The sequence below is a fragment of the Lolium perenne genome, chromosome 4 (assembly GCF_019359855.2).
Source record: "Lolium perenne isolate Kyuss_39 chromosome 4, Kyuss_2.0, whole genome shotgun sequence".
Taxonomy (NCBI): Eukaryota; Viridiplantae; Streptophyta; class Magnoliopsida; order Poales; family Poaceae; genus Lolium; species Lolium perenne.
The window spans coordinates 351,690,642-351,762,730 of NC_067247.2; the positions used below are offsets into that span (position 1 = coordinate 351,690,642).

The 72,089-nt window shown below is 41.0% G+C and overlaps 1 protein-coding gene across 5 annotated transcripts; it reads right to left on the bottom strand.

Moving 5' to 3' along the window:
• Positions 1-31,881: 31,881 nt before the first annotated feature.
• On the bottom strand, positions 31,882-38,694 carry LOC127301380 (polyadenylate-binding protein-interacting protein 7). Of its 5 annotated transcripts, none has more exons than XM_051331612.2 (8): positions 38,590-38,694; positions 38,389-38,520; positions 36,666-37,369; positions 36,510-36,589; positions 34,364-34,757; positions 34,203-34,270; positions 33,441-33,562; positions 31,882-32,405 (listed from the first exon to the last, which is right to left on the bottom strand). In XM_051331612.2, the coding sequence occupies exons 3-8, from the start codon at positions 37,252-37,254 to the stop codon at positions 32,129-32,131; spliced, it is 1,530 nt and encodes a 509-aa protein (XP_051187572.1). In that variant the 5' UTR covers positions 37,255-37,369; positions 38,389-38,520; positions 38,590-38,694; the 3' UTR covers positions 31,882-32,128. The 5 variants fall into 5 exon arrangements, with proteins under 5 accessions (XP_051187572.1, XP_051187569.1, XP_051187571.1 ...); XM_051331609.2 differs by having other exon boundaries at positions 33,441-33,565; XM_051331611.2 differs by having other exon boundaries at positions 34,364-34,760.
• Positions 38,695-72,089: the final 33,395 nt, after the last annotated feature.

The window sequence follows — 72,089 nt, forward strand, 5'->3', positions numbered from 1 at the left end:
TGAGTTGATCTCTCTGTAGGAAACTCGTAAAATGCTGAAAAAATTCATGCGTGATCCTCAGATATGTACGCAACTTTCATTAAACTGGAGCTTTTCCATCTGAGCATGTTAAGTGCCTCGAAAAATTCGTCTTTACGGACTGTTCTGTTTTGACAAATTCTGCCTTTTATTTCGCATTGCCTCTTTTACTGTGTTGAGTGGATTTCTTTGCTCCATTAAATTTCAGTAGCCTTGGGTAATGTCCAGAAGTGTTGGGAATGATTGTGTCCTTGCTGAACATGTGAATTTTTGATTATGCACTATCCCTATAATGAGATTGCTTTGAGTTTGGTGTGAAGGAAGTTTTCAAGGATCAAGAGAGGAGGATGATATGATATGATCAAGAAGAGTGAAAAGCCTAAGCTTGGGGATGCCCCCGTGGTTCATCCCTGCATATTTCAAGAAGACTCAATCGTCTAAGCTTGGGAATGCCCAAGGCATCCCCTTCTTCATCAACAACTTATCAGGTCACCTCTAGTGAAACTATATTTTAATTCCGTCACATCTTATGTACTTTACTTGGAGCGTATGTGTGCTTTTATTTTCGTTTTGTTATTTTCATTCTCTGAATAAAATCGGATCCTAGCAATCCTTGTGTTGGAGAGAGACACACTCCGCTTTTTCATTTGAACACTTGTGTTCTTCGTTTTTCATGTTGATGTCTACGGGTGCTTCTATTCTTGTAGACAGTGTTGGGCCTCCAAGAGCAGAGGTTTGTAGAATAGCAGCAAGTTTCCCTTAAGTGGATCACCCAAGGTTTATCGAACTCAGGGAGGAAGAGGTCAAAGATATCCCTCTCATGCAACCCTGCAACTACAAAGCAAGAAGTCTCTTGTGTCCCCAACACACCTAATAGGTGCACTAGTTCGGCGAAGAGATAGTGAAATACAAGTGGTATGAATGAATATGAGCAGTAGTAACGGCGCCAGAAAAGTGCTTGCTGGCGTGCAGTTGATGGTGGTAATATTGCAGGAAGTAAAGATGCAGTAAAACAGTAAACAAGCAGTGATAGCAGTATTTAGGAACAAGGCCTAGGGATCATACTTTCACTAGTGGACACTCTCAACATTGATCACATAACAGAATAAATAGATAGATGCTAGACTCTACACCCTCTTGTTGGATGATGAACACCACTAACTGTGTAGGATTACACGAACCCTCAATGCCGGAGTTAACAAGCTCCACAATATTCAATGTTCATGTTTAAATAACCTTAGAGTGCATAACAGATCAACATAACCAAACCAAGTACTAACATAGCATGCACACTGTCACCTTCACACTACGAAAGGAGGAATAGATCACATCAATACTATCATAGCAATAGTTAACTTCATAATCTACAAGAGATCACAATCATAGCCTACACCAAGTACTACACGATGCACACACTGTCACCATTACACCGTGCAGGAGGAATAAACTACTTTAATAACATCACTAGAGTAGCACACAGATAAATTGTGATACAAAACACATTGCAATCATAAAGAGATATAAATAAGCACTTCACTATGCCATTCATAACAGCGAATAAGTATTCTGTGAAATATAGCCTAAGATACCCACACGGTGCACACACTGTCACCTTTACACACGTGGGACAAGGAGTCTCCGGAGATCACATAAGTAAAATCCACTTGACTAACATAATGACATCTAGATTACAAGCATCATCATATGAATCTCAATCATGTAAGGCAGCTCATGAGATTATTGTATTGAAGCACATAGGAGAGAGATTAAGCACATAGCTACCGGTACAGCCCTTAGCCTCGATGGAGAACTACTCCCTCCTCATGGGAGACAGCAGCGTTGATGAAGATGGCGGTGGTGTCGATGGAGAAGCCTTCCGGGGGCACTTCCCTGTCCCGGCGGCGTGCCGGAACAGAGACTCATGTCCCCCAGATCTTGGCTTCGCGATGGCGGCGGCTCTGGAAGGTTTCTCGTACTGTGGCTAATTTTCCGTCTCGAGGTTTTAGGTCAGGGACCTTTATATAGGCGAAGAGGCGGAGTCGGAGGGGTTACGAGGCGGTGACACAATAGGGGGGCGCGGCCCAGGCCCTGGCCGCGCCGCCCTGGCGTCTGGTGGCCCTGTGGCCCCCCTCTGCTGGCTCTCGGGTGTTCTGGAAGCTTCGTGGAAAAATAGGATGGTGGGCATTGATTTCGTCCGATTCCGAGAATATTTCCTTACTAGGATTTCTGAAACCAAAAACAACAGAAAACAGGAACTGGCACTTCGGCATCTTGTCAATAGGTTAGTTCCGGAAAACGCATAATAATGACATATAATGTGTATAAAACATGTAGGTATCATCAATAAAGTAGAATGGAACATAAGAAATTATAGATACGTTTGAGACGTATCATGCATCCCCAAGCATAGTTCCTACTCGCCCTCGAGTAGGTAAACGATAACAAGGATAATTTCTGAAGTGACATGCTATCATAATCTTGATCAATACAATTGTAAAGCATATGAGATGAATGCAGCGATTCGAAGCAATGATGAAGACAATGAGTAAACAACTGAATCATATAGCAAAGACTTTTCATGAATAATACTTTCAAGACAAGCATCAATAAGACTGGCATAACAGTTAACTCATAAAGCAATAATTCAAAGTAAAAGGTATTGAAGCAACATAAAGGAAGATTAAGTTTCAGCGGTTGCTTTCAACTTGTAACATGTATATCTCATGGATAGTTGTCAACATAAAGTAATATAACAAGTGCAATAGGTAAACATGTAAGAATCAATGCACACAGTTTACACAAGTGTTTGCTTCTAAGATAGAAAGAATAGGTAAACTGACTCAACAATAAAGTAGAAGAAAGGCCCTTCGCAGAGGGAAGCAGGGATTAAATCATGTGCTAGAGCTTTTCAAGTTTTGAAATCATATAAAGAGCATAAAAGTAAAGTTTTGAGAGGTGTTTATTGTTGTCAACGAATGGTAGCGGGTACTCTAACTACCTCATCAACCAGACTTTCAAGAGCGGCTCCCATGAAGGACGTTATCTCTACCAGCATGGTAGATCATCCCTCTTCTCTTTTGTTTACACATGTACTTTAGTTTAGTTTTATTTTTATTTTTTAGATGACACTCCTCCCAACCTTTTGCTTTCACAAGCCATGGCTAACCGAATCATCGGGTGCCTTCCAACAATCATATACCATGAAGGAGTGTCTATTTGCAAAATTAAGTTGCGTACTGATGAATCAGAGCAAAACATGTGAAGAGAATTATTAATGCAAGTTAATTAATCGGGGTTGGGAACCCCATTGCCAGCTCTTTTTACAAAATTATTGGACAAGCGGATATGCCACTAGTCCATTGGTGAAAGTCTGTCAAAAGTAAATGACAAGATCGAAAGATAAAACACCACATACTTCCTCATGAGCTATAAAACATTGACACAAATAAGAGATAATAGCTTTTGAATTGTTTAAAGGTAGCACATGAAGTATTTGCTTGGAATGGCAGGAAATACCACATAGTAGGTAGGTATGGTGGACACAAATGGCATAGTGTTTTGGCTCAAGGATTTGGATGCACGAGAAGAATTCCTCTCAATACAAGGCTAGGCTAGCAAGGTTGTTTGAAGCAAACTCAAGTATAAAACGGTGCAGCAAGACTCACATATGAACATATTGTAAGCATTATAAGACTTTACTTCGTCTTCCTTGTTGTTCAAACACCTTAACCAGAAAATATCTAGACTCTAGAGAACAATCATGCAAACCAAATTTTAACAAGCTCTATGTAGTTCTCCATTAATAGGTGCAAAGTACATGATGCAAGAGCTTAAACATGATCTATATGAGCACAACAATTGCCAAGTATCAAATTATTCAAGACATTATACCAATTACCACATGAACCATTTCCCGTTTCCAACCATATAACAATTAACGAAGCAGTTTCAACCTTCGCCATGAAAATTAAAAGCTAAGAACACATGTGTTCATATGAACCAGCGGAGCGTGTCTCTCTCCCACACAAGGATGAAATTATTCAAACATAAACAAAAACAAACAGACGCTCCAAGTAAAGTACATAAGATGTGACCGAATAAAAATATAGTTTCAAGCGAAGAAACCTGATAAATTGTTGATGAAGAAGGGGATGCCTTGGGCATCCCCAAGCTTAGATGCTTGAGTCTTCTTAAAATATGCAGGGATGAACCACCGGGGGCATCCCCAAGCTTAGACTTTTCACTCTTCTTGATCCTAGTATATCATCCTCCTCTCTTGACCCTTGAAAACTTCCTCCACACTAAACTCAAAACAACTCATTAGAGGGTTAGTGCATAATCAAAAACTCACATGTTCAGAGGTGACACAATCATTCTTAACACTTCTGGTCATTGCCCAAAACTACTGGAAGTCAATGGAACAAAGAAATCCATCCAACATAGCAAAAGAGGCAATGTGAAATAAAAGGCAGAATCTGTCAAAACAGAACAGTCTGTAAAGATGAATTTTAAAGTGGCACCATACTTGCTCAGATGAAAATGCCCAAATTGAATGAAAGTTGCGTACATATCTGAGGATCACGCACGTAAATTGGCAGATTTTTCTGAGTTACCTACAGAGAACCATACCCAAATTCGTGACAGCAAGAAATCTGTTTCTGCCCAGTAATCCAAATCTAGTATTGACTTTACTATCGAAGACTTTACTTGGCACAACAATGCAATCAAATAAATATAAGGAGAGGTTGCTACAGTAGTAACAACTTCCAAGACTCAAATATAAAACAAATTACTGTAGTAAAAAAACACATGGGTTATCTCCCAAGAAGTTCTTTCTTTATAGCCATTAAGATAGGCTCAGCAATTTTAATGATGCTCGCGCAAGAAATAAGAGTTGAAGCAAAAGAGAGCATCAAGAAGCAAATTCAAAACACATTTAAGTCTAACATGCTTCCTATGCATAGGAATCTTGTAAATAAACAAGTTCATGAAGAGCAAAGTAACAAGCATAGGAAGATAAAACAAGTGTAACTTCAAAAATTTCAGCATATAGAGAGGTGTTTTAGAAACATGAAAATTTCTACAACCATATTTTCCTCTCTCATAATAACTTTCAGAGGCATCATGAACAAACTCAACAATATAAGTATCACATAAAGCATTCTTATTATGAGTCTCATGCATAAAATTATTACTCTCCACATAAGCATAATCAATTTTATTAGTTGTAGTGGGAGCAAATTCAACAAAGTAGCTATCATTATTATTCTCATCATCAAATATAGGAGGTATAGTATCATCATAATAAAATTTACTCTCCATAGTAGGCGGTACCAAAAGACCACTATCATTGTAATCATCATATATGGGAGGCATATCATAATCAACATAAACTTTCTCCTCAATACCCGGAGGGCTAAAGAGATCATTTTCATCAAAACCGACCTCCCCAAGCTTAAATTCTTCCATAGCATTAGCAACAATGGTGTTCAAAGAATTCATACTAATAACATTCCCATTAGCATGCATAAGTTCCATGGGTTTTTTAATTTTCTCTTCAAACACGTGATGTCCTAATTCAAGATAAAGTTCATAAAGATCTCTCATTTTGTTGTTGTCTTCCATTAAGCCTTACTAGTGTAAACAAGAAACAAAAAGATGCAATTGCAGGATCTAAAGGAAATAGCTTCGAGCACATACACAACGGCAACAGAAAAGTACTCAGTTACCTGGGACCGGAGTGTGAGTGCCTTTTACCTTTCCTCCCCGGCAACGGCGCCAGAAAAGTGCTTCGTTGCCGGGATCCGGTGTGTGAGTGCCGTTTACCTTTCCTCCCCGGCAACGGCGCCAGAAAAGTGCTTGATGTCTACGGGTGCTTCTATTCTTGTAGACAGTGTTGGGCCTCCAAGAGCAGAGGTTTGTAGAACAGCAGCAAGTTTCCCTTAAGTGGATCACCCAAGGTTTATCGAACTCAGGGAGGAAGAGGTCAAAGATATCCCTCTCATGCAACCCTGCAACCACAAAGCAAGAAGTCTCTTGTGTCCCCAACACACCTAATAGGTGCACTAGTTCGGCGAAGAGATAGTGAAATACAAGTGGTATGAATGAATATGAGCAGTAGTAACGGCGCCAGAAAAGTGCTTGCTGGCGTACAGTTGATGGTGGTAATATTGCAGGAAGTAAAGATGCAGTAAAACAGTAAACAAGCAGCGATAGCAGTATTTAGGAACAAGGCCTAGGGATCATACTTTCACTAGTGGACACTCTCAACATTGATCACATAACAGAATAAATAGATAGATGCTAGACTCTACACCCTCTTGTTGGATGATGAACACCACTAACTGTGTAGGATTACACGAACCCTCAATGCCGGAGTTAACAAGCTCCACAATATTCAATGTTCATGTTTAAATAACCTTAGAGTGCATAACAGATCAACATAACCAAACCAAGTACTAACATAGCATGCACACTGTCACCTTCACACTACGAAAGGAGGAATAGATCACATCAATACTATCATAGCAATAGTTAACTTCATAATCTACAAGAGATCACAATCATAGCCTATGCCAAGTACTACACGATGCACACACTGTCACCATTACACCGTGCAGGAGGAATAAACTACTTTAATAACATCACTAGATAACACACAGATAAATTGTGATACAAAACACATTGCAATCATAAAGAGATATAAATAAGCACTTCACTATGCCATTCATAACAGCGAATAAGTATTCTGTGAAATATAGCCTAAGAGACCCACACGGTGCACACACTGTCACCTTTACACACGTGGGATAAGGAGTCTCCGGAGATCACATAAGTAAAATCCACTTGACTAGCATAATGACATCTAGATTACAAGCATCATCATATGAATCTCAATCATGTAAGGCAGCTCATGAGATTATTGTATTGAAGCACATAGGAGAGAGATTAACCACATAGCTACCGGTACAGCCCTTAGCCTCGATGGATGATGTCTACGGGTGCTTCTATTCTTGTAGACAGTGTTGGGCCTCCAAGAGCAGAGGTTTGTAGAACAGCAGCAAGTTTCCCTTAAGTGGATCACCCAAGGTTTATCGAACTCAGGGAGGAAGAGGTCAAAGATATCCCTCTCATGCAACCCTGCAACCACAAAGCAAGAAGTCTCTTGTGTCCCCAACACACCTAATAGGTGCACTAGTTCGGCGAAGAGATAGTGAAATACAGGTGGTATGAATAAATGCGAGCAGTAGCAACAGCGCCAGAAAAGTGCTTGCTGGCGTGCAGTTGATGGTAGTAATATTGCAGGAAGTAAAGATGCAGTAAAACAGTAAACAAGTAGCGATAGCAGTATTTAGGAACAAGGCCTAGGGATCATACTTTCACTAGTGGACACTCTCAACATTGATCACATAACAGAATAAATAAATAGATGCTAGACTCTACACCCTCTTGTTGGATGATGAACACCACTAACTGTGTAGGATTACACGAACCCTCAATGCCGGAGTTAACAAGCTCCACAATATTCAATGTTCATATTTAAATAACCTTAGAGTGCATAACAGATCAACATAACCAAACCAAGTACTAACATAGCATGCACACTGTCACCTTCACACTACGAAAGGAGGAATAGATCACATCAATACTATCATAGCAACAGTTAACTTCATAATCTACAAGAGATCACAATCATAGCCTACGCCAAGTACTACACGATGCACACACTGTCACCATTACACTGTGCAGGAGGAATAAACTACTTTAATAACATCACTAGAGTAGCACGCAGATATATTGTGATACAAAACACATTGCAATCATAAAGAGATATAAATAAGCACTTCACTATGCCATTCATAACAGCGAATAAGTATTCTGTGAAATATAGCCTAAGAGACCCACACGGTGCACACACTGTCACCTTTACACACGTGGGACAAGGAGTCTCCGGAGATCACATAAGTAAAATCCACTTGACTAGCATAATGACATCTAGATTACAAGCATCATCATATGAATCTCAATCATGTAAGGCAGCTCATGAGATTATTGTATTGAAGTACATAGGAGAGAGATGAACCACATAGCTACCGGTACAGCCCCGAGCCTCGATGGAGAACTACTCCCTCCTCATGGGAGACAGCAGCGTTGATGAAGATGGCGGTGGTGTCGATGGAGAAGCCTTCCGGGGGCACTTCCCCGTCCCGGCGGCGTGCCGGAACAGAGACTCCTGTCCCCCAGATCTTGGCTTCGCGATGGCGGCGGCTCTGGAAGGTTTCTCGTACCGTGGCTTTTCCGTATCGTCTTTTAGGTCAGGGACCTTTATATAGGCGAAGAGGCGGCGTCAGAAGGTCAACGAGGCGGTGACACACTAGGGGGGCGCGGCCAAGGCCTGGGCCGCGCCACCCTGGCGTCTGGTGGCCCAGTGGCCCCCCTCTGGCCTCTCTCGGGTGTTCTGGAAGCTTCGCGTGATCCTAAGATGCTGGGCGTTGATTTCGTCCGATTCCGAGAATATTTCCTTACTAGGATTTCTGAAACCAAAAACAGCAGAAAACAGCAACTGGCCCTTCGGCATCTCGTCAATAGGTTAGTTCCGGAAAACGCATAAATATGACATAAAGTATGCATAAAACATGTAGATATCATCAATAATGTGGCATGGAACGTAAGAAATTATCGATACGTCGGAGACGTATCAGCATCCCCAAGCTTAGTTTCTGCTCGTCCCGAGCAGGTAAACGATAACAAAGATAATTTCTGGAGTGACATGCCATCATAACCTTGATCATACTATTGTAAGCATATGTAATGAATGCAGCGATAAAAAACAATGGTAATGACATGAGTAAACAAATGAATCATAAAGCAAAGACTTTTCATGAATAGTACTTTCAAGACAAGCATCAATAAGTCTTGCATAAGAGTTAACTCATAAAGCAATAAATCAAAGTAAAGGTGTTGAAGCAACACAAAGGAAGATTAAGTTTCAGCGGTTGCTTTCAACTTATAACATGTATATCTCATGGATAGTTGTCAATGCAAAGTAATATAACAAGTGCAATATGCAAGTATGTAGGAATCAATGCACAGTTCACACAAGTGTTTGCTTCTTGAGATGGAGAGAAATGGGTAAACTGACTCAACAATAAAGTAAAAGAAAGGCCCTTCGCAGAGGGAAGCAGGGATTAAATCATGTGCTAGAGCTTTTCAAGTTTTGAAATCATGTAGAGAGCATAAAAGTAAAGTTTTGAGAGGTGTTTGTTGTTGTCAACGAATGGTAATGGGTACTCTAACTAACTTATCAACCAGACTTTCAAGAGCAGCTCCCATGAAGGACGTTATCTCTACCAGCAAGGTAGATCATCCCTCTTCTCTTTTGTTTACACATGTACTTTAGTTTAGTTTTTTTATTTTTTTATTTTTTAGATGACACTCCTCCCAACCTTTGCTTTCTCAAGCCATGGCTAACCAAATCCTCGGGTGCCTTCCAACAATCACATACCATGAAGGAGTGTCTATTTGCAAAATTAAGTTGCTTACTGATGAATCAGAGCAAAACATGTGAAGAGAATTATTAATGAAAGTTAATTAATTGTGGGCTGGGAACCCCGCGCCAGCTCTTTTTGCAAAATTATTGGATAAGCGGATGAAGCCACTAGTCCATTGGTAAAAGTCTGTCCGAAGTAAATGACAAGATCGAAAGATAAAACACCACATACTTCCTCATGAGCTATAAAACATTGACACAAATAAGAGATAATAGCTTTTGAATTGTTTAAAGGTAGCACATGAAGTATTTGCTTGGAATGGCAGGAAATACCACATAGTAGGTAGATATGGTGGACACAAATGGCATAGTGGTTGGCTCAAGGATTTTGGATGCATGAGAAGTATTCCCTCTCGATACAAGGTTTAGGCTAGCAAGGTTATTTGAAACAAACACAAGGAAGAACCGGTGCAGCAAAACTCACATAAAAGACATATTGTAAACATTATAAGACTCGACACCGTCTTCCTTGTTGTTCAAACTCTTTACTAGAAATTATCTAGACCTTAGAGAGACCAATTATGCAAACCAAATTTTAATAGGTGCAAAGTATATGATGCAAGAGTTTAAACATGAGCACAACAATTGCCAAGTATCACATTATCCAAGACATTTTACCAATTACTACATGTATCATTTTCCGTTTCCAACCATATAACAATGAACGAAGCAGTTTCAACCTTCGCCATGAACATTAAAAGCTAAGAACACATGTGTTCATACGAACTAGCGGAGCTTGTCTCTCTCCCACACAAGCATTTATTCAAACAAAAACACAAACAAAAGCACACAGACGCTCCAAGTAAAGTACATAAGATGTGACTGAATAAAAATATAGTTTCAAGAAAAGAAACCTGATAAGTTGTCGATGAAGAAGGGGATGCCTTGGGCATCCCCAAGCTTAGATGCTTGAGTCTTCTTGAAATATGCAGGGATGAACCACCGGGGCATCCCCAAGCTTAGACTCTTCACTCTTCTTGATCATAGTATATCATCCTCCTCTCTTGACCCTTGAAAACTTCCTCCACACCAAACTCGAAACAAACTCATTAGAGGGTTAGTGCATAATCAAAATTTCACATGTTCAGAGGTGACACAATTATTCTTAACACTTCTGGACATTGCCCAAATCTATTGAAAGTTAATGGGACAAAGAAATCCATCCAACATAGCAAAAGAGGCAATGCGAAATAAAAGGCAGAATCTGTCAAAACAGAACAGTCCGTAAAGACGAATTTTAAAGTGGCACCAGACTTGCTCATATGAAAATGCTCAAATTGAATGAAAGTTGCGTACATATCTGAGGATCACGCACGTAAATTGGCAGATTTTTCTCAGTTACCTACAGAGAATTCTGCCCAGATTCGTGACAGCAAGAAATCTGTTTCTGCGCAGTAATCCAAATCTAGTATCAACCTTGCTATCAAAGACTTTACTTGGCACATCAATGCAATAAAATAAGATAAGGAGAGGTTGCTACAGTAGTAACAACTTCCAAGACACAAATATAAAACAAAAGTACTGTAGTAAAATAAAAACATGGGTTATCTCCCAAGAAGTGCTTTCTTTATAGCCATGAAGATGGGCTCAGCAATTTCAATGATGCACTCCCAAGAAATAAGAGTTGAAGCAAAAAAAAGCATCAAAAAGCAAATTCAAAACACATTTAAGTCTAACATGCTTCCTATGCATAGGAATCTTGTAAATAAACAAGTTCATGAAGAGCAAAGTAACAAGCATAGGAAGATAAAACAAGAGTAACTTCAAAAATTTCAGCATATAGAGAGGTGTTTTAGTAACATGAAAATTTCTACAACCATATTTTCCTCTCTCATAATAACTTTCAGAGGCATCATGAACAAATTTAACAATATAACTATCACATAAAGCATTCTTATCATGAGTCTCATGCATAAAATTATTACTCTCCACATAAGCATAATCAATTTTATTAGGTGTAGTGGGAGCAAATTCAACAAAGTAGCTATCATTATTATTCTCATCATCAAATATAGGAGGCATATTGTAATCATAATCAAATTTATCCTCCATAACAGGCGGTACTAAAAGACCAATATCATTATAATCATCATAAATAGGAGGCAAAGTATCATCAAAGTAAATTTTCTCCTCAATGCTTGGGGGACTAAAAATATCATGCTCATCAAAGCCAGCTTCCCCGAGCTTAGAATTTTCCATATCATTAGCAACAATGGTGTTCAAAGCGTTCATACTAATATGTTCCATAGGTTTTTTAATTTTCGCATCAAACCATCCATGTCTTAAATCAGGAAATAGAATAAGAAGCTCATTGTTGTCCATTATGCCTAACTAGTGTAAACAAGAAACAAAAAGATGCAATTGCAGGATCTAAAGGAAATAGCTTCGAGCACATACACAACGGCAACAGAAAAGTACTTAGATACCTGGGACCGGAGTATGAGTGCCTTTTACCTTTCCTCCCCGGCAACGGCGCCAGAAAAGTGCTTGATGTCTACGGGTGCTTCTATTCTTGTAGACAGTGTTGGGCCTCCAAGAGCAGAGGTTTGTAGAACATCAGCAAGTTTCCCTTAAGTGGATCACCCAAGGTTTATCAAACTCAGGGAGGAAGAGGTCAAAGATATCCCTCTCATGCAACCCTGCAACCACAAAGCAAGAAGTCTCTTGTGTCCCCAACACACCTAATAGGTGCACTAGTTCGGCGAAGAGATAGTGAAATACAGGTGGTATGAATAAATGCGAGCAGTAGCAACGGCGCCAGAAAAGTGCTTGCTGGCGTGCAGTTGATGGTAGTAATATTGCAGGAAGTAAAGATGCAGTAAAACAGTAAACAAGTAGCGATAGCAGTATTTAGGAACAAGGCCTAGGGATCATACTTTCACTAGTGGACACTCTCAACATTGATCACATAACAGAATAAATAAATAGATGCTAGACTCTACATCCTCTTGTTGGATGATGAACACCACTAACTGTGTAGGATTACACGAACCCTCAATGCCGGAGTTAACAAGCTCCACAATATTCAATGTTCATATTTAAATAACCTTAGAGTGCATAACAGATCAACATAACCAAACCAAGTACTAACATAGCATGCACACTGTCACCTTCACACTACGAAAGGAGGAATAGATCACATCAATACTATCATAGCAACAGTTAACTTCATAATCTACAAGAGATCACAATCATAGCCTACGCCAAGTACTACACGATGCACACACTATCACCATTACACCGTGCAGGAGGAATAAACTACTTTAATAACATCACTAGAGTAGCACGCAGATATATTGTGATACAAAACACATTGCAATCATAAAGAGATATAAATAAGCACTTCACTATGCCATTCATAACAGCGAATAAGTATTCTGTGAAATATAGCCTAAGAGACCCACACGGTGCACACACTGTCACCTTTACACACGTGGGACAAGGAGTCTCCAGAGATCACATAAGTAAAATCCACTTGACTAGCATAATGACATCTAGATTACAAGCATCACCATATGAATCTCAATCATGTAAGGCAGCTCATGAGATTATTGTATTGAAGTACATAGGAGAGAGATGAACCACATAGCTACCGGTACAGCCCCGAGCCTCGATGGAGAACTACTCCCTCCTCATGGGAGACAGCAGCGTTGATGAAGATGGCGGTGGTGTCGATGGAGAAGCCTTCCGGGGGCACTTCCCCGTCCCGGCGGCGTGCCGGAATAGAGACTCCTGTCCCCCAGATCTTGGCTTCGCGATGGCGGCGGCTCTGGAAGGTTTCTCATACCGTGGCTTTTCCGTATCGTGTTTTAGGTCAGGGACCTTTATATAGGCGAAGAGGCGGCGTCAGAAGGTCAACGAGGCGGTGACACACTAGGGGGGCGCGGCCAAGGCCTGGGCCACGCCACCCTGGCGTCTGGTGGCCCAGTGGCCCCCCTCTGGCCTCTCTTGGGTGTTCTGGAAGCTTCGCGTGATCCTAAGATGCTGGGCGTTGATTTCGTCCGATTCCGAGAATATTTCCTTACTAGGATTTCTGAAACCAAAAACAGCAGAAAACAGCAACTGGCCCTTTGGCATCTCGTCAATAGGTTAGTTCCGGAAAACGCATAAATATGACATAAAGTATGCATAAAACATGTAGATATCATCAATAATGTGGCATGGAACATAAGAAATTATCGATACGTCGGAGACGTATCAATGGAGAACTACTCCCTCCTCATGGGAGACAGCAGCGTTGATGAAGATGGCGGTGGTGTCGATGGAGAAGCCTTCCGGGGGCACTTCCCCATCCCGGCGGCGTGCCGGAACAGAGACTCCTGTCCCCCAGATCTTGGCTTCGCGATGGCGGCGGCTCTGGAAGGTTTCTCGTACCGTGGCTTTTCCGTCTCGAGGTTTTAGGTCAGGGACCTTTATATAGGCGAAGAGGCGGAGTCGGAGGGGTTACGAGGCGGTGACACAATAGGGGGCGCGGCCCAGGCCCTGGCCGCGCCGCCCTGGCGTCTGGTGGCCCTGTGGCCCCCCTCTGCTGGCTCTCGGGTGTTCTGGAAGCTTCGTGGAAAAATAGGATGCTGGGCATTGATTTCGTCCGATTCCGAGAATATTTCCTTACTAGGATTTCTGAAACCAAAAACAGCAGAAAACAGGAACTGGCACTTCGGCATCTTGTCAATAGGTTAGTTCCGGAAAACGCATAATAATGACATATAATGTGTATAAAACATGTAGGTATCATCAATAAAGTAGCATGGAACATAAGAAATTATAGATACGTTTGAGACGTATCACATGTTCATGGCGAAAGCTGAAAGCCGCTACACTTATTTTTATTTGGTTGGAAATAGAAAATGCTTCATATTGTCTTGAATAATTTGATACTTGGCAATTGTTTTGAGCCCTCAAGTAGATCATGTTTAAGCTCTTGCATCACGTAGTTTAAATCTATTAATGGAGAACTACTGTAGATCTTGTTGAAATTTGGTTTGCATGATTGGTCTCTCTAAGGTCTAGATAGTTTCTGGTAAAAGTGTTTGAACAACAAGGAAGACAGTGTAGAGTCTTATAATGCTTGCAATATGTTCTTGTGTAAGTTTTGCTGTACCGGTTTATACTTGTGTTTGCTTCAAACAACCATGCTAGCCAAAGCCTTGTACTGAGAGGGAACGCTTCTCGTGCATCCAAAACCTTGAGCCAAAACCTATGCATTTGTGTCCACCATAACTACCTACTATGTGGTATTTTTCTGCCATTCCAAGTAAATTGCTTGCGTGCTACCTTTAAAAAATTCATTCCTTGTCTTTGCAATACATAGCTCATGGGAAAGTAGCCTAAAAAACTATTGTGGTAATGAATATGTCGCTTATGTATCTTAGTTCTTATAAGTTGCTTGTTGAGCGGTAACCATGCTATCTGGGGATGCCATCAACCTGTTACACCTTTGTTGAATATCATGTGAGTTGCTATGCATGTTCGTCTTGTCTGAAGTAAGGGATATTTGCCATGAGTTGAAATGGTTTGAGTATGAATATTGTTAGAGAAGAACATTGGGCTGCTAACCAAAGCCATGTATCATGGTGGAAGTTTCAGCTTGGACATTAATCCTCAAATCTCTTATGAGAATATTATCTGTTGTTGAATGATTAAATCATAAAAGAGGAGTCCATTATATGTTTTCTATGTTGTCCCGGTATGGATGTCCTCAAGTTGAGATCTATCAAAATCGAGAAATCAAATGCGATTTATCTCCTTGGACCTTTGTACAGGTGGTATAGAGGTACCCCTTTGTGACACTTGGTTGAAACATATGTAATGCAATGATAATCCATGGAAGTCCGAGCTAATTAGGACAAGATGCGGGCACTATTAGTATTCGATGCATGAGGCTTGCAACTTATAGGAAGTTTTATGCATAACACATATGAATTATTACTACCGTTGACACAATTGCTTCCATGTTTTCAAAATAAAAAGCTCTAGCACATGAGTAATCCCTGCTTCCCTCTGCGAAGGGTCTTTCTTTTACTTTATGTTGAGTCAGTTTACCTACTTCTTTCTATCTTAGAAGCAAACACTGATGGGGTTTGTAGCATAGAAAACAAAAAATTTCCTACCGCAAGATGAATAAATCCAAGATCTAATCTATGGAACACCCAAGATCTAATCTACAAGATCGGAGCAACGAGATTGATGTGAGACTAACCCTCGAAGATTTCCAAAGCCTACGAGATTAGATCTCGTTGTTGGTGTAGACGATCATCCCCAGTGCTGCAATCCGGCAGCACTTCCGTACTCGGTCGCGCGTACGGTGTCGATGAAGCCCCTTCCTCTCCCCGTTCCAGCGGGCAGCGGAGGTGTGGTAGATCTCCACGGAATCCCAGCAGCACGACGGCTTGGTGGTGGTGGTGGAGAAGAATTGCTGCAGGGCTTTGCCTAAGCCTGCGCAACATATGGAGGAGGAAGAGAGGGGGCGGCCAGGGTTTTCTGGATGGTGTGGTGGCCGGCCACCCCCTCCCCTCTTTATATAGGGGGAGGGGTCGGCCTAGGGTTCCCCCTGGGCCCCACCTATCCCTTTTGGCCGGCCATGGGGGGAGACTTTTCTTCCCCCTCAAACCTTCCCCTTATCTCTTCGTTTAAACACTTTATTTTAGAGATAGATCTTATCTCTAGATTTAAACCATTTAAATTAAGAGATAGATCTTATCTCCAAGGGGTAGGCCGGCCTGGGCCCACATGTCATAGTGGGCAGGCCCCACCATGCCATGTGGCGCCTATGTGGCCTCTCCCGGGGTGGTGGGCCCACTGGTGGCCCTCTAGAACCTTCTAGAAGCTCCGGTCAAAACACCGGACTTTTTCCCGAACCCCGGAAAATGACTTCCCTTATATGAATCTTATTCTCCGGACCATTCCGGACCTCCTCGTGATGTCCTGGATCCCATCCGAGACTCCGAACAAAAACTTCGGACTCCATCTCATATTCCGAATCTACTTATGCGACATCGAACCTTAAGCGCGTCACCCTACGGTTCGTGAACTATGTAGACATGGTCGAGACTCCTCTCCGAGCAATAACCAATAGCGGGATCTGGAGATCCATAATGGCTCCCACATATTCAACGATGACTTAGTGATCGATGAACCATTTACATACGATGCCAATTCCCTTTGTCACGCGATATTTTACTTGTCCGAGGTTCGATCATCGGTATCTCCATACCTTGTTCAACCTCTTTACCGACAAGTAATCTTTACTCGTACCGTGGTATGTCATCTCTTATGATCCAATCATATGCTTGCAAGCTAATCAGACGATATTCCACCGAGAGGGCCCAGAGTATATCTATCCGTCATCAGGATGGACAAATCCCACTATTGATCCATATGCATCAACTCACACTTTCCGAATACTTAATGCCATCTTTATAACCACCCATTTACGCAATGGCGTTTGATGTAATCAAAGTACCCTTCCGGTGTAAGTGATTTACATGATCTCATGGTCGAAGGACTAGGCAACTATGTATCGAAAGCTTATAGCAAATTGAACTTAATGACTTGATCTTATGCTACGCTCATTTGGGTGTATGTCCATTATATCATTCACCTAATGACATAACCTTGTTATTAATAACATCCAATGTTCATGATCACGAAACCATGATCATCCATTAATCAACAAGCTAGTTATACAAGAGGCTTACTAGGGACTCCTTGTTGTTTACATAACACACATGTATCAATGTTTTGGTTAATACAATTATAGCATGGGATGTAAACATTTATCATGAACACTGAGATATAACAATAACTAATTTATTATTGCCTCTTGGGCATATCTCCAACAGTCTCCCACTTGCACTCGAGTCAATAATCTAGTTTACATTTGTAAAGATATAACACCTTGGCCTTCTGGTGCTTATCATGTTTTGCTCACGGGAGAGGTTTTAGTCAACGGATCTGACTGTTCAGAAATGTATGTATTTTGCAATTCATTTGCGTCTCAACGCATCACTCATTTTCCAAATGAGTCGGCATTAATTGTATATGCTTAGTCCTCTGGTGGAACCTTAATTCCGCGGTCTGAAATAAGTCACTAATATTGTCACATACAATATAGCTTCAAAGTTCTGACACTATCGGAACTACACCAAGTTCTCAAAGAACTCCTCGACTTAAACATCCTCAGTCATTGTCAAAACAATGACATACTCTGCCTTCGTTTGTAGAATCTGTCACAATATTTAGAACTCATCTAAATCTAGCATAGACATATTCTAGCTCATTGTGCTACCCTTTTAAATAACACTTAGCCTAATTGAGATTGAAATTTTACTTTTATATGTGACCAAACTAATATCGGTGCAACACTTTACAGCGATTTGTTTGTCATTACCCATATAAAACTATATATATCCTTGGTTCTTCTAAAGCACTTAGGGATATTCTTACTGTTGTCCAATGATCATTACATGAATCATTCTGGTATATGCTCGTAACACTTTAGAGCACAGGACATCTGACTTTGTACATATTATTCGTGATCTAAAATCACTCATGTGTTTTTACTCATCGAGTGTGAAACACACTCAAGTCTTGTTAAACCTTCACATGGAAAAGAACACCTTCTTAACATTTTTACATTGAACTACTTCAATATTCATTCTATGTACTTCGACTTAAACTTATTATGTGTTTCAATCTATCTTCATAGATCTTGACACTAAATATGTTTCAGTTCATATCCTTTCATTGAAATTAATTCTCAATGAAACCTTTTAATCAAGTATATAATTACATCATTTATAACCAACTATATGTCATCTACATAAAGTATTATAAATATGTCTCAGCGCTCCCACTTAATTTCTTGCAAATGCAAGCATCTTCATCGTTTCTAATGAAATCAAAACTCTTTTTGATTATTTCATCCGGTGAAGATTCCAACTCCGCGATACTCACTTCATCCAATTGAAGTTTGTATACCTATCTAGTATTCCACGAACCAGCAAAACTCTTGGTTGTATCTAGTATACATCCTTCATACACACTTCTGGTAAGGAATGTATTTCTGCCATCCTACTATCATATCTCATAAAAGAAATATGTAGCGATTACTAGAATAATCCACATAGACTATAAGCATTGCCACGGAAGATCTAATATTATCGTAGTCAACTCTTTGAACTTTGTCGTAAACAACTTTTCGATAAGTCAAGCTTCTTTAAGGATATTCCATCCAAGTCCATCTATTTTATAGATCCATTTACTTTCAAAAAGTATTCATCTATCTTGGATTTCATGGCGCATAGCCATTTTAACGGAGTCAGGGCCCATCATAACTTCTTTGTTTGCAGTTGGTTTATCATTGTTCAAAATCAATCCTTTGTCCACAAATCATTTATTTGATCACAAAGTAAACCATACCTACAAGGTTCAATATGTACTTCGATCTCCATGGCTAAAACACTTTGTAGTCATGGGAGCCATGATCGTCGTGGCCGCTTCCGGAACCAATTCCGATGCTGCGCTACTCTGATCATTATGCTCAGATTCATAAACCTTATCAAGTTCTATTGTCCTCCCATTCAAATACTTCGCTAGAAAACAATTTCTTGGAAATAAGCAAGTAACATTAACAAACACTTTTGTCTTTTACTTCAGAGTGGGAAGAATTCCCAATCAATTCTCTTGGGATAACCAACAAAGACATTCATCCGGTTTTGGTTGTAAACTCATTTACTTATACCAAAATTTTAAGAAAGGACTATTATGGTTTATACCCATTCCATAACTTGTATGGTGTCATTTCAACGGATCATGATGATGCTCTATTCAGTGTAAAAGCGGTAGTCTCTAAAGCATAATCCACAAAAATATATTGGCTTCATTTTATTTTATCTCATCATTAATCCAACAAGGTTTGGATACGTCTCTCAGATACTCCATCATCACTATGATACTCCATGACACGTGAGTTGTAGAACAATTTCATAACTCTCTTAGATGTTTGCTAAAACTCGTAATTCAAATATTTCCACCATGATCCAATCATAGATATTTGACTTTTCTATTACGGTGATTTCCACTTCATGCTGAAATTTATTTGAATCCATTCAAATGTTTCAAACTTCTTCCTTATCGAATATATCCACATATATATACTCAATTCATTGTTGGAAGTTTTCATGAAGTAGAAGAATCTCCCACACACAACTATGCCCAGTGAACCACATACATCATCATATATGTTTCCACTAAGTTAGTTGCCCGTTCAACTCTTGGCCTATGGACGGTATTCCAGTCATTCTCTTTAGAAAAGATTTGCAAGTGCCAAACGATTCAAAAATCAAATGACTCCAAAAATCCATTTGCATGGAGTTCCTTCATGCGTTCCTTTCTAACATGACCTAAATGGCGGTTCCACAAATAAGTGGAATTCAAATCATTTGCCTTATGGCATTTTAGCGTCAGTGTTATGTATGTGTGTTTCACCATTAAGATTTATAATAACTTATCCATCGTACATGGAGTAATGTCATAATTTGAACAACTCATTGTTTTCATTTGACCAGAGCAAAATAACAATTTATTAAGTTCTTTATTATAAATTCTAAGGGCTAGGTAGAATGCCAACGACAAACATAATAACACTTTATTATGTTCCAGACGTGCATTATTACCATATTCCTTATCAGTCACTTAGGCCATCGTATTCTTGTATTGCGTTGTATTGTATGGCATCTCATACCAACTAATCTGGTACAAATACCCAAGAATTTTATTATGTGACCAAACAAGGAATACATCCATAACATGTATATCATCTATATACACCTGAGCTAGACTTTCTAATCTTTTTCTTTCTTTCTGCCAAAATATATTTTGTAGTTTCTCTTTTAGCTTTCCCCATTCTCAGAAAACACTTCACCTTCAATAACTTTTAGGTCCATTGGTCAAATACCAATAACCTTGAGGTTCTTACTTTGAAGTTGATCATCACATGACAAGTGTTCCAGATTTCACTATTAGTAACCTTTTAATGTGATGAACAATTTCACTCATAATTTTATTCATCAAATCATGACGACTTTCCGAGACCATGTCTGTACATGCTAGGCTCGTAAAGTTTAACCTTAGTATTCACATGTGCAAATCTGGCTTGCACCTGTTGTATGCACACGTAGAATCTATAACACCCGATCATCACGTGATGCTTCAAAACGACGAGTCTTAGCAACGGTGCATACTAAGGACGATCACTTCATGGATATGCGAATATCGTTAGTGCCCAACTAGTTGGAGGATCGGGACGCCTAGCGTCTTCAACCTTCGTACACTCCCATAAAACTTATGAGTTTATGTAGTCTCACTAGATTATATTCTATCATCTTGCAATAGGGTCTTAGATATCACACATATCTCATACCTTGCTTGTTTCTGAAAACACAATTTCCAGCTCCTTACTTTTCAAACGGATTTGAACTTCAAGTTTCACGGAGACAAGATGATTTGGTACTAATTGAAACCATTGCTCTTTTAATCATCAATGTGAGGTTTACTAAAAGTTTGCATTAGGACTTAATCATATCTTGATTCTTTAACAATACGGTACCAGTCCGTAAAGTTACTTGTCAGACTTAACAGTATTTCTATCTCAATTACAAGACTAGCGCATGGTAGATAACGGATGGAAATTCTACAAATTTAATTCAAAATACTATTCAGACTATGTTCATGATAATAAGTTCATGTTTTAATCTAATTACTAATGAACTCCCACTTAATACAACATCCCTCATGGTTGTTAAGTGGTACACGATCCAAATCCACTACACCAAAAACCGATCATCACGTGAGATGATGTAGCTTCAATGGTGAACATCAACATGTTGATCATATCATCCATATGACTCGTGTTCAACCTTTCGGTTTCCTGTGTCCCGAGGCCATGTCTGTACATGCTAGGCTCGCCAAGCAAACCCAAGTATTCCGCGTGTGCAACATGGCTTACACCCGTTGTATGTGAACGTAGAATCTATCACATCCGATCATCACGAGATGCTTCGAGACGACGAACTGTAGCAACAGTGCATACGAGGGGAGAACACTTTATTATCTTGATATTAATGTGAGGGATCATCTTATAATGCTACCGTCGCGATCTAAGCAAGATAAGATGCATAAAGGATTAACATCACATGCAATTCATAATATGTGATATGATATGGCCTTTCTTCTTGTGCTTTTGATCTCCATCTCCAAAGCACATGAGCATGATCTCCATCATCACCAGCATTGCACCAAGGTCCATGGCACCGCTTCATGGTTGTCCATCACTTATAGCTACTATAACAACTACTTGAAATAAAGCTATTACATGATGAATAGACACGCAGGTCTTTAACAAAAATTAAAGACAACCATTAGGCTCCTGCCGGTTGCCATAATACAACAATGAACATCTCATACATCAAATATAATCATCATCACATCATGGCCATATCACATCACCAAACCCTGCAAAAACAAGTTAGACGCCTCTAATTTGGTTTGCATATTTTACGTGGTTTAGGGTTTTCGAGTGAGATCCAATCTACCTACGAACATGAACCACAACGATGATACTAGTGTTGACAATAGAAAGTGCAAATTGGAATCTTCACTATGGTGGGAGAGACAGACACCCGCAAAGCCACTTATGCAATACAAGTTGCATGTCAAGCGTGGAGCAAGTCTCATGAGACGCGGTCATGTAAAGTTAGCCCGGGCCGCTTCATCCCACCATCCCGCAAGATGCAAAGTACACAAACTAAAGCAACAAAAGCATCAACGCCCACAAAACCATTGTGTTCTACTCATGCAACAGATCTATGCATACACATGGCTCTGATACCACTGATGGGGTTCGTAGAATAGAAAACAAAAAAAATTCCTACCGCAAGACGAATAAATCCAAGATCTAATCTATGGAACACCCAAGATCTAATCTACAAGATCGGAGCAACGAGATTGATGTGAGACTAACCCTCAAAGATTTCCAAAGCCTACGAGATTAGATCTCGTTGTTGGTGTAGACGATCATCCCCAGTGCTGCAATCCGGCAGCACTTGCGTACTCGGTCGCGCGTACGGTGTCGATGAAGCCCCTTCCTCTCCCTGTTCCAGCGGGCAGCAGAGGTGTGGTAGATCTCCACGGAATCCCAGCAGCACGACGGCGTGGTGGTGGTGGTGGAGAAGAATTGCTGCAGGGCTTCGCCTAAGCCTGTGCAGCATATGGAGGAGGAAGAGAGGGGGCGGCCAGGGTTTTCTGGATGGTGTGGTGGCCGGCCACCCCCTCCCCTCTTTATATAGGGGGAGGGGTCGGCCTAGGGTTCCCCCTGGGCCCCACCTATCCCTTTTGGCCGGCCATGGGGGGAGACTTTTCTTCCCCCTCAAACCTTCCCCTTATCTCTTCGTTTAAACACTTTATTTTAGAGATAGATCTTATCTCTAGATTTAAACCATTTAAATTAAGAGATAGATCTTATCTCCAAGGGGTAGGCCGGCCTGGGCCCACATGTCATAGTGGGCAGGCCCCACCATGCCATGTGGCGCCTATGTGGCCTCTCCCGGGGTGGTGGGCCCACTGGTGGCCCTCTAGAACCTTCTAGAAGCTCCGGTCAAAACACCGGACTTTTTCCCGATCCCCGGAAAATGACTTCCCTTATATGAATCTTATTCTCCGGACCATTCCGGACCACCTCGTGATGTCCTGGATCCCATCCGAGACTCCGAACAAAAACTTCGGACTCCATCTCATATTCTGAATCTACTTATGCGACATCGAACCTTAAGCGCGTCACCCTACGGTTCGTGAACTATGTAGACATGGTCGAGACTCCTCTCCGAGCAATAACCAATAGCGGGATCTGGAGATCCATAATGGCTCCCACATATTCAACGATGACTTAGTGATCGATGAACCATTTACATACGATGCCAATTCCCTTTGTCACGCGATATTTTACTTGTCCGAGGTTCGATCATCGGTATCTCCATACCTTGTTAAACCTCGTTACCGACAAGTAATCTTTACTCGTACCGTGGTATGTCATCTCTTATGATCCAATCATATGCTTGCAAGCTAATCAGACGATATTCCACCGAGAGGGCCCAGAGTATATCTATCCGTCATCAGGATGGACAAATCCCACTATTGATCCATATGCCTCAACTCACACTTTCCGAATACTTAATCCCATCTTTATAACCACCCATTTACGCAATGGCGTTTGATGTAATCAAAGTACCCTTCCGGTGTAAGTGATTTACATGATCTCATGGTCGAAGGACTAGGCAACTATGTATCGAAAGCTTATAGCAAATTGAACTTAATGACTTGATCTTATGCTACGCTCATTTGGGTGTATGTCCATTATATCATTCACCTAATGACATAACCTTGTTATTAATAACATCCAATGTTCATGATCACGAAACCATGATCATCCATTAATCAACAAGCTAGTTATTATTGCCTCTTGGGCATATCTCTAACAAACACTTGTGTCAACTGTGTGCATTGATTCTTACATGTTTACTTGTTGCACTCATCATATTACTTTGTGTTGACAATTATCCATGAGATATACATGTTGAAAGTTGAAAGCAACTGCTGAAACTTAAATCTTCCTTTGTGTTGTTTCAAAGCCTCTTATTAAGAATCTATTGCTTTATGAGTTAACTCTTATGCAAGACTTTTTGATGCTTGTCTTGAAAGTACTATTCATGAAAAGTTTTTTCTATATGATTCAGTTGTTTAGTCATTATCTTTTTGTTAGCAAACTATATACCATTGCTTTGAGTCACTTCATTCATCACATATGCTTTACAAATAGTGTTGATCAAGATTATGTTGGTAGCATGTCACTTCAGAAATTATTCTTTTTATCGTTTACCTACTCGAGGGCGAGTAGGAACTAAGCTTGGGGATGCTTGATACGTCTCCAACGTATCTATAATTTCTTATGTTCCATGCTTGTTTTATGACAATACCTACATGTTTTACTCACACTTTATAATGTTTTTATGCATTTTCTGGAACTAACCTATTAACAAGATGCCGCAGTGCCAGTTACTGTTTTCTGCTGTTTTTTATTTCAGAAAAGTTAGTTTACGGATATTCTCGGAATTGGACGAAACAAAAGCCCACGGTCTTATTTTCCACGGAGTCTTCCAGAACACCGAAGAGGAGATGAAGAGGGGCCACAAGGCGGCTACACCATAGGGGGGCGCGGCCCCACCCCTGGCCGCGCCGCCATATGGGGTGGGCCCCTCGGGCGTCCCCCGACTCTGCCCCTCCGCCCATATAATTCTTCCGTCACGAAAACCCTATTACCGAGGGCCACGATATGAGAAAAGTTCCAGAGACGCCGCCGCCGTCAACCCTACCTCGGGGGGTTCAGAAGATCGCCTCCGGCACCCTGCCGGAGAGGGGAATCATCACCGGAGGGCTCTACATCACCATGCCCGCCTCCGGAATGATGCGTGAGTAGTTCATCCTTGGACTATGAGTCCATAGCAGTAGCTAGATGGTTCTCTTCTCCTCTTGTGCTATCATGTTTAGATCTTGTGAGCTGCCTATCATGATCAAGATCATCTATTTGTAATGCTACATGTTGTGTTTGTTGGGATCCGATGAATATGGAATACTATGTCAAGTTGATTATTGATCTATCATATATGTGTTGTTTATGATCTTGCATGCTCTCCGTTGCTAGTAGAGGCTCTGGCCAAGTTGATACTTGTAACTCCAAGAGGGAGTATTTATGCTCGATAGTGGGTTCATGTCTCCATTGAATCTGGGGGAGTGACAGCAACCCCTAAGGTTGTGGATGTCCTGTTGCCACTAGGGATAAAACATCAATGCTTTGTCTAAGGATATTTGTATTGTTTACATTACGCACAGTACTTAATGCAATTGTCTGTTGTTTGCAACTTAATACTGGAAGGGGTGCGGATGCTAACCCGAAGGTGGACTTTTTAGGCATAGATGCATGCTGGATGGCGGTCTATGTTCTTTATCGTAATGCCCTAAGTAAATCTCATAGTGGTCATCATGATATGTATGTGCATTGTTATGCCCTCTCTATTTGTCAATTGCCCAACTGTAATTTGTTCACCCAACATGCTATTTATCTTATTGGAGAGACACCACTAGTGAACTGTGGACCCCGGTCCATTCTTTTACATCTGAAATACAACCTACTGCAATCATTGTTCTCTTTTGTTTTCTGCAAGCAAACATAATTCTCCACACCATACGTTTAATCCTTTGTTTGCAGCAAGCCGGTGAGATTGACAACCTCACTGTTAAGTTGGGGCAAAGTAGTTTGATTGTGTTGTGCAGGTTCCACGTTGGCGCCGGAATCACTGGTGTTGCGCCGCACTACACTCCTCCACCAACAACCTTCACGTGGCCTTCATCTCCTACTGGTTCGATAACATTGGTTTCTTACTGAGGGAAAACTCGCTGCTGTGCTCATCATACCTTCCTCTTGGGATTCCCAACGGACGTGTGCTTTACCGTCACAAGCAGCTACTTTTCTGGCGCTGTTACACCCCAGGGATTTCTAACTCCCTACACGCCAGCAATACCGCTTAATCCAGGAAGCAAGTAGACATATATTAAACTCACGGAAATTCTGAATCCCAAGACCACCAAACTCTTTTTTCCTACTCACAAAGTCCCAATTAACAAGATGATATTTATGTGAATCTTCAGTATTGTTCCAGAAAAACTGGGCCATCTGCGAATTAATTGCAGCTATCACCCATTTTGGAAACTTGAGAAAAGATAAAAGATACATCAGAATGCTTGCAATACATGCTTGAAGTAGAATAAGCCTCCCCAGATATGAAAGAAGTTTACCCCTCCAACCTGCAATCCCCTTAAATATTTTGTCTAGTACAGGCTGTAAATCTTCTTTTCTAAGCTTAGAGAAGTGTAGAGGAACACCAAGATAGATAAAAGGGAAGTTACCTAGCTTACATCCAAAAACTTGTGCAAACAAGTTGGCCTCATCACCATCAACATTAATAGTCAGGAGATCGCTTCTATGATAATTAATACGCATGCCAGACATGGATTCAAAACAGGTAATCAACCATTTTAAATTTCTAGCCATCCCTAGGTCTTTCTGAAGGAAAAGGATGGTGTCATCAGTGTACTGCAAGTTGATGCCACCCCCAGGAATAGCTTGGGGTAATAAACCACAAATCAAATGATTAGTGGCAGCTTTAAAAAGAATCTTAGAAAAAACATCAACAACTAAATTGAACAGAATGGGGGAGATAGGATCACCTTGTTTGAGCCATTTGCCAGCCACAACGTAGCTACTATGTATATCGTTAATCCGGACACAAAAGGAACTCTTATGCAAGATAGCTTTAATTCTTTTCCTAAAGATAGACCCAAAACCCCTAGATTAAGAATCTCATTGATGTCTACGCACGCTTCTATTCTTGCAGGCAGTGTTGGGCCTTCAAATGGAGAGGTTTGTAGAATAGCAACAAATTTCCCTTAAGTGGATCACCCAAGGTTTATCGAACTCAGGGAGGTAGAGGTCAAAGATATCCCTCTCAAGCAACCCTGCAATTACGATACAAGAAGTCTCTTGTGTCCCCAACACACCCAATACACTGGTTCGGTGTATAGGTGCACTAGTTCGGTGAAGAGATAGTGAAATACAAGTAATATGGACGCCCCACTCTCCGGTTTGATAAAAACACAAATTCACTGTGTAGGTCTGCATAAGCATTCCTTAAAGTTCGCATTCCCAATCTATGGATGCCCCACGCTGTCACTTTGAGCATACAAAGATGGTACTAACTAGACACCACAAATCATAAGTATTTCTGTAAATTAAGCTTAAGAAACAAACACAGTGTGCACACTGTCACCTTCACACCGTTGGACAATATGTCCCCGGAGATCACATAATAAAACCATTTGAGGAGCACAATAGTTGAAGAATAACATCTACTTATTCAACTAGATTACAATGCTCATGATCACATAAAGATCATACATGGAGAGATAGATAGACCACATAGCTACCGGTAAAGCCCTCGGCCTCGGGGGAGAACACTCACTCCTCATCATGGGAGTCAACAACAGCGATGAAGATGGCGGTGGAGTCGATGGAGATGGCTCCGGGGGCAATTCCCCATCCCGGCAGGGTGCCGGAACAGAGACTCTACCCCCGAATCTTGTCTTCGGCGGCGGCAGAGCTACGGAACTTTTCGTGGATAGAGGCTTATGTTTTCAGGGTTCACGCGTCGGGGGGCTTCTTATAGGCGGAAGGGCGAGGTCGGTGGAGGCCAGGGGGACCAGACCATCCCTAGGCGCGGCCAGGGCCTGGGCCGCACCTAGGCCTGGTCTGGCCGCCCTGTGGTGCCTCCTCGTTTCTCCTCTGGACTTCATCTTTGTTACGGAAAAATAAGTTCTTCAACTTTTGTTTCGTCCAATTCCGAGAATATTTCATGTACAACTTTTCTGAAATACAAAACAACAGAATAAAGCGAACTGGCACTGTGGCATCTTGTCAATAGGTTAGTTCCGGAAAATGTATGAAAGTTCAACGAAGTGTAAACAAAACATATAGAAATTGGTGTAAAACAAGCATGGATCATCAAAAATGATAGATACGTTTGAGACATATCACGCATCCAAAAAGTCCCAATCAATTCGGTCATATGCTTTTTCATAGTCCAGTTTTAAAACTAGACCAGATTGATTCCTAGAGTGGACATGAGCCACCACAATGCTCTCCAAAATAAATCGGCCTTTTATAAAGACGGTTTGGTTCTTGGAGATAATTCTATGGCTGATAGGAGCAATCCTATTAGTCATAGCTTTGGAGATAATTTTCAAACTAAAATTACCCAAACTGATTGGCCTAAACTTCTCATATCTCTTGCATTAGGTTCTTTTGGAATAAGAGTTATAATGGCATAACTGAGATGAGAAACATCTAGTGTACCAGCCTCAAAATCACGAACCAGCGCCATAAAATTAGTTTTTATAACATCCCAAAAGGATTGATAAAAGAGGAAGGAAAAAACCATCAGGGCCGGGAGCACCAGCAGCATAAGATCCCATAGTAGCCGAGTGAATTTCATCCTCAGAGAAAGGAGCATCCAGGATAGCAACCTCCTCACCAGTGAGGAGGTCCTGCTCATCCCAAAAGTTTTCATCTAAAGAAATATTAGGCTTATCTTCTTTAGAGAAGATATTTTTGTAGAAATCCACCACAACCTTCAACATGCCATCGATACGATCAACAGGACCACTGGGACCATCTAATACAGATAAGGATTTTTTCCTACAGCGTTGGCTGGCCACCATATGAAAGTAAGACGTATTTCGGTCATCCTCAAGGATATTCCTATCCCGAGAGCGTTGCCACGCTTTCGTATCTTCCTAGATCAAGATATTATCCATTTCAAGCTTAATGCTAGCCATCCTATCTTTTTCACTATCCGACAAATGTTTTTCCTATGAGGAAACATCTAAGATATCAAACTCTTGCAAAAGAGCTCTTTTCTTTTTCTTAAGGCCCGCTTGGATATTAATATCCCATCCATTAACAGTCTTACGAAGAAGTCGGAGTTTAAACTGCCAAATATCGATTGCACTAGTACAATTGCATTTGGAACCCCAAACTTTCCGCACTAGGTCTCCAAAGCCCTCATGTTTTAACCACCATTTCTCAAAACGAAAAAGTCTTGGAGGGATGGGATTGCAAATGAATTACCTCGGAAGGATAGTGGAATCTCCAGGTTCTTCCTCTTTTGATATTCTTTTACTTTTTCCACCACATTAACAACTCCATTATTACGAGTAACCATCTTCTTAGTTGCAATGACGGGCCCCACTTTTGTTTCTTCATTTCAGGAAAAATGTTTGTTAGACTAGGCCTGTCAATAGACCCATCCACCTTATCAAGCACAGGGAAGAGATTGCGGTGAGTAGACCCAAATTTATCTACAAACCCACTGGGAGGCATTCCATCTAATTATCCTCAGCACTAGAATCATACTCATCAAACTCTTCATCATCAGAATCCACTTGGGAGAAGCTATTGAGCACCTTAGTACAGTAAGCAACACTTTTAGATTTCTCCAACATATCAAATGCCTCTTCCTCTACATGATTAGCACAAGGGACCTCAAAATCCCACACCGAATCATCGAGAGTAGGGAAATCGGGCTTAACAGGTAGAGATAAGGTGTTGAAAGGAGATAAACACTCAGAACAGACATCTTCCTCAGGCCAGCTCTTACAGTCATTAGAACGGAGAATAAGCCTGTCATCATCCAACTCCATATCATCCCAACATTCTGGAACAGCCATGGAACGTTGATTGACAATAGGAGAAACAATCGAGCCAAATTTATATGCGGGGAAGGACTGCGTTTGTCAGAATCCATCATTTGTTTGACTTCTCCCATGTCCTCCAAACCATCAAATCCTTCTTCTTCGACCTCTTCCTCACCAGGATCTTCATCATTACCATCTACATCATCAACTTGAGCTACGCCTTCTACATCAATGTGAATCAAGTAAAGCCTCTGATCAATCCCCATGATACGCTCTTTCAGAATCTTCACATGATGTCGGCAAGCTACTTGTAATCTCACTTCAGCATATAAATTTTTGAAGAATGAGCTCCAGTCTACATCCATAAGAATGCCAATATTCCCTCCAATTCATATTAATTGACTCAACTTTGTCTAGATACAGGTGTATCTAGTCAACAAACGTGTCTAGATAAATCTAAATCTAGACAAACTTGAGTCAATTAATTTGGATCAGAGGGAGTACATGAAGCAGCTTGAGCAAAGGTACGCCAAGCACATTTCTTAGGAGGAATCCCTCTAAACTTAGCCCAGACTACCGGAAGCTCAGCTAGAGGTACAGTCACCATCCCAGTACTGAATATTTACATTCACACCATCAGGTTCAAGATCAAATGCTGAAAATTCAATTAACTATGAGACATTCTTCCAAGGAGGAAATCTCACTAGGAAATTCTTGGCATCCAGATCACGAATCTGCCATGGCCACTTGCGGTGCTTACAGAAAATAGCATTCAAGTGCTTCTCAAGTTGTTGAGAAGTAAGCTCACCACAGTTGAAACAAACCATCTTGAAGTAGCGTGCATCCATTATTTTTTCAATAGGAGCCGGAGAAGCAGGAGGTTGTGCCTGCAGTTGTTGTTGTGGTTACTGCTCTGGAAGAACAACTTGATCAGCCGCACCCTGCTGATCCGCAGACGCCTGATTCTGCATCTGCCTTTGATTGTAGTTCTGGTGATTGTTACCTTGCGGAGGGAACTGACACCAGGGCGCACAGGTTGGAATATCTGAAGTGGCTACACTTGCTGTAGGTTCCCAAAATGTTGCTGAGGTTGGGGGTATTGATTCTGCTGAGGCTGAGCAAATTGCTGCTGAGGAAAACCAAACTGTTGCTGAGACTGATTATATGAATTTTGTGAAGGAGCATAGCAGTTCTGGAAATTCCAACGAGGAGCAGCACGTGGAGCAGCAGGACGGGGCATAGGAGGAACAAGTGCAACCTGCTGCTGCAGACCGGTGGTCGCAACCGGGGGCGGAGGTGGCCTTGGAGCACCCCAGCCACGACCTCTACCAGGAGCCACCGCCATAGAGGGTCGACGAAGGACCTCAGCAAACATTGGCCCCGACCACTTGACGAGATTGGGAGCTCAGATTACCTTGGGAACTCGCAGCCGGCAGTCAGAACTCGACGCGACGAAGCAGTCCGGCGGCGTGAATTGACCACCATCAACAAGCTCCTTCCGAATTCAACAGATCACTGACGAGCGGGGAGAGGGAGGTTGGTGGCAGGGACGATGGGGGGCGGAACAAGCCAGAGTTGGCCGAAGAAATCTTCAATCGCCTCTCCAGCGAAATCCCCACGAGATGGGCCAAACCGTAGATCGACAGGCCCTTGCTGAATCAATCCATCGAAGGAGGAGGCCGGGATGAGTTTCGCGTCTGATGTAACCGAACAAGAGGTTATGGGTAGGCCGGGAATGAATATGGCCCAGACCAAGCCACGTGGAACAGGGTTAAGTCGTATTCCCGGCCAGGCTGTGGCTAACTGAACGAGGCCCAAAGCAGAACCGGAGAACGACGTCAGGGAATTGACCTTCTTCGGTCCGGAAAATTTGTGGGCAGCTACACAAAAACCCTGCAGGTCGTCAGCTGGTCATAAGTCATAACGCAGACACATAGTTCAACACCGCCATAGAATGAGATGCAACACTTCCACAATCAATGTGAAAGAACATATCACCTAATTCCGCAAATTTTACAACATATTTGCTGACAAAAAACTTGATATACCGACATTACAACCAACTATTGTTGCTGTATCATTTTCTATTCTGCTACTCATCTCTGCCATATACAGAAGTACAGGTCATTTTTTTGTCTTTTCTTTCTTTCATCAGATCGTGTCCAACAAACATCTAGAGCCTGCCGACATCTTGCTAGTACTTCACTGCAGCAGGACGCGGAAGATGCCTGGTTGCGCCTGCGTGTACTGAAGGCCGTGCTCCATCAGGTACTGCTCCACAGCAGCGGTCATCCTTGCAGGGGTCCGGGCGCTTGCAATTATGATGGCTTGGAGTCTGCGGCCGGTGGAGCGAGCAATCTTCCTCCGGTTGTTGAGTTCATAGTTCAGGACTTGCATCGCCTCGCTTGCATGAAGACCACAAAGGTCGATGGGGGGATTCTGCTCCTGGATGAGACCTTGCAACTCTGGCATTTGGAATCTGGTGAAAGCAGGCAAATGCATTAGTTTTTGTGTACAATTCTTTTAGCATTCTTGAACAGATAGATCATGCTGTGAGGATTATGGCACAACAGAGCATCAGGGTTTATCCATTTGTGGGGTACTGAACTACCAGATACATGGGCAGCGATTGGTCCTGATTTATTAAGTAACAGTATGAAGCTACAGCGCTACCTCAAAAGGAGGTACATAGTAATACTCCTTAATGGGGTAAAGGTACACAATCTATCTGGCCACTAACTGTTGAATTTCAAGATCTTAAACACCAATGCGAACTATCTGTACAGGTTGAATTATAGTATTTCCCTATAATGAACATACTATGTTGACGGTATCTGAGCACAGTTCTTATCTCAAATAAGTTTTATAAATAAAAAAATACATGCAAATAGATCATGGTTTAAGAATATAATCTTCTAATGTTAAATATATTGAGATGCAAGCTTTTGCGTTCTCTCGAAATAGAGTTCTAGTGTAATCTTGGATAAAAAGCCCAGCCACTGCATGCTCACCAAGAAAGCCTGGTGTGGCATTTGAAGTTTGAATTGTGCAAAACTACAAACAGAACAGTTTGTATGTGTAGATATGTTCATTATACAACGATACTCACTCCATCCCCATTTATTTCGAAGTCTGAGTTTGACAAGCAAAATATACTACCTCTGTCCATACAAGAATGTCGCAAGTTTGTTTAAATTTAGACGTATCTAGACATTTTTTTAGTGTATAGATACATCCAAATTTAGATAAATATTCGACATCCTTTTATAGACGGAGGGAGTAGATCATATGTTACCAAATTTATAGCATTGAATTTGTATTCGAATAAAGTTTCTAATGGTTTAGTTTTTATAACACGTGACACATGTATTATTTGTCAAATTAGCGGTCAAAGTTAAAACACGAAAAACAAGGATGTCACATGCATAGGGACGGCGGGAGTAACATCATAAGAATATATATAACATGACGATCAATTAATAAGCGATAACATCATGGAGAAATTGGTGCTGACCTCTGCTGATATAAAGTTTCTCTAGCCTTCTCCTGATCTAATCTGCTTTGGATAGAGTATAGCTCCTTAATATTTAGTTCCTTTGCTAAAGGATTGCCACCAGTTAGAAAAGCTTGCCTATCCTGCTAAAATTTTCAGTGGATGGCAGCACTGTGAGCAAACATAACCAGGAGTCGAAAAAACAATACGCACAATTCAAACGGTATTTTCAGAGGCTACTAATGAGCTGGCGCATAAATGAACGCCAAAATCAGGGTATTTAAGATTCACGTACTGCCAGGAAACATAAAACAAAAGTTAATACTTACAGCGAATTGATCCATATAAAATATAACTAGTCTATAACTCAATGTAGCATGCTCGAGATCCCATTACAAAGAATTCTTGTATTGTCATATATCAAGTTACAACGTAATGTAATTTAGTGGGGAGTGATTTCATTCTACCAACCATGAGCAACTATAATTTCCACGTCTAGGTTTTTGCAACTGACACTAAATGCTAAGTGACAATCATCATCTTATGCTACAGTATAACAGAAGATGCTAGTAATGAAAAATTGTGACATAATTGAATTATGTGAATTATTTTAGTACTTCACAATGACTCTACTTTTACTAACTTAACATTACCATATATATTCTCTTTACAGATTAAAAAAAAGCTATGCTATTGAAAATAAAAAAGCATGCACCACAATTTTGGCTCAATTTCAATAATCTAGTGTCTCTATATCTTCTACCAAAAATGTAATATATCTACCTGTTCAAGAAGTGCATGTCTTAGACTTGCAAAATCATGAATGTCATCCTTTTCCGAAAACATGCTCGCTGTCATAAGAAGATTCAAACAATAAGGCAACTAGGCATGCAAGATACAACAGGTTCATGAAAAAAACATGTAGCATAATTCAACAACACTACCCGTAGCATCTGTTTCGAGCCAAGTTGGTCCTGTTTGAACTCCAGCAGCGTTTTGCAGTGTATTGTTTGAGACCATACCATGATTACCATTGTATGAGCCACCCAACATCTGAGAACCTCTGCTTGAACCAAGACCAAGAACAGGCAAATTAGTTGTCTTGTACCTCCCTCTTGGAGAATCTAGGGATAAACGTTCCCGGCCAGCTGAAGGTGAAACCATATCATCTGTGAATATAGCTGAATGAGATCTATATGTACTGTTTGGCGGCAGACCAAAGGCCTCTTTGTTATAGTTCACAAGACCATTTTGAGTATATGATACTGGTGATGGAGGACTTGAATGTCCAAATGACAGTGACCTGAGATTCTGATTGAGTCGTCCATCAACTTTATTCTGCTATGAAACAAATGATAGTATTAAAAAAAAGTCTTTAAAGCAGATCTCTATGCAGATGAATATTCCAGAGTGAATTAAAACATACTACTCCCTCCGATTCATATTAATTGACTTTAATATGGATGTATCTAGAACTAAAATGTGTCTAGATACATTCATATTAGAGTCAATTAATATAAACCGGAGGGAGTACCTCCGTTTCAAGGAATAAGGCGCACGCGTATTCCAAGAAAAACTTTGACCATAAAAATTGAGCAACAAAATCTTGATTATATTATATGTAATTAGTATCGTTGGATTCGTATTGAAAAGAAATTTTTAATGATACTAATTTCATACAAACAATGTTTATCTATTTGAAGTAATTCTTGGTCAAACAAAAAGCGTAAAACGAGGACGCCTTATTCCTTGAAACAGAGGTAGTATGAGTTTTGTTGACCGACGGACAGATTAGATAACTAATTTGGCATCAATATGGCTGTTAGGTCAGGAAGCATATATGTGAGCCAAGGTTTCATTATATTGTAGTGAATAAAATAGGAGATTTTTTTTCAGGAGATTAGCTTCATAATAATCAATGAAATTATGTTTGGTACATTCTAGGGTATAAAATAATTTGATTGATCTGAACTAATAGATCATGATGCCTACAACAGAGAATTAACACATTGATAATGAATATACGATATGATTTACAAGTCAGTTTCTATCATGTACTTGTTCCACAGATAATCAGCGTGATTTGTCATAATCACTATTAATAGAAGTTGTTCTAGTTTTCTGGGCTTCATAGAAAGTCCAATGAAAATGCAAGCAAGTGATATTAGAAGAATCACCAAAACATCCCTCACTGAGACTGATACTACCTCCATCCCAAGGCTTAAGGCCTATATTTATTTTAGAAAGTCAAACCATGTCGAGTTTGACCAAGTTTTTATCAACAATCATTAACATGCAAAATACAAAATCAATTTTATTAGATAGGTAATGAAATATATTTTCATATGGTATCTACAAAATATCATATTTATTAATAGATTCTTCTAAAAATTTGGTCAAACTTTACTTGGTTTGACTTTTCAAAAAAAAAAAGCCTTAAGCCTTGGGATGGAGGTAGTACATCAGTTGCACAGTAGCGTATCTAGCACTGATAATTACCTGTCTAACAACGTGCATATTTTTTACCAGTGGCATGTAGTCCTGTATACCAAGAGAAAGTGTCTAGCGGTTCCAAATTAGGGCAACATAAGGAATTTGCCAAGTTTATACTTAGGTTTCACATCACTACTCAAATGATTCATACAGTAGGTAGAGTCTCATATAATATACGGAGTACTCGTTTTAAGTACATAGTTCAGTAGAGATACCATGGCAGGCTAGTTTCTGTAGTAAGATGGTGCATAATTACTTGCCACAACTCGCCTCACATGAGTTAGGCATGCTTAACTTTCTTAGACCAGTGTTTGGTTCTTCGCCAAACCTGTGGCACAAAATTTGTTGCCAAACCTTGTCACACTTGTGGGTGCGACTGGGTCTGGCTAACAGATAACTATGACCCAATTTGTTGCTACTATATGAAAACACATTAGTTAGCCTTACAAATGTGAAAATAGGCACCTGGTTAGAGCCACAGCAAGTTCCTTTTTTTACTGATTCTTGTGAACCCAGGCACAGGGACAGTAGGAGCCTTGGGAAGATAGAAATTTAAAAAGAAGAGATGATTTGGATGATGGATTAATGAAGACAGACCTCCAGCTGAGTCATGATGTCCATAGTTGACCTAAAGCTACGTCGGTTTCTGTAATAAGCATCAGACTGCAGTGGGGGTCCTGAATTCCAAAGGGAAAGGTTAGCGTTTATAGAATCACCTTCCTTAAAGAAAATTACACTCATAAATAAATGTACCAATGCTCGAATCTCCATTGTAGTGACTAGCATCCCTTCTGTTTGCACCACCATATTGTCCACCATTTCTTACTGTCTTTACCCAGGGAGCAGCAGTTGGGCTCATAGTACTTGCAGTTGGACTCATAATAGTGCCTTGTGGCTGTTCCAGGCCAGGAAATTCAATCTTTGCTCGCACACCTAGTGCGTCCCTAACGAAAGGAGAAGCATGGTGCTGCATTCTCGGTGTGTGGTTTGGAGAAAATAATGAAGAAGCAAATCCATCATTCATTGACAAGCCCGTGAGTGAAAGACTGTCATGTCCAGGAGTCTCATCTTGTCCAAGAACGTTGAAATCAGGGGTAATATCATCTGGAAGCTGGTCTTGCCAGTACCGATGTGCTTCTTCATCAGGGTTACTTGGTACAGCGGACTCTGGTTTGTCTGCACTGGTATCCTTCGAGGACCCTGAGACAAGAATCTTGGTTGTGTCGGATCTGTTTGAAGCATCGCTCACAGATCTAAGGCATGAAGGAACAAACTCCACCGCATTAGGATTTAATGCAGTGGTCTTGTTTATCAAATTTAATTTCCTTTCTTCAATGGACATCTTGACAGTGAACAGATGCAGCTCTTCTCCAGAATTCAAAAATTGAGGCAAACGTACTGAACAACAAAGGGCAGCAACTTCTCCGGAGAGATTCTTCTAGTCCTACCAGATAGAACTGTTGAAGGTAGAGTAAGATATTAGACAATGCAAAATTAACAAAGACGCGAGCTGTTTACTGAGAAAGAAAGAAATGGCGTTAAGTAAGGTTTTTGAGTTGCTGATTAGTTGCTGTATAGCCGCCGACTAATCACCAAGTCGTTTTCTCAAAATCAGGGCGACTCGTGACTACCCAGCGACTATACAGCAACTTTCGTCAACTAATCACCGAGCAGGAGGGCTGGCAACTCAAAAACCTTGGCCTTAAGTACTACATTTATGAGGAACTCAAAACAAATCCAGCAAATGACAATGAAGAAACTGCAGGCAACAACTTCTGTGATTTTGGCTTACACAAAAAAAAAATGCATCGCGCATTTACACAACACAATAATTGTGGTTTCTCTGATTAGATATCTCAATTCCAGTTGTATTGATGTTGAAGATGGACTGGTATACTAGTAATGGTTGAGGATAAGAGGTTATGGACTTCCATGAAGAACAAACAGGCAGGTCGAAATCCGTAAACCGGTACTCATTAGAGCAACACAAATCCAATCCAATGGGATTCCCCTCCACCGTCGCATACAGTCAGAGGCATCTAGAACTAACAAAGCTAGAAAAGGCCCAAGGCTAGCAGTTAATTCAGTTCCATCCAGCGGCTCAGCCGATGAAGCTTGATGCGATGCGGGCACTTCCATGAGGAAATCGAAGCAAGCAAGCACTAGCACTAACAAGCAGTAAGCATCAGAGTGAATTAAACTCGGGACGCTTAATCCACCCACATGTGGAGACGGACCACGCACGCGCGCGCGCGCACCTACCGAATCCAATCCAATCATTATAATACTCAGCGAGATGAAACGAAGAAAAATTGCTGGAGATACCAGGCAGCGTCACTTGGAGTGACGAAATCGAGCTGAATTTTAGCAGCTGAGTCGAGCAGCCCCACAAAAACCCCCCAGGCGCGAGCGCGAATCGAGTCAATGCAACCGATGAGCACCCGGAAGGGATCTAGAAGCGTCGGGGAGAGCTCACCTGGCGGTAGATCGAGGAACTGGCTGCGCGCGCACGGACGAAGGCCCCAGCCGTACGTACGTATGAAGGCAGGCCCCCTTGTCTGACGAAGCTCCCTTCCGCCGCCGCCACCTAGAGGCAGTCCGCGCGCATCTGCAGCGGCTGGGAATCGGTGAAGGGGTCGACGAATCCGGAAGCTTCTGGAAGGATTGGAGATCTCACCTTCACCTTGCTGCTGCTGCAGCGCTCGCTTCCTCTCTCTTCTTCTCCGCAGTTTTTTTCCCCGTGATTTTCCTCACTCTTGTTGACTCGTCGTAGCCTTATATTATTCGTGGACGCGATAATATCCCACGGGCTGCTCCTGGCCGTCCGATCGGCGCGCATCCAGCCGTCCGTACCCAGACTCGAGCCGCGTCCGGATGACATGTGGGCCCGGTGAGGAATGGCGTCTACTGTGGCGTGTTTGTTTGTCCCGTGAGGCAAGATGTGGGCCCAGCTGTCGATTTGATCTGGTCCCGGGACCACATCCGGGGTTGGTAGCAGTTACTCCTCTGGCGCGTGGGACCGGGGTGGCATGGGGCCCGGTTGTCAGTGGTGATTAATGAGTGCGGCCTTTTTTTTCTGTTTGGAGTGGCGTCACGTCCCCTTGGAGGCGCGAGGGGCCGGATAGTTTACGCATACTTTTGTACTACGAACGAATGATTCTTGGTTGCACGGGATCGTGTGGTCCTCCCTGTGTGTGTAGGTAATGCGAGGACGAACAGACAAAAAACTATTGCGATGTGATTTCGCTGCGGTACATGTCACAAAACAACCTCTACCTTTTCCCGTACTAGTACATCAGACGGAGCAGGTCCATGGAAAGAATAGAAAAATTATAGTATAAAAATTAGGATGCCATGTATCCTAGATTTCTATAGGAACACTTCAAAAACCGTTATTTGAATGTTAAATAATTAAGAAAAGCACAGAAATCTTAGACGCGAGGGCCAGGAGATGAAAACATGAGGTCAACATAAGGTGGTACCTCATGTTAGTACTCCTCCAAAATTCCTACGGAATAGCCTATCGCACACGAATTTCAAAGGAATCGTGAATTTTTTTCCTTTGTTTCAAACGATGCCATTGGAATTTTTCTATATAAATCATATCTCCAAAATTCATATGTTTTTCCTTTGTTCCAAATTGGCCCTACGTTGGTTTCCATGTCTCAAGATACTCGAGATTATTTACGTTGGGCAAGGTGTCAGGTGCTCCAATATTTACACATTTTGTTGCGCCGCATCGTTGTATGACGCATGCCCTATATAATAGTAATAATTAAAATATTATGATAGCAGTTTCACTAAATAAGGTAATATGTGTCGAAAATGCATAACTACAAAGTAAAAAAAGTGAAATTCAATAAAAAATGTGACAACTAATTTAGAACAAAGCGACTATACAAGCACTTATTCATCTTATTAGGCACATCTAAACGTTAATAAAATTAATTAACCAGGAAGGCGTACACGAGTGTACCTGAAGAACGGATTGGTTGCTCGTGAAACCTTTATTTGTTCTTACTGGGTCAAAAATTGGCAGTTTGGTGGACTTGCCCGTATCAAATTGTTGCATCAAATTGTTGCATCGTATGATGTTTAAAGGGGCTTAAAAGTTAGCCTCAGAGAAACGCTCAATTTGGCTGTTTTATCAGGCTGAGATAAGGGGATACGTGGGTGTGGCTCTGGCGTCCAGCTCTTAGAGAGTTAGAGCATCTTTAGCGCAACCCGTAAAAGAGACGGAAACTAAAAAAACTCTGGCGATAATACGGGTTCGGGCCGAAACTGGGCCAAAACGGAGCCCGAACTCGCGGCCTGGCCCATATAACGAGTTCGGTCCCCCGAGAAACTACGCGGTCGCCCAATATTAAAACGGCCACGGAGGGGAGTTCGGTTTTCAAACCCTACTCCCCTCCGTCGCTTCCACTCCCTCCGCCGCCGCCTCCCACGTATTCTGGTGAGCAATCGAGCAGGCCGCAACCACCCATCCACCCTCCTAAGCGGCGCGATGGCCTCCCGTGGCGGCTCAGTAGGCCGCGGCGCCGGATTGGGCGGCGGGGACTCGCCTCCGCGTCCCACTTTGTTCCGAACCGACGCGGAACGTCGGAAGTGGAACCGGTCGGAGGGCGCGCGCAAGCACTGCGCCCGTCAGTGGACGAACTGGGGCTCACGCCCCCAGGGAAGCTGGCGAGGTACACCAACGGCGGCGAGGGGTCGTCGTCTGGCGGCTCCGGTCGCGCACCGCGGCCCCCCATCGCCGACAGCTCCGACAACGACGAGCTCGTCCCCGCGCGGTTGCCCACCTTCTCGGCGGGCGGCTACGTCCACAGCTCCGGCGAGGAGGACGCCGTGCTCGCGTAGACGAAGGCCATCTCCGCGGCGAAGGCCGGTGCTCGCTTCCGCCGGAAGGAGGCGGCCGCGAGTACGAGGCGGCCCGCTGGGAGGAGCGCGTCCGCCGCGTCAAGCTCGAGATAGTCGAGCTTGACGCCGAGGAGGAGTGAAGCTCCTCAACGCCAGCGTCGACGCCGTTTGCCGCCGAGACGCCCGCGGCCCGCCACCACCGGCACCGCCGCACATAGGCCATTATTTAGGCCGCATTTTGGTTCAAATTAGTAGCGGTGTACTTAGTAATTTAGGTTTAATTTCTCGAATTATGTAGCTTTTGATGCTCAATCAAGCATCAAATCCATCTGTATATATATATATATATGATCATCGACCAATTTCCCCGCGACATTTCAAATTCAGTTTTTCGGTTCTTGTTTTATGGATTCTGCTATGTGGCAAGATTTTTCTGACCCGTAAACACGAGTTCGGTGAACTGAACTCCGAGTTTTCACTTCACGTGTTTACGAACTCCGCAGACCCCCTATTTTTCTGCCCCGTAAAACGCGAGTAGAGGGCCCTGTATTCACTTTCCACCGGTCGAAAACTCGTCCGAGCTAGCAGATCCTGTATCCTGTAATATCCCAGGTAATGGGGTTACAAAAATAGAGGAAACATATGTGTGCATTGCATTCATGCATAGAAAATCTGGGGAATTTTCGCGCTTTAAAGTAAAACAGTCACAGTAACTGAAGTTTCACTTGACCTTGGTGGAATTGAAGTAGCTCATCAAGACAAGCGCTATAAACCTCAATGTGACTTTGTTAAAACCTTGTTTTGGGTAGAGATGATTTGATCTAAGGGGTTAGATCAAATGGAATTAATAATCAACACAACAACACTTTCCTCAATGATCAATTGATTGATCTTATAAAAGATTATAGTATGGTAATCCTTGTCATAACATATGAACACCAATTCAATTGCAAATCAAGTAACAATAAGATGGAGAAACCATTCTTGACTTATCTTTTCCATGTCTTACACTAATCCTTGATCCTACCATGAACCTCATGGTATTCATTCTATTTCAACCTTGGAAACAAGAAAAGGGGATCAACTCTAGAAGTATATATCCTTCTCTATTCCATATTATTATACATCAAACCTAGAGAGGTGAGAGTTCTATAATAATTATTAGAGAGGCAATAACAAACCTTGAGCTAAACCTTGGATATACATCCAAGTAATTCTAATCATCATCTTCAAGAGGAACCCTAGAGTATTATTAAAGACCTTCCCAAATGAGAGAGCCCAACCATACTAATCCTAGCTTTACCTATTTTAGAATAAAGGACAACCTTTGAACTAAAGTATTAGGAGATTAACCATTGCATCTTGGAGTGGTAAGATACCCTATTATCACATGGAATAATACCATATCCATGAATTGATAAAGTAAGGAGGAGATTAACTCAATCAAGATAGCCAAGTGGAGTTTTGGACTTAATACCTATTGAGATATTGTGAGTACACCATAAATCCTAGAATAACCATTCCTATATAAGAGAGCTCAAGATATGATGTTACACTCAAGTTAGTTGAGGCAACACTTGAATTTGAGGGAGAGAACTATCCATATACCCAGATGAGTATATCATCATTCATGAGAAGAACTCTAAGTGAATATCTCAGAGATTCTCCTGGGATATAAACTAATGAGTCAACCATAGTAGTCCCATTCAAGAAGGTAAATTAGAAGTACTATACCTTAGTTGATCAAGACAATGCTTGATCATGGAAGTGAGAAACCTATTTAATGAGAAATACCTTAGGAAGCCAAACCTTGATCATTATAAATTGAGTGATGATCATAAACCCTAAGAACTTGAGGTAGAGATATCAAGAACAAGTTGATCATGCCTAATCCATGATCATGCTCTTGAGATATGTGAGGATAAGTTAAACCCTAATAGGATAAGCAGATATCATTCACCACATGAAATCATAGGGAGGTAACTAGTAAGAAACCCTAAGCTTATATTCCAACCTTAGCTTGTGAATCACGTGGTAATCATCAGTAGAACCATGTCACATCTATATTCCAATTATTCCTCAATTGAAGGAACTAAGAAAACCTTAGAGTAACACTCCATACTTTATATGGTGAAGAAACCATTAATCCATATAACCAAAGTTAACTATAAAAAGAACTATAACCAATGTAGTTACTTTCATGATAAATTGGGAATAATAATAGAGATCTATTGGTATAAGATAAAACCAATTCTCAAGTCCTTAGTAATTAAAGGGGAACAGAAACAATTAAGGAAATAACCATTTCAAAATGGATAGGGAGACTAAACCCTAGTTATGTATCACTTGGGTGATCACAACTATAGACCTAGTTCACATAGGAGTTTCAAAACAATTGTCATTAGGTGAATATGATGAGAACCCTAGAATTGTTCACTAATTAAAGCTCATGCTTAAATATGGAACTTAAGAATAACATAGTGCTAAATTCTATAATTAAGACTCATAGATGGTTATCAACCACTTATCCTTATAATTAATATCAAATCATGATTGAATCAATACTTATATCAGATACTTTCAAGGATAAGGTCAATGTTAATCCCAGAAGGGGGTTAAAATAGAAACTATTAAACCCTAATAAGTTGGGCACACATAAATTATATAAAAGTCATCCCATCTTAAATAGAAACCAAGCCTTATGAACAACCCCTAAAATACCTTGAGTTAAAAAGTACCAAAAGCTAACAATACAAACAGATGGATACAAAAGAAGAAAATAACATTTAAAATGGGGATATAACATCACATAACATCATGCCTAATGGCTATTTTGAATCAACCATTAGTATGTAATATAATCCAATGTGAAATACTTGTTTCAAACAGAATAATGATGTGATAGTCATCCCACAACATTAAAATGGAATTAACATATAAAACACCTGCAAATATAACAGAATTCAAATATGAATTCAAATGGGAAAATTGAAAACAGAATTTGAATCAACAAGAAATAAAAACAGAAAAGGAAACAGGAATTGAAAAGAGGAGGGAAAAACTTAACTGGACTTACCTGGCCGTAGTAACCCAGCAACTAGGCCCAACACCAGCCCAACACCATCACCACACGGCAGTCCAGCCCAACCCAACTTAACCTTTCGTACAAAAAAATCGGAGAGGAGCTCGTCCTCATCCTCTCCGTGTGCTGGAGGCCAGCACGACGCCGTGCGTCCCTTCTCCTCGTCGCTGGCGTCCTCTCCTTCACCGGCAGCGTGACGAGGGCGCCCTGGCACCATATAAAGGCCCGCGATAAACCCTAGTCCCTGGTTTGCTTCCTCCTCTGCTCCAAATTCCCCCATGCCGAAACCCTAGCTAGCCCGGCCATCTTCACCGCCACCGGTAGGAACCTCCCCAAGCCCCGCCGTGGCTACCATCCTCACCGCCATCGTCGACTTGTTACTCCTGCACCAGGAATCGAGCCGAGAAGCCCCCAGTCGCCGGAGGGAGCTCGTTCCCTTTCGCCGGTCACCGCCAGCAAATCGATGATCGCCGTCGATTAGGACCACCTCCAGTCACGCCATCCAGCTCAACACAACCACGGTGAGCCGACAATTCTCCTGAGCATCCCAGCATCCTCTCTAGTGCCTTGTACCGCGCTCGCACCGCAGCCCCGTGTGCGCCGCCAATCGGCCTCACCGGCGAGCGAGCTCCGGCGACCTTTTAGGAGCGGCGCTAGTATCATTAGGATCGTCGTGGCGTGCTGGTTCGAATGGTGCTACTAATCCGTCCGCGCAAGCCCGGGAACGGCGGCGCCGTCGTCAAATTCCCGCCGGCAGTGAACCCCTGAGCCATCTCTTCGATTTTGACCCAGTCCACGACGACGTGGCGTCTGACCTGGCCACTGGCCCACTGGTCAGTGCCCCTGCGGGTAGCCTTGCCGGGTGTATTTAGACATTTCTGTTCAAATTCAGTTCAAGAAATTTGCTGCAACTTTGACAAATGGTAGAAAATCCAACATAGCTCAGAAAAATATAAATGATACATCAAAATTCATAGAAAAGGAAACTCTACCCAATAAAAATATAATATGAAATTTTTATTTTTAATAAAATTTAATTGTTTTATACTTAATAATTAAATCTTTTCTTTTATTCCTAATTAAATTAAAATTCAATAATTAGGAAAACCTTCTAAAATAAATAAAAACCAGTAAGAAAATAAAGAAAACATTAAAGCTAATTTTTCTTTATTTGTTATTTTGATAAATCTTTATTAGTGGAAATTTAAACCCTAATTAATAATTACCCTAATTATTAATTGTTTAAAAATAACAAAATAGTTAATTCAATATTGTTCTTATTTCAAAGTTATTAATAACTTCAACCTTATAGTGAAGTTATTAATCCTAAAATTTTAGGGTAATTAGTAAACCCTAGTTCCAAAAGAAAGAAAATTATAAACTCATCATTTTATGTGAAAACCTAAAACCCTAACTCCATTAGGAACCCTAGTTCCATTATTACATGAGAACCTTAATTTGCTTCAAACCTAAAACTTAGGTTAGAACATGTGATCAAGATACCTACTTCCAAATCATAGAACCATAGTGGCAACTAAATACTTGTCTTGGCCACATAAAATGTAGAAGACCTATCACTAATATATGGGTATCCCATGTGTTCATCTTCATCAGACCTAAATAATCAAGTAGGGCCAACCAAGTGTAAACCCTAGATCCTATTACCAAAGCCATCATCCTTATTCATTCCTATTTAGCATCACACCAATGTGATGAACCTTAGGGGCAACTATGCCAAATCTTGAGCATTACCTAACCATATTCCACTAAACCCTCCTAGTGTTGGATACTTATCAACCATCCTACTTAGGAGCCAATTATTCCTTACTTAATAGAACCAACAGTAAAACCTAGACCACCTCAACCCTAATTAATATACTTCTTATTATTTAAGAAGTATGTTCTTCAAAAGTTATTCTTTTGAAATAAATAGAGAGTGCTCATCAACCCTACCTAATAGGACCTATAAACCCTACCTAGCTATCACCAGCAAGATGAACCCACCATGATAGCACCCATGTGTAATTAATTGCTTAAGATGCTTAGACTTAGCTCAAACCTTACAAGTTCTAGCTATTGATGAATCCAACTATGTTGTGATCCATCTAATCCTTATTCCAGAAGCCACTTGGAACCATAGTCAACCATAGAACCCCACCAACCTAATTATCATACTTGTTGTTTATTAAAGAACATGTTCTTCAAAAGTTATTCTTTTGAAGAATATAACAAATAATCATTAACCATGCCATATGGTACTAAAACTGACAAATGTTCTTTACATATTAACATTATACCATTTATCATTTCTTGTGTGCTCAGTTGATTACTATGCCTTATTATATAACTTGTACATGATATCAAGTAATCAAACCTTAATAAGAACCTTGTTTGTGAATCACTCTAAAAGTGCAACACACCCAAAACTAATCATTACAACCCATTAATCCTAAATCATCGGGGTTAGGTCACGCTTAGAGCGATTGCATCTCATACTTATGCATTACTGCATCCTTGCCAATCTTTTAAACATCGTCCTTACCGGACGATGATGCTATTTCAGAATTTGGAGTTATTGCGTATCGAAGACCTTGTCTGCATAATCTTGCAGTCAAGAAAGGCAAGTTCATCACTTGCTCATATCATTTGAGTATTTTTACCAAATTACTTGCAAAGTAATATGTTTATCACTATTGCATAAAAAGCAAAACCACTATTTTCATAACTATGAATATGACTATGTGGTGGGCAATGGAACCATGGATTGTGTTGATATGGTGGAGGTTCCATTGCAAGGGTTTATATCCATCTAGGATTAAACAACAAATGTCGTCCGGTGATTCTTGTGCCGTAATACCCGTGTTAACCATAAGATCCGGAGTGGGACGGAGTAGTCAAAAGTGTTTCCACCTCTCGTTCATCAATGGATGCGCTTTACCGTAGTACACTTGTAATCCAAGGGGGCAAGCTGGTGAGGCTGGGGAGTCCTAAGTCCCCACGGCATTGTCCGTAGTACACTTGTCGCCCGAAGGAGCAAGATGGTGAGGCTGGGGAGTCCTAAGTCCCCACGGTATTGCGGTCTAGGATGGGTTGCAGCTACCGGCGAAGGAGTTTGGTTCGATCCCAGACTGTCGTCGTGGTCGGGGTCCATCCTTAATTGGAGTAAGAGGACCGGCGAGGACCCAGGGTCGGGGCATGCAACAAAGGGTGGGTGTTCGAGGTAGCGGAGGAACATGATTGGCTAGACCTTATACCGGGCCTCACACCAAAGGAAGTGTGGACGAGCCTGCAACTCGGTTGGCACCAAGGTTAAGATCTCTTATGGGTAAAGCAACACACCTCTGCAGAGTGTAATGAATCGTGACCTGTCACTCCCTGTTCCGGGATATGGAACTACGAACGCTGCCGGAAAGGAACTCCATGAAGTTCTAGTAAACCGGTGAAGGCTGACGGACATAGTTCTTCTGAATAAAAGCAACCTTTTGAAGAAATGGTTATGAAAACCTGCATTGGTATTAGACTTTCTGGTCTAATGCTGTAGCTAGTGCATTAAACACCTCTTTCCTATAATGAACTTGTTGAGTACGCTCGTACTCATCCCACTCTTAAATCCCCTGCTTAGATATGGAGGCATCGAAGGAGGAACTACAGTGCAACTCGAAGACCGAGGAGTCAACAACAACTTCAAGGGACAGAACCTGTCAGAAGAGTCAAACACCACATTCAACGAGGATAAAACCTAGCTTAGCGATAGAAAGGAACTAGTTTCCTAAACCTAGCTCCTATTTAGCTAGAATCTATTCATAGCCTCTATAGCTAGTTAAATACTCTTCAAATAGAGTTCGTGATAGAATTAGACTATGAGTCGTTCTTCTGGAGTTTATTTGCATATTTACCTCATTGTAAAGTAGGAGGCTGTGCTGATCTTATGTAACAGAGTCTGTAAGTAATTCTATAGACATGCCTTGGACCCGCATATGTTTCTGTTGTACCACTCTGAGCGATATAATACTAGTGGAACGGTGTTTCATTGGTGTTATATCAGACTTGCATACTACACCATGCAGTGGTATGCCGGGTCACCACAGTTGGTATCAGAGCAAATGCTTTGACCCTAGGATTAAAACCCTTTAAAGGAGACCTATAGGATTGGTAGTGTCTATAGGAAGTTGTCCTAGGTAAACCAAATAAATCTTATGACTTGAGATGGATATTCACTTGAGAATAATCCTGACACACTTGAGCCAACCTTTCTTATCTATCCTTCCTAAGTGAAGTTAGTTAGCTAATCCCAAATATGTAGCATACATTAAGTCCTTCAAACCATAGATGAGTAGATCACAGTTGGTGTACAATACATGGTAGTCCAAAGAGAGGATACAACCATAAGGAAGATATCCTATTGGAAGATGTGTACCAACATATGTTATGATTAAGTAAGAGTTATCCATACCTGTAATAGGAGTAATATCAAGTGATGAAGATAATTAAGATCCTAATAGAAGATGTAGACCAAGTTAAGTAATAGGGTAAGTAAAATTTATCTAAACTTGTGAAACAACTAATAGTAATTGATACAAACAAGTGATATGAGGTAGTATAGACCATGATGAGTCAATCATGGGAAATAAGGAAGAGTGATAGGAATAATATATGTCTACTTACAAGGTAGAGTTGCTAATAATATATGATTCACCTGAGAATCATTATGTGAGGGAATAGAACATCATAAATAGTTAGGAGGAAAACAATAAGAAGCCAGACAATAGTGCAAGAACTATGTTCCAAAAATATGGGAAGTGTGCCAAGCACATCATGACCATAGGTTTATGATAGAAACACTTGGAAGTATAGGAGCTATATTCCAATAGTTATGTATTTAGATTAGCTATGTTAGAATCTATAAAGATTATGGGCGGTAGTCATTAACAAAATAGAAGTTAAAATAGTACTTCCAAAGAAAACAAGGTTAACCTTAACTATCCTAGACCATTTTGTTTCAAGTTTATCTCATTGCAAATGTGCAATTAAGGTAAAGGGTGAGACAAATAGTAGAAACCCACATATTCGTGCTAAGTATCACGATACAAACCTTTATTATGTGGTGTTATATACTACACATCTCAGCCTGATGTTTAGAGATGCATACTCAACTATTATATTCAGGCTTATGATGGTGTGTATTATAAACACAAAGCTGAATCTTCTTGGATTTTATTGGATTTTCATTGTTTGACTAGATCCATACATGAAGTTTGACTTTGATATGCAAATGCATGTTGCTATATCAAGTTCTTACTTGATGCTAGAGATCTAGAGGGTAATGGTATTCGTGTGAGGAAGTGACGAATACTGAAGATTCTGAAGACAAGATGAAGGTTCATCAGATAAAGGAAACAAAGTTGTGGGAAGCAACCAAAAAACTCTGAAGTAAGTACCCACCAAAACTCATGCTTTACCTCAACAGAGGAGTACTTTAGTACATAAATAGCATGAAGGTGAGAAATTTGATGATTATGGTGAAGCTGAAGCAGATCCATAGTCAATATAAAAGAGGGAATGCATGGAGAAATCACTCAGGATACTATATTCATAGTGTCAGTTAGTGGTTTTCTTGCAACAATAAACCCTCAAAAAAGAAAGATGACTTATGAAACCATAGCAGATATAAGAAGACCACAACTGGTATCAAAAGACCACAGTTGTGGTATAGGATCAATACTGCGAGATAAAGTAGAAGATGTCTCGTCCAGTTGATCAGAACCTATAATAGAACCCATTTTTTTGATAACAAATAGCCACAATTGGTATCAAGTAGTCCACCATATTGGATTATTTATACCAAGAAGTTGAGAATAAATAAAATTTTGTCAGCCAAATAACAATGACCTATAACCATTTAATCGAAGGATTCACATTGGATGTCCACAATTGAGTGGATACACCACAGATATTCTTCGCGAGACCTTAGAAGAATATAAACCATAAGCCAGACCCAGACCAATATTCTAACCAGAAGTCCAATGGTTGGAAGAAAAGGAGTTGAATACCATAAGAAAACTCTAAGGGGCAGAGTAAAGATTGAGTTGGCTGTATAATAACTCAATATTTTGAGCAAGATAGTTGATGAAGGTCTGAACTGAGAGGAAGTTCGATCTTATTTTCATAAGATTGTTGAACATTACTTTCAGAAGGATGTCAGACCATAAGCCGAGATTTATACCTCGAGGAAGCAAGAAGTGGACTATAACTTGAGAAAGTGAGTAATAGTTACTCAGAAGTACGGAAGCTCAAGTAAACTAAGTTTAATAAAGTTGAACGAAGGAAATATCGTAGACCAAATACAGCCCTAGGAGACCAAAGACCAAAAAAAAAAGATTGACTATACCAAAACTTAAGTCCATTTGAATGATTCCTTTCATGGAACCTAAAAGAAACAAAAGAGTTATAGCCATCAACTATAATCCATGATTGGATAGACTAAATGAGTCTAATCCATTCTTAATGAAATAAACCGTCAAGACCATTTCCACAGTAAGTACCTTACCAAGTACCATTATTGCACTTTTGGTAGCAAGGGAAAACAAAGACCTATTTGTCAATTAGGAGTATGTTGTTAAATTAGTCTTCAGTTGAGACTAGCAGCATCAGAATAAGTCCCAATCATTGAATCTTCAATGGGAAAGGAAACAAGATTATGATATTGAAAGAAATCATGGAATTGAAGTAAGAAGCCATGGCTCAGAGACAAACCCTAATGGATTCCAGAAAGAATCTGGACAAGGGATATATTCAATTATATCCAGTAAGATCACTACGGAGTTTGAGAAAAGATATAGTCTACACAAGTCAGATCCACACTCCGGAAACGTGAGAGAGTTCAAACTTCGAGGACGAAGTTTAGTTTAAGGGGTAGAGACTGTAATATCCCAGGTAATGGGGTTACAAAATAGAGGAAACAAATGTGTGCATTGCATTCATGCATAGAAAATCTGGGGAATTTTCGCGCTTTAAAGTAAAACAGTCACAGTAACTGAAGTTTCACTTGACCTTGGTGGAATTGAAGTAGCTCATCAAGACAAGCGCTATAAACCTCAATGTGACTTTGTTAAAACCTTGTTTTGGGTAGAGATGATTTGATCTAAGGGGTTAGATCAAATGGAATTAATAATCAACACAACAACACTTTCCTCAATGATCAATTGATTGATCTTATAAAAGATTATAGTATGGTAATCCTTGTCATAACATATGAACACCAATTCAATTGCAAATCAAGTAACAATAAGATGGAGAAACCATTCTTGACTTATCTTTTACATGTCTTACACTAATCCTTGATCCTACCATGAACCTCATGGTATTCATTCTATTTCAACCTTGGAAACAAGACAAGGGGATCAACTCTAGAAGTATATATCCTTCTCTATTCCATATTATTATACATCAAACCTAGAGAGGTGAGAGTTCTATAATAATTATTAGAGAGGCAATAACAAACCTTGAGCTAAACCTTGGATATACATCCAAGTAATTCTAATCATCATCTTCAAGAGGAACCCTAGAGTATTATTAAAGACCTTCCCAAATGAGAGAGCCCAACCATACTAATCCTAGCTTTACCTATTTTAGAATAAAGGACAACCTTTGAACTAAAGTATTAGGAGATTAACCATTGCATCTTGGAGTGGTAAGATACCCTATTATCACATGGAATAATACCATATCCATGAATTGATAAAGTAAGGAGGAGATTAACTCAATCAAGATAGCCAAGTGGAGTTTTGGACTTAATACCTATGGAGATATTGTGAATACACCATAAATCCTAGAATAACCATTCCTATATAAGAGAGCTCAAGATATGGTGTTACACTCAAGTTAGTTGAGGCAACACTTGAATTTGAGGGAGAGAACTATCCATATACCCAGATGAGTATATCATCATTCATGAGAAGAACTCTAAGTGAATATCTCAAAGATTCTCCTGGGATATAAACTAATGAGTCAACCATAGTAGTCCCATTCAAGAAGGTAAATTAGAAGTACTATACCTTAGTTGATCAAGACAATGCTTGATCATGGAAGTGAGAAACCTATTTAATGAGAAATACCTTAGGAAGCCAAACCTTGATCATTATAAATTGAGTGATGATCATAAACCCTAAGAACTTGAGGTAGAGATATCAAGAACAAGTTGATCATGCCTAATCCATGATCATGCTCTTGAGATATGTGAGGATAAGTTAAACCCTAATAGGATAAGCAGATATCATTCACCACATGAAATCATAGGGAGGTAACTAGTAAGAAACCCTAAGCTTATATTCCAACCTTAGCTTGTGTATCACATGGTAATCATCAGTAGAACCCTGTCACATCTATATTCCAATTATTCCTCAATTGAAGGAACTAAGAAAACCTTAGAGTAACACTCCATACTTTATATGGTGAAGAAACCATTAATCCATATAACCAAAGTTAACTATAAAAAGAACTATAACCAATGTAGTTACTTTCATGATAAATTGGGAATAATAATAGAGATCTATTGGTATAAGATAAAACCAATTCTCAAGTCCTTAGTAATTAAAGGGGAACAGAAACAATTAAGGAAATAACCATTTCAAAATGGATAGGGAGACTAAACCCTAGTTATGTATCACTTGGGTGATCACAACTATAGACCTAGTTCACATAGGAGTTTCAAAACAATTGTCATTAGGTGAATATGATGAGAACCCTAGAATTGTTCACTAATTAAAGCTCATGCTTAAATATGGAACTTAAGAATAACATAGTGCTAAATTCTATAATTAAGACTCATAGATGGTGATCAACCACTTATCCTTATAATTAATATCAAATCATGATTGAATCAATACTTATATCAGATACTTTCAAGGATAAGGTCAATGTTAATCCCAGAAGGGTGTTAAAATAGAAACTATTAAACCCTAATAAGTTGGGCACACATAAATTATATAAAAGTCATCCCATCTTAAATAGAAACCAAGCCTAATGAACAACCCCTAAAATACCTTGAGTTAAAAAGTACCAAAAGCTAACAATACAAACAGATGGATACAAAAGAAGAAAATAACATTTAAAATGGGGATATAACATCACATAACATCATGCCTAATGGCTATTTTGAATCACCCATTAGTATGTAATATAATCCAATGTGAAATACTTGTTTCAAACAGAATAATGATGTGATAGTCATCACACAACATTAAAATGGAATTAACATATAAAACACCTGCAAATATAACAGAATTCAAATATAAATTCAAATGGGCAAATTGAAAACAGAATTTGAATCAACAAGAAATAAAAACAGAAAAGGAAACAGGAATTGAAAAGAGGAGGGAAAAACTTAACTGGACTTACCTGGCCGTAGTAGCCCAGCAACTAGGCCCAACACCAGCCCAACACCATCACCACACGGCAGTCCAGCCCAACCCAACTTATCCTTTCATACAAAAAAATCGGAGAGGAGCTCGTCCTCATCCTCTCCGTGTGCTGGAGGCCAGCACGACGCCGTGCGTCCCTTCTCCTCGTCGCTGGCGTCCTCTCCTTCACCGGCAGCGTGACGAGGGTGCCCTGGCACCATATAAAGGCCCGCGATAAACCCTAGTCCCTGGTTTGCTTCCTCCTCTGCTCCAAATTCCCCCATGCCGAAACCCTAGCTAGCCCGGCCATCTTCACCGCCGCCGGTAGGAACCTCCCCAAGCCCCGCCGTGGCTACCATCCTCACCGCCATCTTCGACTTGTTACTCCTGCACCAGGAATCGAGCCGAGAAGCCCCCAGTCGCCGGAGGGAGCTCGTTCCCTTTCGCCGGTCACCGCCAGCAAATCGACGATCGCCGTCGATTAGGACCACCTCCGGTCACGCCATCCAGCTCAACACAACCACGGTGAGCCGACAATTCTCCTGAGCATCCCTGCATCCTCTCTAGTGCCTTGTACCGCACTCGCACCGTAGCCCCGTGTGCGCTGCCACTTGGCCTCGCCGGCGAGCGAGCTCCGGCGACCTTTTAGGAGTGGCGCTAGTATCATTAGGATCGTCGTGGCGTGCTGGTTCGAATGGTGCTACTAATCCGTCCGCGCAAGCCCGGGAACGGCGGCGCCGTCGTCAAATTCCCGCCGGCAGTGAACCCCTGAGCCATCTCTTCGATTTTGACCCAGTCCACGCCGACGTGGCGTCTGACCTGGCCACTGGCCCACTGGTCAGTGCCCCTGCGGGTAGCCTTGCCGGGTGTATTTAGACATTTCTGTTCAAATTCAATTCCAGAAATTTGCTGCAACTTTGACAAATGGTAGAAAATCCAATATAGCTCAGAAAAATATAAATGATACATCAAAATTCATAGAAAAGGAAACTCTACCCAATAAAAATATAATATGAAATTTTTATTTTTAATAAAAATTTAATTGTTTTATACTTAATAATTAAATCTTTTCTTTTATTCCTAATTAAATTAAAATTCAATAATTAGGAAAACCTTCTAAAATAAATAAAACCCAGTAAGAAAATAAAGAAAACACTAAAGCTAATTTTTCTTTATTTGTTATTTTGATAAATCTTTATTAGTGGAAATTTAAACCCTAATTAATAATTACCCTAATTATTAATTGTTTAAAAATAACAAAATAGTTAATTCAATATTGTTCTTATTTCAAAGTTATTAATAACTTCAACCTTATAGTGAAGTTATTAATCCAAGAATTTTAGGGTAATTAGTAAACCCTAGTTCCAAAAGAAAGAAAATTATAAACTCATCATTTTATGTGAAAACCTAAAACCCTAACTCCATTAGGAACCCTAGTTCCATTATTACATGAGAACCTTAATTTGCTTCAAACCTAAAACTTAGGTTAGAACATGTGATCATGATACCTACTTCCAAATCATAGAACCATAGTGGCAACTAAATACTTGTCTTGGCCACATAAAATGTAGAAGACCTATCACTAATATATGGGTATCCCATGTGTTCATCTTCATCAGACCTAAATAATCAAGTAGGGCCAACCAAGTGTAAACCCTAGATCCTATTACCAAAGCCATCATCCTTATTCATTCCTATTTAGCATCACACCAATGTGATGAACCTTAGGGGCAACTATGCCAAATCTTGAGCATTACCTAACCATATTCCACTAAACCCTCCTAGTGTTGGATACTTATCAACCATCCTACTTAGGAGCCAATTATTCCTTACTTAATAGAACCAACAGTAAAACCTAGACCACCTCAACCCTAATTAATATACTTCTTATTATTTAAGAAGTATGTTCTTCAAAAGTTATTCTTTTGAAATAAATAGAGAGTGCTCATCAACCCTACCTAATAGGACCTATAAACCCTACCTAGCTATCACCAGCAAGATGAACCCACCATGATAGCACCCATGTGTAATTAATTGCTTAAGATGCTTAGACTTAGCTCAAACCTTACAAGTTCTAGCTATTGATGAATCCAACTATGTTGTGATCCATCTAATCCTTATTCCAGAAGCCACTTGGAACCATAGTCAACCATAGAACCCCACCAACCTAATTATCATACTTGTTCTTTATTAAAGAACATGTTCTTCAAAAGTTATTCTTTTGAAGAATATAACAAATAATCATTAACCATGCCATATGGTACTAAAACTGACAAATGTTCTTTACATATTAACATTATACCATTTATCATTTCTTGTGTGCTCAGTTGATTACTATGCCTTATTATATAACTTGTACATGATATCAAGTAATCAAACCTTAATAAGAACCTTGTTTGTGAATCACTCTAAAAGTGCAACACACCCGAAACTAATCATTACAACCCATTAATCCTAAATCATCGGGGTTAGGTCACGCTTAGAGCGATTGCATCTCATACTTATGCATTACTGCATCCTTGCCAATCTTTTAAACATCGTCCTTACCGGACGATGATGCTATTTCAGAATTTGGAGTTATTGCGTATCGAAGACCTTGTCTGCATAATCTTGCAGTCAAGAAAGGCAAGTTCATCACTTGCTCATATCATTTGAATATTTTTACCAAATCACTTGCAAAGTACTATGTTTATCACTATTGCATAAAAAGCAAAACCACTATTTTCATAACTATGAATATGACTATGTGGTGGGCAATGGAACCATGGATTGTGTTGATATGGTGGAGGTTCCATTGCAAGGGTTTATATCCATCTAGGATTAAACAACAAATGTCGTCCAGTGATTCTTGTGCCGTAATACCCGTGTTAACCATAAGATCCGGAGTGGGACGGAGTAGTCAAAAGTGTTTCCACCTCTCGTTCATCAATGGATGCGCTTTACCGTAGTACACTTGTAATCCAAGGGGGCAAGCTGGTGAGGCTGGGGAGTCCTAAGTCCCCACGGCATTGTCCGTAGTACACTTGTCGCCCGAAGGAGCAAGATGGTGAGGCTGGGGAGTCCTAAGTCCCCACGGTATTGCGGTCTAGGATGGGTTGCAGCTACCGGCGAAGGAGTTTGGTTCGATCCCAGACTGTCGTCATGGTCGGGGTCCATCCTTAATTGGAGTAAGAGGACCGGCGAGGACCCAGGGTCGGGGCATGCAACAAAGGGTGGGTGTTCGAGGTAGCGGAGGAACATGATTGGCTAGACCTTATACCGGGCCTCACACCAAAGGAAGTGTGGACGAGCCTGCAACTCGGTTGGCACCAAGGTTAAGATCTCTTATGGGTAAAGCAACACACCTCTGCAGAGTGTAATGAATCGTGACCTGTCACTCCCTGTTCCGGGATATGGAACTGCGAACGCTGCCGGAAAGGAACTCCATGAAGTTCTAGTAAACCGGTGAAGGCTGACGGACATAGTTCTTCTGAATAAAAGCAACCTTTTGAAGAAATGGTTATGAAAACCTGCATTGGTATTAGACTTTCTGGTCTAATGCTGTAGCTAGTGCATTAAACACCTCTTTCCTATAATGAACTTGTTGGGTACGCTCGTACTCATCCCACTCTTAAATCCCCTGCTTAGATATGGAGGCATCGAAAGAGGAACAACAGTGCAACTCGAAGACCGAGGAGTCAACAACAACTTCAAGGGACAGAACCTGTCAGAAGAGTCAAACACCACATTCAACGAGGATAAAACCTAGCTTAGCGATAGAAAGGAACTAGTTTCCTAAACCTAGCTCCTATTTAGCTAGAATCTATTCATAGCCTCTATAGCTAGTTAAATACTCTTCAAATAGAGTTCGTGATAGAATTAGACTATGAGTCGTTCTTCTGGAGTTTATTTGCAGATTTACCTCATTGTAAAGTAGGAGGCTGTGCTGATCTTATGTAACAGAGTCTATAAGTAATTCTATAGACATGTCTTGGACCCGCATATGTTTCTGTTGTACCACTCTGAGTGATATAATACTAGTGGAACGGTGTTTCATTGGTGTTATATCAGACTTGCATACTACACCATGCAGTGGTATGCCGGGTCACCACATATCCCCACCCCGTAAAACAGAATATTTTGTTTTACGAGGTGGGGATGCGGGGTCTGCTAGCTCATATTCTGTTTTACGGGGTGGGATACGGGGTCTGCTAGCTCGGACGAGTTTTCAACCCCTCAAAACAGGGTTTTAGACATCAATTTCAGATCAAACCACATCCAAAATATGTGATGCATAATTCATAGTTTTTACATCACAACGCGATCAACGCGATCATAGCCAATTTTCAAGCCACGGAGGTTCCCAAAATGTTGCCACCACCAGCTGGTGGTAGAGATCCTCGATGCGCTGCCAATAATGCTTGTCGCCTTGGTCCACTTCGGTGCACGCATCCATCCCCACCCTACTCCAAGCACGGACCAAGGTCGTGTCTTCAATCTCAGTGTAGTTCGAGGTGCGTGGCTTCGACGTCGCAGAAGAACCGGCGGTAGCCGGATCAACCTCAACCACCTCCTCGTCATCGTCCGCTTCGTCACCCTCACCCTCCTCCTCCTCATCATCATCAGTCCCTTCGACATTTTCCTCCCCATCGAACGCATCGATACCGGCGTCCAAGTCCATCGAGGAATCGCTGAGCATGTCCATGTACGATGTTGTGGACTCAACATCGAACACCTTGTCTACGTCCATGGAGGGTGGCGGCGGCGCGGGCGTCGCCGCGGACGGAACGGAGGGAGGAGGGGTCGTGGCCTTGGAGGGCGGTGGAGGCGCGAGGCCAATGCGGCTGACTGCCTTTGTCTTCACCTTGGTCGGCGAGGCACCCCTCGGCCCGGCCGCCTTCGTCTTCGTCCTGGCCCCCTTCTTGGCAGCTGCAGCAGTCACAGCAGGCGGAGCTGCGGCCGCCGTAGGGGCTTCGAAGAACTGCTTCGGGAACCTCTTCCTCTTCAACGGGATGGTGGTGGAGATCGTGGCCGACACATCGCCGGCGTTTGGCGGACCTCCGACGTGGACATCAACCACCGCGACCGAAGGTGGTGCACCGCCGACGGTCGGCGGGCTTTGCGGGGGATCCATGGCAGCGAGATCCGGCCGTGTCGTTGCCGGGAAAGGCGGGGCGGAGGAGATCGGGCGGCGACGTTTGGGTTTCGTAGAAACCCTTCGCGCGCAATGGAGGGGAGAATAGTGGTTTGGCCCTCTATTCCCCTTCCCACCCCGCATAAGTAGGGGACGAAGAGCCGCCCCGTAGCCAAACTGAAAAAAAATTCGATACAAAGGGCTAATTTATGGGATCTGCCAACGGTTATTTTACGGGGTTGGACCTTTTAGGGGATTTGTTAGACATGCTCTTAGAACCTTAATCACGTACCCTCATCTCAGTCTCGTTAATCCCCTTCTCCTTCCTCTACCCGCCTCCGTGCCGCTGCGCTCGCCGGCGAGAAGCTGAAGGCCGCCGGTGCACCGCCAGGCCGCTTGCGCATAGTGCCACCGGGTTCGCCGAGGACTAGTCGGTCGCATCCTCGTGGACGTCATGGCCATCCACTTCTTTATACGCATCAAGCTAGTGCTACTGAATTGATCTTAAGGTTTCCACGAGCAGGCGCGATGGTTGTACGAGCTGCTGACTCGCCGCCTCGTGGTCGTCAGGACAATGAGCGGCCGGTCTTGAAAGTGAGAAACGACTCCCCGAGGCGGCAGTAGTCACATCTTGGTGAGGACTCACGGCCAAGTGGTCGTCGTCTTCAAGACCAGCCGGAGCGAGCGCGTGTTTCAGCATCTGCTTTGCAATGAAACCTCCGCATTGATGCTTTGTGTTGGAATCTTTGAACTGCTAGTGCCACAAGGAAGATAGAGACAATGGAAATTATCAACCAGAGTTCAGAATACCGAATGATCTGCATATTTGTAGAGTCATTTTCTCCGGATACCAGGCGGCTACTGAGAAGCCTATCGTGTTCGGTCACTGAAACTTCAGATTCCGATCGCCGAGCTGCTTGCGGGCGACGGCCGCGCCGGACATGAGCCAGACTTCATCAATTTTGGTGAAAAATCTAGTCCAACGATTTCCCTATTTCTACTACGCCTTGGGGGCAATGGATCGATGATTTTTATGCACTTCAACTTTATCATGGTCTGCGTCTCTGTTTCCTCTGCTTCCTGCTCGTCCTTGTCCACCGAAGTAAACAGAATTGGTGATTCATGCTCTGTCGCGGCGTCATTGAAGTAGACGAGGTTAGGGTTGTTGCTGTTTGTCGCGGCCCTGTTCGCTGCCGAAAGCTCGTCGGCCTAATCGCTGCAGCTCAATGACCATTCAACAAACGGCGAGGTGCTTAGACACGGCTGAGCTAGTGCCGGCGGTGCCACCAGTCACATCATGCGGCAACACAGTTAATGTTGGACTTAGCCATTGAGTACTTTGCTTAGGTTTTTTCGATAAAGAGAATATATTAATATCGAGAGATATTAATTACAACTAGTCTGTGCAACAACGCAATACCCTAATAGTAATACGGATTCACACAGTCAAAAAAAAAGAAACTAAGAAATAAAAGTTCCGCTACAGAGTTTCAGCCCTAGCAACAACAATACAACCACCACCAAGACAACACCTGAACTTCAGTCTCTCCAAAAGCGACGCTTCCAAAAAGGAAACAGCGCATAAGCATCGTCATCGCCCGATCAAAGATGTTAGGTTTTCACCCTGAAGATAGTCTCCGCTCTCAAAATAATTCCTTCAACAAGGCCATTGCCAGGTACAACCAATTAAGGCCAGACATTGGATTTTCACCCTGAAAGGTAAAACTCTGAACTTCACATGTGATGCCGCCCTGTAATATCCCAGATAATGGGGTTACAAAAATAGAGGAAACAGGTGTGTGCATTGCATTCATACATAGAAAATCTGGAGAATTTTCGCGCTTTAAAGTAAAACAGTCACAGTAACAGAAGTTTCACTTGACCTTGGTGGAATTGAAGTAGCTCATCAAGTCAAGTTCTATAAACCTCAGTGTGACCTTTGTTAAAACCTTGTTTTGGGTAAGGATGATTTGATCTAAATGGTTAGATCAAATGGAACTAAAATCAACACAACAATACTTTACTCAATGATCAATTGCTTTCTCTCATAAGAGATCATAATATGGAATTCTTTGCCATAGCATATGAACATACATCTATTTGGAAATCAAGTAATAATAAATGGACAAACCATTCTTCACTTATCTTTTCCATGTCTTAAACAAATCCATGATCCTACCATGAACCTCATGGTATTCATTCTACTCCATTCTTGGAAACAGAACAAGGAGATCAACTCTAGAAATATATATCCTTCTCTATTCCAAATTATTATACATCAAACCTAAAGAGATAAGAGTTCTATAATAATTGTTAGAGAAGCAATAACAAACCTTGAGCTACACCTTGGATATACATCCAAGTATTCAAATCATCATCTTTAAGAGGAACTCTAGGATATTACTCAAGACATTCCTTAGAGAGAGAACCCATTTATGTTAACCATAGATATTGGTGACCACATCATTATCTTTGGAGAATAACCCTAGGTTATCGTTGAATTCCTTCCCAGATGAGAGAGACCATTTATACCAATCTTAACTTTACCTATTTAAGGAATCAAGGACAATCTTTGAACTAAAGTGTTTGGAGGTAAACCATTTCATCTTAGAGTGGTGAGATAACCTAATATCAAATAGAATAAGATCATATCCATGAATTGATAAAGTAAAGTAGAGACTAATTCAATTTAGTTATCCATGTAGATACTTAACTTTTTTATACCTAATGAGATCTTGTGAGTATCCCATAAACTCTAGAATTAACCATAGCCATGTCCATAAATGATAGTATAAAAGAAGTACTATACCTAGTTGATCAAGACAATGCTTGATCATGGAAGTGAGAACCCCATTTAATGAGAGGTACCTTAGGAAGCCAAACCTTGATCAATATAGATTGAGTAATGATCATAAACCTAAGAACTTGAGGTAGAGTAATTAAGAACAAGTTGATCATGTCTAATACATGATCATGCTCTTGAGATGTGTGAGGATAAGTTAAATCCTAATAGGATTAGTAGATGTTATTCACCACATGAAATTATAAGGAGATCAATATCAAGCAACCCTAGGCTTATATCCTAACCTTAACTCATGAACCACTTTGTGATCATAAGTAGAATCCTATCACATCTATATATCATAAATCAAAGAACCTAAGCAAACCTTAGAGTCAAACTCCATACTTAATATGGTGAGAAACCATCCATCCATATGACCAAAGTTAACTATAAAAAGAACTACAACAACTTTAGTTACTTTAACAATAGATTAAGCATATAATAGAAATCTATTGGTAGAAGGTAAAACCAATTCTCAAGTCCTTAGTAACTAAAGGAGCACATGAAATATTAAGCAAACAACCAATTTATCATGCATTGGGGAGAGTAAACCTAACCGATGCAATATGGTGTCCTCTCATACCTACAACCTAGAATTATATCTCAACCTTAGTTTATGTATCACTATGGTGATCATAATATAACCCAGGCCATAATTGAGATTCAACCCATATGTCATTAGGTAATTAGCATTTGAACCCTAATGGTTCATTAATCAAAACTTATTCTTCAATTATTGAACCTAAGATTAGCCTAGTGCTAAATACTATAATTAAGACCATATGTGTGATCAACCACTTATCCTCATAAATCAAAACCAAACTATGCTGAGAATAATGTTCACCCTAGGGTATTCAAGATAGAATTAATACAATACAAGTAGCAAGCATGGAATAGATTTAACCTAAGACTCAACTCTTTATTAATTAAATGGGCACATAAAATAATAGGAAAATGACAACATTCTCATATCATAGAGCTAAATATGTGATTAAGAGCATTACCAAGACTTGGTAATATTTCTACTATGAAGAGATCATCAATTTCAAACAACTTAAATAGAATGGTTTTTCCACAAGGAAAAGGAAAATTAAAATGAGAATTGAAACCCATGCCTAGTTGCTATTATGAACAAGCCACAACTATGCATTATAATCCAATATAAAATATTTATTTCAAATAAAGAATGGTGTAATAGTCCTTGCACAACATCTTAATTCAATTAACATAACAAGAACCCTGCAAATCAAATTTGAATTCAAATCAGATTCAAATAGAAGATATAAAACCAGAATTCAAAACAAGAAATAAAACAGAAAATAAATACAAGAGATAAAGGAGATGGGGCTTACCTGGACCTTACCAGCCAAAGAAGCCCAGCAGCAGCCCATCGACGCAGCCCACAAGCCAGCCCAGAAACCCACCGTACCCCTTCGTAAAAAATCATCGAGGGAGGGTGTCGTCCTCATCCTCTCCTCGCGCATGGACGACAGCTCCGCGCCGTGCTCCTCTTCTCCTCTCTCGCTGGCGATCCCTACTTCCTCGACGACGTGACGAGGCTCGTTTCAGCGCCTATAAAACCCCAGCATGAACCCTAGCTCGGTTTTCTTCCTCCTCTGCTCAATTTCACCCTATGCCGAAACCCTAGCTCGCCGGCAACCATCTCGCCCCGGCAATTCTGACCACCCCAGAGGCCGCCGTTGAGCTCAGGAGGAGCGCCTTGATGTCCTCGTTCGTCTGGTGGAGTCACAGGCCGAGGGGAGCTCGGAGGAGGAGTAATTTCGCCGTTCCCTTCCGCGGTACTGAGAAAGAAATGGTGACCGCCGCGTTGTCTCCGTCCTCCATTGACCTCAGCGACATGCCAGGAAGCACCCAGGTGATCTTCCGCTTCTCTAGAGCCCCTATTGCGTCCTAATTCACATCGTAGCGTCGCCGCACCATGTGACCGTGTCCACCGCCGCGGTACCTCGTCACCGGGCATGCTCCGGTGACTGCTGACGTGGGAGTTGGATTGCAACGGTGCCAGAAAGTAGCTTCCTTGTGACGGTAAAGCACTCGTCCGTTGGGAACCCCAAGAGGAAGGTATGATGAGTACAGCAGCAAGTTTCCCTCAGTAAGAAACCAAGGTTTATCGAACCAGTAGGAGTCAAGAAGCACGTTGAAGGTTGTTGGTGACGGAGTGTAGTGCGGCGCAACACCAGGGATTCCGGCGCCAACGTGGAACCTGCACAACACAATCAAAGTACTTTGCCCCAACGTAACAGTGAGGTTGTCAATCTCACCGGCTTGCTGTAACAAAGGATTAGATGTATAGTGTGGAAGATGATGTTTGCGAAGAACAGTAAGAACAAGTATTGCAGTAGCTTGTATTCAGATGTAAAAAATTGGACCGGAGTCCACAGTTCACTAGAGGTGTCTCTCCGATAAGAAATAGCATGTTGGGTGAACAAATTACAGTTGGGCAATTGACAAATAGAGAGGGCATAACAATGCACATACATATCATGATGAGTAGTGTGAAATTCAATCGGGCATTACGACAAAGTACATAGACCGCTATCCAGCATGCATCTATGCCTAAAAAGTCCACCTTCGGGTTAGCATCCGCACCCCTTCCAGTATTAAGTTGCAAACAACAGACAATTGCATTAAGTATGGTGCGTAATGTAATCAACACAAATATCCTTAGACAAAGCATTGATGTTTTATCCCTAGTGGCAACAGCACATCCACAACCTTAGAACTTTCTGTCACTGTCCCAGATTTAATGGAGGCATGAACCCACTATCGAGCATAATTACTCCCTCTTGGAGTTACAAGTATCAACTTGGCCAGAGCCTCTACTAGCAACGGAGAGCATGCAAGATCATAAACAACACATATATGATAGATTGATAATCAACATAACATAGTATTCCATATTCATCGGATCCCAACAAACGCAACATGTAGCATTACAAATATATGATCTTGATCATGATAGGCAGCTCACAAGATCTAACATGATAGCACAATGAGGAGAAGACAACCATCTAGCTACTGCTATGGACCCATAGTCCAGGGGTGAACTACTCACACATCAATCCGGAGGCGATCATGGCGATGAAGAGCCCTCCGGGAGATGATTCCCCTCTCCGGCAGGGTGCCGGAGGCGATCTCCTGAATCCCCCGAGATGGGATTGGCGGCGGCGGCGTCTCTGGAAGGTTTTCTGTATCGTGGCTCTCGGTACTGGGATATTCGCGACGAAGGCTTTAAGTAGGCGGAAGGGTAGGTCAAGGGGCCTCACGAGGGCCCCACACGCCTGGGCCGCGCGGCCCCACCCTTGGCCGCGCCGCCCTGTTGTGGCGGCGCCTCGTGGCCCCACTTCGTTTCCCTTTCGGTCTTCTGGAAGCTTCGTGGAAAAATAAGACCCTAGGCGTTGATTTCGTCCAATTCCGAGAATATTTCCTTAGTAGGATTTCTGAAACCAAAAACAGCAGAAAACAGCAACTGGCTCTTCGGCATCTTGTCAATAGGTTAGTGCCGAAAAATGCATAAATATGACATAAAGTGTGTATAAAACATGTGAGTATCATCATAAAAGTAGCATGGAACCTAAGAAATTATAGATACGTTTGAGACGTATCAAGCATCCCCAAGCTTAGTTCCTACTCGTCCCCGAGTAGGTAAACGATAACAAAGATAATTTCTTAAGTGACATGCTATCATAATCTTGATCAATACTATTGTAAGCATATGTAATGAATGAAGTGATTCGAAGCAATGGTAAAGACAATGAATAAACAACTGAATCATATAGCAAAGACTTTTCATGAATAGTACTTTCAAGACAAGCATCAATAAGTCTTGCATAAGAGTTAACTCATAAATCAATAAATTCTTAGTAGAAAGTTTTGAGGCAACACATAGGAAGATATAAGTTTCAGCAGTTTCTTTCAACTTCAACATGTATATCTCATGGATAATTGTCAACACAAAGTAATATGATGAATGCAAATAAGCAAGTATGTAAGAATCAATGCACAGTTAACACAAGTGTTTGCTTCTAAGATATAAAGAAGTAGGTAAACTGACTCAACATAAAAGTAAAAGAATGGCCCTTCGCAGAGGGAAGCATGGATTGTTGTATTCGTGCTAGAGCTTTTATTTTGAAAACAAGAAACAATTTTGTCAACGGTAGTAATAAAGCATATGTGTTATATATATTATATCCTACAAGTTGCAAGCCTCATGCTTGGTATACCAATAGTGCCCGCACCTTGTCCTAATTAGCTTGGATTTACATGGATTATCATAGCATAGCATATGTTTTAACCAAGTGTCACAAAGGGGTACCTCTATGTCGCCTGTACAAAGGTCTAAGGAGAAAGTTCGCATTGGATTTCTCGCTTTTGATTATTCTCAACTTAGACATCCATACCGGGACAACATAGACAACAGATAATGGACTCCTCTTTAATGCATAAGCATTCAACAACAGATAAAATTCTCATATGAGATTGAGGATTGTTGTCCAAACTGAAACTTCCACCATGGATCATGGCTTTAGTTAGCGGCCCAATGTTCTTGTCTAACAATATGCATACTCAAACCATTTTATCATGATAAATCACCCTTACTTCAGACAAGACGAACATGCATAGCAACTCACATGATATTCAATAAAGGAGTAGTTGATGGCATCCCCAGGAACATGGTTACCGCTCAACAAGCAACTTATTAGGAAATAAGATATATAAGTACATATTCAATACCACAATAGTTTTTAAGGCTATTTTTCCCATGAGCTATATATTGCAAAGACAAAGGAATGGAATTTTAAAGGTAGCACTCAAGCAATTTACTTTGGAATGGCAGAAAAATACCATGTAGTAGGTAGGTATGGTGGACACAAGTGGCATAGTTTTTGGCTCAAGGATTTGGATGCACGAGAAGTATTCCCTCTCAATACAAGGCTTAGGCTAGCAAGGTTGTTTGAAGCAAACTCAAGTATGAACCGGTACAGCAAAACTTACATAAGAACATATTGCAAGCATTATAAGACTCTACACTGTCTTCCTTGTTGTTCAAACCCTCACCAGAAAATACCTAAACTTTAGAGAGACCAATCATGCAAACCAAATTTTAACAAGCTCTATAGTATTTCTTCATTAATAGGTGCAAAGTACATGATGCAAGAGCTTAAACATGATCTATATGAGCACAACAATTGCCAAGTATCAAGTTATTCAAGACATTATACCAATTACCACATGTAGCATTTTCTGTTTCCAACCATATAACAATTAACGAAGCAGTTTCAACCTTCGCCATGAACATTAAGTATAAAGCTAAGAACATATGCGTTCATAAGCAACAACGGAGCGTGTCTTTCTCCCATATAATGAATGCCAGGATCCAATTTTATTCAAACAAAACAAAAACAAGAACATAAAGACGCTCCAAGTAAAGCACATAAGATGTGGCCGAATAAAAATATAGTTTCACTAGAGGAACCTGATAATTTATCGATGAAGAAGGGGATGCCCTGGGCATCCCCAAGCTTAGATGCTTGAGTCTTCTTGAAATATGCAGGGATGAACCATGGGGCATCCCCAAGCTTAGAGTTTTCACTCTTCTTGATCCTATTGTATCATCCTCTCTCTTGATCCTTGAAAACTTCCTCCACACCAAACTCAAAACAAACTCATTAGAGGGTTAGTGCATAATCAAAAATTCACATGTTCAGAGGCGACACAATCATTCTTAACACTTCTGGACATTGCACAAAGCTACTGAAAGTTAATGGAATAAAGAAATCCATCAAACATAGCAAAACAGGCAATGCGAAATAAAAGGCAGAATCTGTCAAAACAGAACAGTACGTAAAGACGTATTTTTCTGAGGCACTAAAATTGCTCATATAAAAATGCTCAAATTGAATGAAAGTTGCGTACATATCTGAGGATCACGCACGTAAATTGGAATATTTTTCTGAGTTACCTACAGACGGGGCGACTCAAATTCGTGACAGTAAGAAATCTGTTACTGCGCAGCAATCCAAATCTAGTATCAACTCTACTATCAAAGACTTTACTTGGCACAACAATGCAATAAAATAAAGATAAGGAGAGGTTGCTACAGTAGTAACAACTTCCAAGACTCAAATATAAAAGAAAAGTGCTGTAGTAAAATCATGGGTTGTCTCCCATAAGCGCTTTTCTTGAACGCCTTTCAGCTAGGCGCAGAAAGTGTGAATCAAGTATTATCAAGAGATGAAGCATCAACATCATAATTTGTTCTAATAATAGAATCAAAAAGTAACTTCATTCTCTTTCTAGGGAAGTGTTCCATACCTTTCTTGAGAGGAAATTGATATTTAATATTACCTTCCTTCATATCAATAATAGCACCAACGGTTCGAAGAAAAGGTCTTCCCAAAATAATGGGACAAGATGCATTGCATTCAATATCCAAGACAACAAAATCAACGGGGACAAGGTTATTGTTAACCGTAATGCGAACATTATCAATCCTCACCAAAGGTTTCTTTGTAGAATTATCAGCAAGATTAACATCCAAATAACAATTTTTCAATGGTGGCAAGTCAAGAATATTATAGATTTTCTCAGGCATAACAGAAATACTTGCACCAAGATCACATAAAGCATTACAATCAAAATCATTGACCTTCATCTTAATGATGGGCTCCCAACCATCTTCTAACTTCCTAGGAATAGAAGTTTCAAGTTTTAGTTTCTCTTCTCTAGCTTTTATGAGAGCATTTGTAATATGTTTTGTAAAGGCCAAATTTATAGCACTGGCATTGGGACTTCTAGCAAGTTTTTGTAAGAACCTTATAACTTCAGAGATGTAACAATCATCAAAATCTAAACCATTATGATCTAAAGCAATGGGATCATTATCCCCAACATTTTGAAAAATTTCAGCAGTTTTATCACAAGCGATTTAAATAGCTTTTAGCGATTTCAGCGCTTTTGCTCGCTTTGCATTAGGAGTAGAAACATTGCTAACACCAATTATTTTACCATTAATAGTAGGGGGTGTAGCAACATGTGAAGCATTAGCATTACTAGTGGTGGTAATAGTCCAAACTTTAGCTACATTATTCTCTTTAGCATTTTCTTCTTTTTCCCACCTAGCATGCAATTCAGCCATCAATCTAATATTTTCATTAATTCGAACGTGGATGGCGTTTTCTGTAGCAAATGACTTAATATCTTTATCTTCATTAGGCATAACTTTCAATTTCAAAAGATCAACATCAGCAGCAAGACTATCAACTTTAGAAGCAAGAATATCAATTTCGCCAAGCTTTTCTTCAACAGATTTGTTAAAAGCAGTTTGTGTACTAATAAATTCTTTAAGCATGGCTTCAAGACCAGAGGGTACACTCCTATTATTGCTGTAAGAATTACCATAACCATTACTATTATGAGAAGGATATGGCCTATAGTTGTTACCAGAATTATTCCTATAAGCATGGTTGTTGAAATTATTATTTTTAATGAAGTTCACATCAACATGCTCTTCTTGAGCAACCAATGAAGCTAAAGGAACATTATTAGGATCAACATTAGATCTACCATTCACAAGCATGGATATAATAGCATCAATCTTATCACTCAAGGAGGAGGTTTCTTCAACAGAATTTACCTTCTTACCTTGTGGAGCCCTTTCCGTGTGCCATTCAGAGTAATTAATCATCATATCATCAATAAGCTTTGTTGCGGCGCCTAGAGTGATGGACATAAAAGTACCTCCAGCAGCTGAATCCAATAGGTTCCGCAAAGAAAAATTCATTCCTGCATAAAAGGTTTGGATGATCATCCAAGTAGTCAGTCCATGGGTAGGGCAATTTTTAACCAAAGATTTCATTCTTTCCCATGCTTGGGCAACATGCTCATTATCCAATTGCTTAAAATTCATTATGCTACTTCTCAAAGATATAATTTTAGCAGGAGGATAATATCTACCAATGAAAGCATCCTTACATTTAGTCCATGAATCAATACTATTCTTAGGCAAAGATAGCAACCAATCTTTGGCTCTTCCTCTTAAGGAGAAAGGAAACAATTTTAATTTTATAATGTCACCATCTACATCCTTATACTTTTGCATTTCACAAAGTTCAACAAAATTATTAAGATGGGCAGCAGCATCATCAGAACTAACACCAGAAAATTGCTCTCTCATAACAAGATTTAGTAAAGCAGGTTTAATTTCAAAAAATTCTGCTGTAGTAGCAGGTGGAGCAATAGGTGTGCATAGGAAATCATTATTATTTGTGCTAGTGAAGTCACACAACTTGGTATTCTCAGGAGTATTCATTTTAACAGTAGTAAATAAAGCAAACTAAATAAAGTAAATGCAAGTAACTAATTTTTTTTGTGTTTTTAATATGGAGAACGCAAACAAGATAATAAATAAAGTGAAGCAAGTAACTAATTTTTTTGTGTGTTTTGATATAAGAAAGCAAACAAAGCAGTAAATAAAATAAAGTAAAGCAAGACAAAAACAAAGTAAAGAGATTGGAAGTAGGAGACTCCCCTTGCAGCGTGTCTTGATCTCCCCGGCAATGACGCCAGAAATTTAGCTGCTGACGTGGGAGTTGGATTGCAACGGTGCCAGAAAGTAGCTTCCTTGTGACGGTAAAGCACTCGTTCGTTGGGAACCCCAAGAGGAAGGTATGATGAGTACTTCAGCAAGTTTCCCTCAGTAAGAAACCAAGGTTTATCGAACCAGTAGGAGTCAAGAAGCACGTTGAAGGTTGTTGGTGACGGAGTGTAGTGCGGCGCAACACCAGGGATTCCGGCGCCAACGTGGAACCTGCACAACACAATCAAAATACTTTGGCCCAACGTAACAGTGAGGTTGTCAATCTCACCGGCTTGCTGTAACAAAGGATTAGATGTATAGTGTGGAAGATGATGTTTGCGAAGAACAGTAAGAACAAGTATTGCAGTAGATTGTATTCAGATGTAAAGAATTGGACCGGGGTCCACAGTTCACTAGAGGTGTCTCTCCGATAAGAAATAGCATGTTGGGTGAACAAATTACAGTTGGGCAATTGACAAATAGAGAGGTCATAACAATGCACATACATATCATGATGAGTAGTGTGAAATTCAATCGGGCATTACGACAAAGTACATAGACCGCTATCCAGCATGCATCTATGCCTAAAAAGTCCACCTTCGGGTTAGCATCCGCACCCCTTCCAGTATTAAGTTGCAAACAACAGACAATTGCATTAAGTATGGTGCGTAATGTAATCAACACAAATATCCTTAGACAAAGCATTGATGTTTTATCCCTAGTGGCAACAGCACATCCACAACCTTAGAACTTTCTGTCACTGTCCCAGATTTAATGGAGGCATGAACCCACTATCGAGCATAATTACTCCCTCTTGGAGTTACAAGTATCAACTTGGCCAGAGCCTCTACTAGCAACGGAGAGCATGCAAGATCATAAACAACACATATATGATAGATTGATAATCAACATAACATAGTATTCCATATTCATCGGATCCCAACAAACGCAACATGTAGCATTACAAATATATGATCTTGATCATGATAGGCAGCTCACAAGATCTAACATGATATCACAATGAGGAGAAGACAACCATCTAGCTACTGCTATGGACCCATAGTCCAGGGGTGAACTACTCACACATCAATCCGGAGGCGATCATGGCGATGAAGAGCTCGCCGGGAGATGATTCCCCTCTCCGGCAGGGTGCCGGAGGCGATCTCCTGAATCCCCGGAGATGGGATTGGCGGCGGCGACGTCTCTGGAAGGTTTTCCGTATCGTGGCTCTCGGTACTGGGATATTCGCGACGAAGGCTTTAAGTAGGCGGAAGGGTAGGTCAGGGGGCCTCACGAGGGCCCCACACGCCAGGGCCGCGCGGCCCCACCCTTGGCCGCGCGGCCCTGTTGTGGCGGCGCCTCGTGGCCCCACTTCGTTTCCCTTTCGGTCTTCTAGAAGCTTCGTGGAAAAATAAGACCCTGGGCGTTGATTTCGTCCAATTCCGAGAATATTTCCTTACTAGGATTTCTGAAACCAAAAACAGCAGAAAACAGCAACTGGCTCTTCGGCATCTTGTCAATAGGTTAGTGCCGGAAAATGCATAAATATGACATAAAGTGTGTATAAAACATGTGAGTATCATCATAAAAGTAGCATGGAACATAAGAAATTATAGATACGTTTGAGACGTATCAGTGACCAAACCGGAGCGGCGCCACCACCATGAAGTTCGCATCGGCGTCCTCGTCCCAACGCGCATATCCACATCCTCGCGGGACCCCGGTAACGCCGGCGACTGATAGCGTGTATACACACGTCCGTTGGGAACCCCAAGAGGAAGGTGTGATGCGTATAGAAGCAAGTTTTCCCTCAGTAAGAAACCAAGGTTTATCGAACCAGTAGGAGCCAAGAAGCACGTTGAAGGTTGATGGTGACGGAGTGTAGTGCGGCGCAACACCAGGGATTCCGGCGCCAACGTGGAACCTGCACAACACAACCAAAGTGCTTTGCCCCAACGAAACAGTGAGGTTGTCAATCTCACCGGCTTGTTGTAACAAAGGATTAGATGTATAGTGTGGATGATGATTGTTTGCAGAGAACAGTAAAACAAGTATTGCAGTAGATTGTATTCGATGTAAAAGAATGGACCGGGGTCCACAGTTCACTAGAGGTGTCTCTCCCATAAGATAAATAGCATGTTGGGTGAACAAATTACAGTTGGGCAATTGACAAATAGAGAGGGCATGACAATGCACATACATGATATGATGAATATTGTGAGATTTAATTGGGCATTACGACAAAGTACATAGACCGCTATCCAGCATGCATCTATGCCTAAAAAG

Coding starts and splice junctions, on each gene's coding strand:
- LOC127301380 (XM_051331607.2), bottom strand. CDS start 37,254: ATGTCCATTGAAGAAAGGAAATTAAATTTGATAAACAAGACCACTGCA. Junction 34,761..36,509: donor ACATCATGACTCAGCTGGAG/GTCTGTCTTCAT, acceptor TTTGTTTCATAG/CAGAATAAAGTTGATGGACG. Junction 33,566..34,202: donor GACATGCACTTCTTGAACAG/GTAGATATATTA, acceptor TGAAAATTTTAG/CAGGATAGGCAAGCTTTTCT.